Source organism: Oryx dammah, unplaced genomic scaffold, assembly GCF_014754425.2.
Source record: "Oryx dammah isolate SB20612 unplaced genomic scaffold, SCBI_Odam_1.1 HiC_scaffold_29, whole genome shotgun sequence".
In the NCBI taxonomy this organism is placed as follows: Eukaryota; Metazoa; Chordata; class Mammalia; order Artiodactyla; family Bovidae; genus Oryx; species Oryx dammah.
This window is the reverse complement of record NW_024070213.1, coordinates 6,274,407-6,346,105: the sequence shown is the minus strand read 5'-3', so window position 1 is coordinate 6,346,105 and position 71,699 is coordinate 6,274,407. Positions and strand designations below refer to the sequence as shown.

Sequence of the window (71,699 nt, the reverse complement as noted above, 5' to 3'; positions counted from 1 at the left end):
GGTCCCGGGGATCCCTATCCATCCAGTACTCAAACCTGGAGGAACTTGGGAGGCTCTGTGAGCCGCAGGGTAGAGGGTTCCCAGACAAAGAGAACCAGGCCTGGCTTCCCGGGCAGAAGAGAAACCATTTTAGGCTTGAGCTGTTTTGTGATCTAAGCTTGGCTGCAGTGCTTGCCCTTGATCAGGTCCCAGTAATGATAGTCTTAAAGTGAAAGTTGGCTCCGTAAGGGAACAAACAAAGGAAGGCAGGAACAAATGACCTTCATCAGACAGAAGTAACAATAGGAAGAAAGAAAAAAGGAAAGCAGTGTTCGTCGTTCAGTCATGTCCCACTCTTCGAGATCCCATGGACTGTAACCCGCCAGACTCCTCTGTCCATGGAGTTCTCCAGGCAAGAAGACTGGAGGGAACTGGAGTGGGTAGCCATTCCCTTCTTCAGGGGATCTTCCCAACCCAGTGATCCAACCCAGATCTCCTGCACTGGAGGCAGATTCTTTACCATGATCTCCTGCACTGGAGGCAGATTCTTTACCGTCTGAGCCCGCCAGGGAAGCCCACAGAGGCAACAGTAGCAAAGGGAATAGGTCAGTTGTATGAAGGTAATAAGTTCTGTTTCAATATAAAGATTAGCCTGAAACACTTTCTTAAGCTGTGGATCCAATCACCCTCAAATAATCAACTACCAGATCAACTGGAACCTAAGGAATGATGATGTTGACTTCGTCTGACTCTGTTAAAGCTTGGACTCTGTTGACCTTTGTCCCAATTCTAGGCTGAACTCTTTGCTCAAGCCCTTCCATGAATATGCATATACCCACCAAACCCACTTCATGAATATGTCCCTGCAACTTAGCTTAAAACTTCCCCAGTTTTGTTGTTTGAGGAGACACTGCTTTGGGAGAGATCCTGGGTTCTCCTCACTTGTTGCAAATATGAATAATACATCCTTCCTTCACCAGCTCTTTGGCTTGGTTGTGTCTTTGTTGGAATCCAGTTTGGGGGTGTTGGCTCCAGGGAGAGTGCAGTGTTCCTTCCAGCACCCGTGGCCCTCCCCGCTCTGACAGCTAGAGCTGTGTTGATGCGAGGTCTTCTAGGGAAGACCCATGGGGGAAGGGCCCGTCCATCAGGCTGGTAGCCAGAGAACAGAAGCCAGACCTCTGTTGGGGAGCCAAGTGCAGCTGGACTCAGTCTGGGCCACATCTTGGAAGCTAGGGTTCTTTCTTGTCCTTGAGTTTGTTTCTCGCCTGCCAGAGCCTGGGAAGGTGAGAGGAGAAGGGGACGACAGAGGATGAGATGGTTGGATGGCATCATCAACTCGATGGACATGAATTTGAGTAAACGCCGGGAGTTGGTGATGGTCAGAGAAGCCTGGCGTGCTGCAGTCCTTGGGGTCACAAAGAGTTGGACACGACTGAGCAACTGAACTGAACTGAAGAGCCTGGGAAGTCTCTGCAGGTGGTGCCCTGGCTCCTGCTCTGGGCAGCTCAAGACAGAAAGAAAAACCCCTGCATCCAATTAATTCCAGCGCAGGTGTGTCTTTTCAAGGGCTGTCAGGCATGGGGCCCCAGGGACAGGACTTCGTGACTTTGAGTCCCCAGAGACCCTAGTTCTTCCCAGAAGTTGTTGACTGGAAACACACACACACACAATGTGAGCATTGAGAGTTAAATGTTTGTTTGTTTTACATTTATACCCTATATTCTTTAAAAAATTTTTTTTTATTTATTTGGCTATTCCAGGTCTCAGTTGCAGCACATGGGATCTAGTTCCCTGAGAAGGGCTCAAACCTGGGCCCTCTGCACTGGGAGTGCAGAGTCTTAGCCACTGGACCACCAGGGAAGCCCCAAGAGTTACCGTTTATTTGGGACAAAATGAGGACTCTAGCCTAGGGGGACAGCATTTTGGATAGCTCTGAGAAACTGTTCCAAAGAGGTAGTGGGGAAGGTCAGTATATAAGTGACTTTGGTGAAAGGGGAATACATGCAATCAAGCACTTATTATACATTTTTAATTTTTAATTAATGATTTTGTTGCAACAGAGCCTAACTAGGTCTTAGTTGCAGCACGTGGGATCTTCAATCTTCCTTGTGGCGTGTGGGTCTTTAATTGAGGCATGCAAACTCTTAGTTCTGACATGTGGGATCTAGTTCCCTGAACAAGGATCAAACGGGGGCCTCTGCATTGGGAGTGCAGAGTCTTAGCCACTGGACCACCAGGGAAGTCCTCAAGCACATTATTTTTTTACACAAAGAGAACAAAAATTAATTAACCATAATTACACCAATTGTACATTATGTAAATATATAGAGCCTGTATATTTCATCTATCTGATAGTATCATACAATAGGTTCCAAAATAACAAGTCATTAAATCCATTAAATGCTTGAAATATTCCATTATATAAATAAATCATAGCCCATAGCTTACTTCTTTCTTTATTAATGTACAATTAAATGACTATTTGAAATCATGCTTTTAGAAAAACATCTTAGCCCAAGCACATTTATTTTTCTGCAGAAAGTTTCTGCTCGTCTTGTGAAGGTTACTCTTTTTACATCTTCCTATATCTAGGATTACACTATTACAATCTTTGATCTCATGTAAAGTATATACTTTTGTCAGAGACTCAGTCACACATTTGGTAATGCAAGAAACAACAATCTTGTCAAACAGACAAAATACAAATAATATAGCTAGCAGTATTATTAATGTCATAAGTAAGAATTAAGCCGAGAACTTCCTTTAGGTGCAGCCCAGTATATCCTCATGTCGTCGGACTACATCTGTTCTGTACAAATCCTTATCTTTCGGGAAAATTATACATTGGCACTGTCTGTAAGGCTCCCAATCCACTTTTCTAGAGTTACTAGGCATGATTTAATTGTTCCCAAGATGAAGGGAAAGCCTTAAAACTTAAATGACTGGGGCTTCCCTGGGGGTCCAGTGGTTAAGAATCCTTCTTACTATGCTGAGAACTTGGGTTCCATCCCTGGTCGGGGAACTAAGATCCCACATGCTGTGGGGCAACGGAGGCCACGTGCCACAACTAGAGTGAAGCCTGGGCACCACGACAAAGATCCTGTGTGCCTATACTAAGACCTGGTGCAGCCAAATAAATAAATATTAAAACAAAACAAAACAACTTAAATGACCATAGCCTAGTGTTAACCACCTAAAACCATCTTCTAATTGTAGGACGTTTTATTCCTTGGCTGAAATTTGGCTTGTTGCTCTGATTAAGCTTGAGTAACTTTAGAGGAAAATTCATATTTATGGCCAGGGTCAGAGCAGGCATTATTAGTTAGCAATTTGAGGGGATCCCATCTAAGATACCAATAGTAGCCTAAACAGGACTATAATTTCTTTCTTTTAGAATAAATTTTCTAAGGACCACCCAGTTATACCATTGGAGTGGAAAAACCCACCGAAGTAATCCAGAAGTACTAGACACAGGTAATTGGCCACAAACACAGCAATTGGATTGATTTTTAAAACTTATATAGGATCATGCTCGTGATAGAAAAACATTGATTCATATGCAAAGGTCCAAGAAGTCAGGAGAGCATTATACACGGCCGTGTGAGATCTTAGGTTAGCTGTCTACTCTGATGTCTGCTCTCCCTACTGTGAATGTAGTTTCTCCTGTCTGAGCACTGGTTTTTAATGATTTTATTTATTTACTGGTTGCGCTGGGTCTTTGCTGCAGCGCTTGAGCTTTTCTCTAGTGACAGGCTTCTAGCGGCTTCTCTAGTGACAGGGGCCCTAGGGCTCGTGGACTCAGCAGTTGTGGCTCCCGATTCTAGAGCACCGGCCAGCAGTTGTGGTTTGTGGGTTTAGCTGCTCCAAGGCATGTGGAATCTTTCGGGATCAGGAATCGAACCTGTGTCTCCTGCAGACAAATTCTTTACCACTGAGTCACCAGGGAAGCCCTTGGGTGTTGTTTTAAGGTGAATTTGAGGTTAGACATCCTCTCTATAGACCAGTCCAGCGTGGAGGCCCTTTGTAAGTGGGAATCAACCTAACAGTCAATTCCCTTCAGTTCCGCAGTGCATGAGTAGTTAAGAGTACCTGATAAGGATCCTTCCTTCTAGGTTGGAGACAGTCCTTTAAATTATGTCTTTTCCAGTATATATAATCCCCTGGTTGCTGGTCATGGGACATCTGATCTTCACCCAAAAATATATTACTGAGATAAGTTTTAGAAACTTTGAGTGTCCTTTTAATAATCCAGTTAAACTTTATATTAAGGTAATGTAACAGCAAGGAACTATCCAGGAAGTGAGACTTAGTATATACAGACCTCCATTAACAAAGGATAGGCTTTCCTGGTGGCTCAGCTGGAAAAAAAATCAGCTTGCAATCCCTGGGTTGGGAAGAGCCTTGGAGAAGGGAATAGCTACCCACTCCAGTATTCTGGCCTGGAGAATTAAAATATACAATCCATGGGGTCACAAAGAGTCAGACATGACTGAGTGACTTTTACTTCCACTTCCATTAACAAAAGTGGGCTTTAACAGTCATTGAAATATAATCTTTTTTCTCTAAAATTACCCTGCTGCTGCTGCTGCTGCTAAGTTGCTTCAGTCGTGTCCGACTCTGTGCGACCCCATAGACGGCAGCCAACCAGGCTTCCCCATCTCTGGGATTCTCCAGGCAAGAACACTGGAGTGGGCTGCCATTTCCTTCTCCAATACATGAAAGTGAAAAGCGAGAGTGAAGTCGCTCAGTCGTGTCCGACTCTTAGCAACCCCATGGACTGCAGCCTTTCCAGGCTCCTCCATCCATGGGATTTTCCAGGCAAGAGTACTGAAGTGGGTTGCCATTGCCTTCTCCGAAATATAACCGAATTAAGATTGATTTGAAAAATAACTTTGGTCAATAAATTTGACCCGATGACTTATATAATAGATCACATAAGTTTATTTTTTATTTATTTTTTGCTTTGTTGAAACTTTTGTAAGGAGTCTCAGACTGAACTTGGCTAGGAGAGTCATGCCAAGGGCTTGTCTAGGTGAATCCCTCCCTTTCCAAGGTCATCTAAACACCTTGAGATCTCTGTACTTGTTGCTTAGTCACTAAGTCGTGTCTGACTCTTTTGCAATACAGTGGACTATAGCCCGCCACGTTCCTCTGTCCATGGGATTTCCCAGGCAAGAATACTGGAGTGGGTTGCCATTTCCTTCTCCAGAGGATCTTCCTGGACCAGGGATCAAACCCGGGTCTCCTGAATTGGCAGGAGGACTCTTTACCACTGAGCCTATTGGGGAAGCCCTGTTTGGAGGTAGTTTTCCTGATAAATATTTTATCTGATAGAGCTGCTGGGAACCTATGAGTTTCCAATGTTTGGAGGGAGCAGATCAAAAGAAAAGATAGATATTTTAATTCTGCTTACAAAAGTATAATTTACCAAATTATTGTAAGTCACGGTTAGTTTGAGGGAAAGATTTCTTTATACCTGGGAAACACAGATGTAGACCAGTAGGTTTCCAGGTTAGAAACCATAAAAATTATAACCATGTTTACCAGTTCACTCGGTCCTATGTAACTAATCCTTTTTGTGAACAATTTTATGAAGCCATCAGGTTTCCCAGTAGAATTCTTTAATTTCTCACCCATTTAGCATTATGGCCTGAAAGTCAAAATACTATCCAAAAGTCCTTTCTATAAATCTTTTTGAAGAGGAAGCATTTTCACAAAGGAAGGCATCAGAATAAAACCATAACTGTCTATGATGACAAAAGATTTAAGAAGGCATATTTAAAACCTGATTATAGGGCTTCCCTAGTGGCTCAGGGGTAAAGAATCTGCCTGCCAATGCAGGAGACATGGGTTCGAACTCCTGACCTAAGAAGAGCCCATATGATGGGGAGCAACTAAGCCCACGTGCCATAGTTATTGAGCCTGGGCTCTAGAGCCCGTGCTCTGCAATGAGAGAAGCCACTGCAATGGGGGGACCCCACACCGAGACTAGGGAGGAGCCCCTCGCTGAGACTAGAGGAAAGGCCTCGCCGCGACAAAGACCTAGCGCGGCCAAAAAAATAAATAAGTAAAAAATTAAAAAAAAAAAACTGATTAAAATGCAATTGACAAAGAAGCTTGGTTACTGCCGTGACATACTACACTTGCAGATAACAACTAGAATCATGACTGATAACGTTTTACCAGGCCATGGCCAATTTTTAGGAATTTACCTAATAGAATTTCTGGAGTAGCTGTATCCATAACATTTACCATACCATTTAACCTGAGACGTGGTACTTGTTTGACAGTGCTGTGCTGTCGCTCAGCTGTGTCCGAGTCTTTGCGACCCCGGGGACTGTAGCCCCCCAGGCTCCTCCCCAGGGCCTCTTCCGAAGGATTGGGGTAAAGTAAGGTCCTGCGTGCAAAGTGCTTCACACCTGGGGCAGAGGTGGGGGAGTGTGTGCCCAACACCTGCTCACACGTTCACATTCTTCATTTCACACGGATTTTCCTGAGTTCTTTCTTTGACAGTTTCTTTCCTTCCCTCCATTTTTCCTGAAACTCACTCACACAGAGGGTGAGAGCCCCTGAGTTTTTCCTCTCTTGTCCTTGACCTTCTATCTCCTACTTTCCCTCTCTGACTCTTGGCTTTCTGGGAGATTTGATCATCTTTTTCTACCCTTCTCTTGAACTTACTTTTTTTTTTTTAACACTGACTTTACAGATGCTTGTTTCATTTCACTGCGCTGGGTCTTAGTTGCAGCACTCAGCATCATTTTGCTTGTGGCAGGTGAACTCCGAGTGGCGCAGGTGGGATCTATTTCCTTGACTAGGGATCGGACGCAGGTTCCCCGCACTGGGATTGCGGAATCTTCATCACAGGACCACCAGGGAAGTTCCAAGATTGACTTTAATTTGTACTGTTATTTGCTGGTTTCCTTTTCTAGAATTCAGCGTTTAACAGGTGCAATATCTTTTTCTCTCTGAAGATTCTAGTCATAGTTAAACATTTTTTTCCTAAAAAATCTCCAGCACAATTGCTTCCCTCTTAATTATCCTGTTCATGATTGTGTTCTCGGTGTTCATTTTTCATATGACATGCTTTCCTCGAATGTCTGGTGAGCCTTAGCTGTCCGCTCATATTTAAAAGAGAGGCGTGCGTGTGTGCTAAGGCATGTCTGACTCTGTGCAACCCCACGGACTGTAGCCCGCCAGGCTCCTCTGTCCATGGGATTTCCCAGGCAAGAATACTGGAGTGGGTTGCCATGCCCTCCTCCAGGGGATCTTCCTGACCCAGGGATCAAACATGCGTCTCTTCTGTCTTTTGCATTGGCAGGCAGGCTCTTTACCACTAGCACCACCTGGGAAGCCTGTAATTAAGGTTACGAACCTTAAAGTAGGGAGGGAGATTTTCCTACATTATCCCCACAGGCCCAGTCTAGTCCTATGAGCCCTTAAGAGCAGAGGACTTTCTTTGACTGGAGGCAGGAGACATGAGGAAGTCAGAGAGTTCCCAGGAACGAGAAGGGTTGGACTCGCTGTAGCTGGAGTCAGCTCTGATGGAGGTGCCCTGTGCAATGACCCAAGGCCTCGGGTTGCAAAGAATAGCACCAGCTGACAGTCAGCAAGAAAGCAGGGATTCGGGCCTATAACCACAAGGAAGCCATTGCACCAACAGCCTGAATGGACCTGGAACCAGGTTCAGCCCCAGACCCTGCAGAGAGGGAGCGTGCAGCCCTGTTCAGCGGGCCTTAGGCCATCTCCAGCCTCCCTCTGCCTTGAGCACGGGACCAGAGCACGCCACTTTGGCATAAGGATGACTCTGAGCTGGAGGCAAATGAGAACCAACAGATGCAGATGGATGCCTTCCCAGAACCTCCTTCATCTGGGTAAAAGCAGAAACATCTGAAAAGGGAGGGCTGCCAGGAATCCCCTCTCCCGGAGAGAGTTTTATGGCTGAAAAGAAGATGGGAGCTCTCTGGGCCACGATGGAGCTCTGCAACTAGCCTTACTGACTTCATTAGTTTCTCTGTGTATTTACCTTCCCAGTTTGCTGCCCTTGAAAGCCCAACTCCCCTTCCTTTTTTTTTTTTAATGTTATTTATGATTTTGGCAACCCAATCCAGTACTCTTGCCTGGAAAATCCCATGGACAGAGGAGCCTGGTGGGCTGCAGTCCATGGGGTCGCTGAGGGTCGGACACGACTGAGTGACTTCACTTTGACTTTTCACTTTCATGCACTGGAGAAGGAAATGGCAACCCACTCCAGTGTTCTTGCCTGAAGAATCCCAGGGTCGGGGGATCCTGGGGGGCTGCCGTCTATGGGGTCGCAGAGAGTCGGACACGACTGAAGTGACTTAGCAGCAGTATATTCGACTGCACTGGGGTCTTTGCTGCTGTGCATGGGCTTTAGTTGGGTTGAGCGGCAGCTACTCTCTAGTTGTGATGTTCGTTCAGGCTTTTCTTTCCGGTGACTTCTCATTTCAGAGCATGGGCATGAAAGGGCATGCAGGCTTCAGGAGCTGTGGCGTGTGGACTCAGGAGTCGTCGTTCCCAGGCTCTAGCGCATAAGCTCCATAGTTATGGCAAAAGGGCTTAGTTGCCCCAAGGCATGAGGCATCTTCCACGCCCAGGGATCGAACTCGTGTCCCTCCCACTGGTGGGTGAATCTGAAACCACTGGACCACCAGGGAAGTCCTCCCCTTCCTTTGTCTTGTCACTTCTCTGAGGATTTAGTGCTCTTTTGTTAAGATGCTACAGAAGCCCTGGTTCTAACCACGCCGGCTCCCACGTGTATGCACAATGTACATGTCAACACTCTTGTGTTTGTCTTTCTCATGTTAACCTGCCTTTAGTCAGTCTAATTTTACAGGGCCCAGGCCAGCGAACCTAGGAGGGTAGAAGGAAAAATAATTTTTCTTCCCCTACACTGACTACACTGAAGCCAGGATGGGCTTCTCACGGCCTCCCCTCTGAAGCCTGAGATGAGCAGGACAGAGGCTGGGGTGGGGACAGGACAGCCGCCGGGAGCCTGCTGGAGGATGGTTGTACAGGGGCGTGTTGAGAGTATAGGCAGGTGCTTCAGCGAGACTGCTACAGCGAGGCCGCCCCAAACGTGGGGCCCCAGGCTGGCACCCCTCCGTTTACCTGTGTGAGCTGACACTGCCTGCCTCTGTGCTCTCTCTGTGAAAGCCTGCCTGCAGGGGGCCTCACCCTGCCTCACCCGAAGGCCCAAGCCCCAGGCCTCCGGTGTGCTGGGGGCCCCGCTAGGCACCTCCTGCCCTCCCCATGGTTCCCTTCATCCCCTGTGAGATGATGGACCCTGCTCTTTTACTTAAAAAAAAAAACAAAAAAAAACAAAAAACATTATTTGTCTGCCCTGGATCTTTAGTTGCAGCGTGTGGGATTTAAGTTCCTGGGGCAGGGATTAAAGCCAGGCCTCCTACGCTGGGAGCGCGCAGTCTTAGCCACTGGGCCACCAGGGAAGCCCCCTCCTCTCCCCACTTGCACACGACGCCGTGAGACTGTCATCGCCCCTCGTAGCCCTGAACTAGCTCTCAACCACCACCCGTGAGGGCTCCTTCCTGGCAGAAGTGACCGCTGGGGAAAGGCCTGGAGGAGAGACGAGCCTGGAAGCCCTGGGGCCCGCAAGGGGCTGACAGGGAGGAGACCTGTGGGGTCTGTGGGCCACTCTGCGTCCAGGACTCAGAGGAGCAGAAAGCAGCTGCGGAGGCTGGGGGCTGCGTGGACAGGAGCCCCTTTGCGTGTGGGGGCTGCACAGGAGGGATCCCAGGCTGCAGCATCCCCCTGAAACTGGAGACAGCGGGGCCTCAGGGTGGGAGGCCATGTTGGGGGGAACACCCGGGAAGAAGCCTCTGCAGGCCCACCAGCTCTTCACATGCAGAAGGTGGGGGCCACGGGGTGGCCTGAGTCACTGGGCAGGGGCCTGGCAGGTGCCGCTCTCCCCAAGGCCCCGCTGGTTCTTGGAGGACCAGGACGGGGTGAGGTGGGGAGGCCAGGGGGGAGGCTGCCTGCACGTGTGGGGTCTTAGGGGGATCTGTTTGAGGGAAGGGGGTCCTGGATATTCCACAGGAACCTCCAGAGCTGGACTCGAATGCCCGGCAGTGATGACCGGGTGCCTGAGCCCCACGCACGGCCGTTGTCTCCAGCCGGGGGCACTCTGAAGCCTGGGGACCCCTCCTCCAGCTGCCCCCTCACGCAGAGGGGCTCCTGTCCTCCCAGTCCACACCTTCCACAGCTCCTTTCTGCTCCTCTGAGTCCTGGACTCAGGGCCCCTTGCAGGCCCTAGCTCTGTCTCTCTTCCAGGCCTTTCCAGGCCACCTGCACCTGCCTGGGGTACAGCTCCTAGGGAGGCCAGCGCCCACGCCCAAGGTGTGTGGTGAGACACGGGCGCAGCTCACCAGCAGGTAGGACGATCAGAGGCTGTGAGAGAGGCGCTGGGGGCTCAGGGGACCAAGGTCAAGTCTGGGGCATGCGGCAGGGTGGGATGGGGTAGGAGGGGGTGACGAGGTGCAGGGAGCGGGCACCAGAGCCTCAGGGTGAAGCTGGGACACTCAGCAGGCAGAAGGGCTCCAGGACCCCACACCTCGGTTCCTGGAGAGGGCCCAGGACCTGACGCCCCAGTTCCTAGAGAGGGACCTGCACAGAGGGACCCTGGTGTCTCCTTCTGTCTGTCCATCCATCTGTCTGTGCCAGGCCCACCGCTGGTGTTCCCGCCACTGTGCTCTTGTTTTCGTGAGACAAAGGACCTGGCAAGCAGATGATAAGAACTACAAATGGAGGAAAACGGGCCTGGGATGGAGGGGACGGGAGAAAGCACAGGTGCCTTTGTAAATGGATCACGTGACTCAGTGCAAACAAGGGTGTCTGAGCCGCACCACCAGGAGAGCAGGGCGGTTTTCGGGTCTGGGAGGGAGGTCAGTGACCCCACATCCTGAGCACAGGGATGACAGGAGGAGCCACTGAAGCAGGAGCTGGGTGGGGCCTCGGGCAGGACCCTGGGGAAAAGCAAAAGGAGAGCAGGACTGGGGCACAGAAGCGCCTGGCGGTGGGCTGCAAGTTTTATTTTTATTTTTAAAAAACATTTATTTGGCTGCACCCAATCTTGGCTGCGGCACACAGGATCTTCAGTCTGCGGTGGCACATGGGATCTAGTTCCCCGACCAGGGATCCAACCCGGGTCCCCTGCATTGGGAGTGCAGTCTTAGCCATCGGACCACCAGGGAAGTCCCTGCAATTTTTAGAAGGGAGGTCAGGGTCATTGAGAAGGGAAGTGACCTGAGGTGGGTGCGCAGGAGGTGGGAGTGAGGGGCTCCCTGGCCAGCACCCAGGAGGCCCACCCGGGTCAGAGAAGTATCCTGTAGAGTGGAGGTCCAGGCAGAGGCACTGATAGATGGAAGGGGCCAGCAAGGAGACCCCAGGATCCCGAGGTGCTGCCCCAGGATTTCTGGGGAGGGTCACATTTGCACTAGGTGTTCAGGCTGAGCATCCAGAGGTGAGAAGGACACAGGCGTCCTAGACCCTCAAACTGCTTGCGTGCAAGTTGCGGGGGGCAGGTTTCAGCCCAAGTCCTGGCATCTATCTAAGGCCTTCAGGTCGGTTCTGCTTGGCCCCCAGCATCACCCAGCACCCCCCCCCCAGCCCCGTGGTCTCACTGTCTACATCCATTTACCTATATTCCCAATAGCTCTCGAGGTGATCAAAAAGTACTGCATTTTCAAAGAGAACTTGTTCTGGTAAAACACTCCCCACTTCCCCTCCCCACACTCCCTCCTTTGCTTTCCCAGTTTCACAGAAATACCTGGTCCTCACCGGCTTTGCTCTCAGGAGCAAAAGCATAATAAACACTTTTTCCAAAGCCCCACTGCTTAACCCTTCAGACTGGTCTTGGCCAGTTTCCTCCAGATCCCTGGGTCGTCAGAGCACCATTTTTTTTAAAATCAATAGATCCCAAATGTGATTTGTTAAAACAATGATTAACTCACATCTTTACTGTTTGAAGCACTCACGCAAACCGATTCCAAAACAAAACACCCAAGTCCCAAGGGTGAGTGGACCAGGAACACAAAGTCTGTCTCTCGCGCACACACACACACACAGACACACACACACACGCTGGGGTGAGGTGGGGTGGGATGGGGTGAGCCCACCAGATGGGGCTCCTCCAGCCTGGCCCTGCAGTCCCAGGCCCTTCCACGGGCAGAGATTCAGTGACAGGGAGAAGCACGGCCAGAGTCGAGGGAGGCCCTTCTGCTAAGTCTCATTCGCCTCCTCTGTAAAATGGGACCATAGCCTGTTTGGAGGGTCTCCTGGAGGTGGTCTGAGCCCTGGCCCTGGCCTGGAGAGGGTTCACCTAGTGTGGGAGCATCTCATGAACTGTTGCAGACTGAACTGTGTCTCCCTAGAGTTTAACACGACTGCATTTGGAGGTGGGGCCTTTAAGGAGGCAATTAAGCTTAAAGGGGCCCAGATCCCATTGAGACAGCAGAGTGGGGGTGGGGGCAGCCGTCTGCAAGCCCACCCACGATGCCACCTTGATCCTGCACGTCTCGCTTTCAGAAGTGTGAGAGTACACTCTGTTGTTTCAGCCGCCCTGGCTGTGGCACTGTGTTAGGGCGGCGCCTTGTTAGGGCGGCACCTTGTTAAGGCAGCGCCTTGGGCTTGAAAGCACCACTCTGCACACCCTTGCTTTCAACAAGGGCTCCTGCCTTGTTCCTGCACTCTGGGCAACACCCCAGTGCAGGGAAGGCACACCTTGGGCTCCAGTCAAGTCAAGAAAAAGTCAAGAAAGTGAAAGCCGCTCAGTTGTGTCTGACTCTTTGCGACCCCATGGACTGTAGCCCACCAGGCTCCTCTGTCCATGGAAATCTCCAGGCCAGACTATTGGAGGGGGTAGTCATTCCCTTCTCCAGGGGATCTTCCCAACCCAGGGATCAAACCCAGGTCTCCCACATTGCAGGCAGATTCTATACCATCTGAGCCACCAGGGAAGCCCCTGACCCACACAGAAAAACAGATCCATCTGGAATTACATCCTAATCAAATGCACACTAATGTTATACCACGAGCCCTGACTCTAGACTCATCGCAAAACTTTTGTAAAAAAAAAAAAGTAGGGAACGCAATCTGCTGCAACTGTTTATTATATTCAGAAGTCTACAAATTTGAGCTTTTAAGAAAAATTCACAAAATACTCAGTTGAAACCACGTATCTGGTTCATCAAATTTCAAATATATTTTACTGTGCTGAACAATATATTCTAACGCTGTCTAAAACACAGCCAAATTATTTTTCATTCATTTGTACACATTCTGTCATTTTTTTAAAACCAAGATTAAGATAAAAAATATTAAGAAAACTATCCAATTACAACTACTGTTTCCCCATAAACTGAAATATTTTCTGTGGGTGTATCTTCTCACCTTATTCATTTTTTACTTCTGTACACCATATCGATTTATAAATGCACTTAGGGAGTTCTCATCTTCTATTTCTCATAAATTCAAACAGTGACACCTTGTCAAAAGATTAATTTGCTTGGCAATGCAGAAGCTTGGGCTGTTAAAAGCACTCACTGAAAATTATTTTTAAATTTATAGATCATATAAAACAAACAATTTCCAAGGGACAGATGTCTTTAGACATTATTTTGAAATTACCTTAAGATGTGGAAGTATCGATGAATTAATCTATCAAGTTAGACACCAGCTATTTTTGGTCTTTTATTTTTATTCTTTGTTCCCTTTTTAATGAAGTATGTGTTGTAAGTTTTGTTTGTTCAGGCCCTTCTCATATCAGCTGAATCGGGCAGCCTTTAGCCATGAGTCTCACCGCACTGAGACACCCTCCCCTCCCCCAGTGAAGAGAGGCCGAGGAGCCCTTGACTCCAGACCTCCTGTTAGAACCAAAGAGTCCAAGGAAATAAAGCAGGGATGTGCATGGATATGCCAGACGGAAGTAACACAAAACCGAAATTACAATGAAGCTTCTACTACATCAAAAATGAGAATTTCTAAAAAGAAATATTAAAGATCAGACATGAATACATATATACCACGAGAAAAAGTAGCAAAACAATCTGCCCAAAGCCAGCTGGTCTTCACTGCAGCCCGTGATGTGGTCACTGGTTCACGAAAAGAGGAATTTCTCCAGGAAACACTCACCGAAAACATCAGTGTTAAGAACCGTAGCGATCCTGCAGAGAGAACCAACACGGGAGTTCACCAGGGTCAGCATCCGTTCCGCATTCTCAGCATCAGCGAAACAGATGCCTCAGTGACGGGAGCCCGCAGCCGAGGAAGCGGGAACCAGAGCCCCTGGGTGGCGGGAGGGGCCGTGAGGGGTGCGGTGAGCCCTTCGGGAGGCAGGTATGACGGGCGACAGAGGAACACACGTGGAGTCTGAACCCCGAAATTCTGGGTCAGCTGAGTGGTCTCACCAGGTGACCTTTGGGAGGTCACCTCTGTGGAAGGACTGATGTGGGCTCGGCTGACCTAAGGGACATGAAAGAGCTCTGGGAATTCTAACCAAAGCTTGGGCCGACAGCAGCCGCTGGCCCAGGGCGGAGGAAGCCTCCACAGCAGGGGTGCCTCCCCAACCTGGAAGACCTCCGCTTAGAGGCATCAGAGTTCACGTCGATCAGGTCCTGCCCTCTGTGGCTGCGTTTCCCATTCATAAGCATCCTAAAATAACTTGATGTAAGCAGGAAGGTTCACGGAATAGCCTTCGGATAATCAGAGCCAGCCTTAAAGTATTATACACAAGTGTGTTCCACCCTCCCCTCACACAATCTAAATACTCAACTTGGGGAATAGGTAAATAAATTACACACATTTTTGCTCAACAGAATGTACTGAATAGCTTCCAAAGAATTTTGAATTTCATGGAAATGCTCATAACAAAACATCAGGAAGAAAAAGAGGATATAAAATCACACATACAATATAATCCTTTAACATTTTTAAACAGGTATGCACAGAAATCTAGAATTAGAATAAACCAAAATATTAACGAGCATTTTCCTTGGGAGGTGGGGTTATGGGCAATTTTTAACTTCGTTCTTAATATTTTTGGTTTTTAACATAAGAGAAAAGTAGTAATGATCATGACAATTCCTGTAACAATTCCTCTGGAGTCATAAACTAGAAAATATAGACAAATATGAAATTATAAGTTCTGGTTTTCATGATGTCCTGGGTTACACTGTAGCAAACACATAAATCGAGAATATAAAATCTAATTCTCTAGCAATTAAAGAGTGGTCCAAATCTCATTTTCAAAACTATGAACCCACCATCAAACTCAGTTATTGTCGTCTCCATCTCACTGACCTGAATGGAAGTCATGACTCCGTTAGCAAAGACGGAGAGCTTTCCGGCAACCGACCTCACTCCCTGCTTGAACTGGGCCATGTCGGGAGCTGTGGGCAGCACGCTGGTGAGGTTGTAGCTTCCTGCACAAACAGCAGATGCTGGCTTGCCACTCGTCACTCCACCGTAGCAACGGCGCAGCCAGCGTCCAGGGACTGGAGGGCTTGGGCGATGCACCCCCCCTCCAATGCCCATGGGCAGCAGCTGTGGTTAAGGGACAGGACCCGGGGGTGGGTTTCAGTGCCAGCCCCACCATGAACCAGCTGCAAGACCCCACAGTGAGACAGGAAGTGGCATTAGGTCTTAGGACCATCGGGGCTCAAATACTGGCACGGACACTTCCAAGCTGTGTGTCTTTGGAGAGATTCCTTACCCTCTCTGGGCCCCCGTTTCCTCCAGGCAGTTAACACAAGACCTGACAGGTAAGAACTCAGTACGTGGCAGATGGGCGGACGTCAGTAGGTTTTTCGGGCTCAGCATCAGTTCCCCCTTCTGGTGAAAGCCCTCCTCCCTTCTTTGGGAGGTCTCTCCCCTGACCCCCGCCTCCTCCCCCCAGAACCATGTGTGGACACGTGATCCAGACCTGGCCAATCAGAGGGATTCCCATCTACTCAAGGGAGGGGACCATCTGCTTGCTCTGGGGTTACTGGTGGGACAGAGGGCTGCTCTGTCTGTGGCCAGGGCTGCCCCCCTCCCACCCCACCCGGGGAGGCGGCCAGACTGGCAAGGCTCCTGATGGCCAGCTCCCAGGTAGAGGCTGACCCTAACCTTCACTGAGGCCCGGGTCAGCTGGGTCTCTCTGCTGCCTAGGTTTTGGTTCGTCCCAGCACAAACATGTACACATGGCGCGCGTCCGAGTCATCAGCCATCAGGGGTCTCCGAGCCAACAAGTAGGCTTTGGTGGCATGTTCTTGCCACTCAGTTGTGATCGGGCGCTGGAGGGGCTCAGAGATTGAGTGACCCCAAACCTGGGGTCCCCCAGGGAGCCAGCCCAGCTGCCCTTGGCTCCACATGAGACCCATCTACACCCGCCTGCCCCTTAAGCAGTAGAAGCCAGGTCTCTTGCCAGGAACAAAACGGAAGACACATGTTTACCCTCCAGCACAGGGGCCACCAGGAGAGACCCTGTGTTTCCCACAGCACTGTCCCCACACTGAGCACTGGGGGAGGGGCCCAGGGGCAGCCGCCTCCCCCTCTCTGCCTCCAGGTGATTTTTAAAAATTTGGTAGCGCTTTGCTGATGTCTTCCCATGTGGCTCAGCTGGTAAAGAATCTGCCTGCAGTGCGGGAGACCTGGGTACGATCCCTGGGTTGGGAAGATCCCCTGGAGAAGGGAAAGGCTACCCACTCCAGTATTCTGGCCTGGAGAATTCCATGGACTGTATAGTCTGTGGGGTCGCAAAGAGCCAGACACAACTGAGCAACTTGCACTCACTTCACTTGCTGATGACAGGGCGGCAGCCTAGCCCAGGGGCGGGCCTTGGGTTCCGCCCAGCGCGGTAGGGCTGCCAGCCTGTGGGATGAGTCTTAGGAGAAACAAAGAGCTCGTGCGAGACCTGGAGTGCAAAGGGCCCAAGTCACAGCTGCTCCGTGACGCCCAGAGGTCAGCGGAGGTGACCTCGGCACCAGCGCCTCCACTTACAAGTTTTCAACTCAGCAGCGTTTAAAGGGGAGGGCGAGGCTGAGGTGGGAGGTTTAAGCTGGAACCAGAGCCCCTTGGGGGCACAGACTTCCCTTCGCTCAGGCTGGCGCGACTCCAGTTTGTGCAGCTGAACTGGCCGGTGACCCCACTGCACAGCTGTGACGTGTGACACACACGTCCAGCAAGTCACCAAGCAAAACCGCCTGACGGCTGACTGAGGTCCGTGCTTTGGAGGCTGGCAAACCCCGCGAAGCCAGGTTCCTGGGCTCGGTGAGCGAGAGCCAGGACAGGGGAGGGTGGCTGAGGGGCCTCATAGGAGCCTCAAGATCCGGGGAAACAGCAAACACGCTGGGGGTCCCCCCGTGACGCCGGGCAAGTGCGCACGGAGCCCGGACACAGGCGTCCGCAGTGCCCTGGCAGTCCCACGGGGCCCTGTTCAGACTCAGATGATTGCAATCATTTCTGGAAAGAAATGCCCTAGAGGGGCAAGCTGGGTTTGCAGTTTCTTTTGTTCCAGCGCTGCTCTCACAAAGCTACCTTTGCTCTGTCATTGGTGCGCTGAGTGGCGACCTCCGAGGCAGTGCCCGGGGATGGCAGGCCCCGGTTGACCCTGCTCTAGAGTGATCACAGTGGCTGGTTATGTGTGTTTCCCATCCAGTCCCTCCAAGATCCTGGAAGGGACTGGCGCCCCTGCAAATGCCAGGGTTAAGCCACACCCCCAGGAAGTATTTTTGCTTCACCAGGAGGCATTTCCAATCTGGAACTGTCTTCCCCTGAACTCCGAAGAGATTATAAAGGTGACTGTGATCCACCCCTTGTCCCGATACTTCACAGATGGAGAAACAGTCTAAGATAAGGAACACAGAACAGGCTCTTAAAACCAGCTTTTGCTTTGTTGAAATGCACTCTAAATAAAGGGGTAAATATTTAATGAGAGTTGTTCAATGCACTCCCATTTAGAGCAGTTATTAAAGGCATCTGATGAGAGATGCAGAGATGAGAGGGAAGTCGTGGTCTGAACCGTCTAGGGGATCTGGAATGGAGAAGGGAATAGGCCCTTGGCCGTTGGGGAGGGGCTGGGGTCCCCGGGCAGCCTTGCATAACCAGGGCACCCCCATGGTGACTGCGAGTCCTCAGGACGAGAGTTGTCTTGGACCCACAAGGGCCAAGAAAATTAATGGACCTTTGTTCTCTGAAAGGGGACAGGAAGGTAAACATAGGCTGGCCGCAGCCCGCCTTCAACAACTGGAAAAGGCTGCTCATTTGATCTCTGAAGGTTTTTTTTAACAAACAATGTTTCAGAGCGAAACTTCCAGTAACTCCAATTACAAAAACACATACAGCTGGGGGTGCTTTTCAAACCTGATAGGTTCTCTGGCTGCCCTGCCTCCATGTCAGGGCGCCCGCAAGGAGGCAGGCCTGGCCGACAGGCCAGCTGTGCCGGGGGGTGGCAGGTGGGGCAGTCACAAAAGGAAGTTGCCCGGAAGAGAGGCCGGGACACCAAAAGTTCACAGATGAGAACACAGCTTCTCCTGCTGGAGGCCAGAGGGCGGTTCTGCTTTGCCTGTCTCCGGGTCGGTGCTTGGGGGGTAGACTTGGGGGACAGCTAGAACCCTCTCTCTCCCCTGTAGCCACAGCACAGCAGCCTGGCAGTGCCCGCTGCACCCCGAGGGCCACGATGGCTCTTGAGACGCCCCCCCAAACCCCATCACAGAAGGACCTGAGGCACCGGGGTCTCCTCCCATGGCCTTCTCTGCTGAGGCTGTTTTTCTCTGGGCTTCTCTGTGGCTGCAGGGCTGCCCGTGTGGGTCCCTCCCTGACCTCTCCCAGCTCCTCCAGGGCTGGAAACGAGGGTGCAGGCAGTGCTGGGCCCCGAAGGCCTCAGAGAGCCCCCACCCCGGGCGTTCCTGCTGACAAATGGACTGACTCCTGAAAGGACCTCAGAGGACCCTGCTCCTGGAAGGTTGGCTGGGACTCAAGGGGGAACCTGGCCCTTTCCCTGCCCCCAAGGCCTGACTGAGCAGGACTGGAGCAGGCCTCAGAGTCAGAGGGCCAAGCAGAGGCGCGTGGTTCTCAATGTCTGCATCGGGCCTGTGTGCTGAGGCTCACTACCTGGGGCGCCCAGACATCTCCTCATCCGGGTCTGGACCCTCCTCTCCACCTCCCTGGTTCCAAAGCCCCATCTGTCTCCAGGGAAGGCAGAGGCTGGTGGAGTCACCTGTTCCATCTGCCCTGTCTACTCCTGGGGCCTGGGAGGGGCCCCTGGGGGCCTGCCATGTCCAGATCCCTGGGGGATCCCACTGAGATCTGTCCCAGTGCCCAGGGGGCACTTGATAGAAAGTGCCCCATTTATGCCCCAGTACATGCTTGTGAGGCGGGTATTACCCACCCACTTTACAGAGGAGGAGACTGAGGCCGAAGGCAACCTGATACTCCAGGATTCACAGTTAGGGAGTGGGTCACGTCACACAAGAGCCCAGGGCTGTCCCCTCCAAGGCTGTAACACCATACAAACTAGATCTCATGTTCACACTATGCTAGGAAACCTACCATCCCCCCACACCCCCTGCTTCGATGACACCACTTCAGGAAGACAACTTCCTGAAACTGCAGGTAACTTTGGGGAGGTGGCTTAAATGTCATGACCTGATTTCTTCACATGCAAAGCCTGGAACAACAACTTCCGCTCTGCCTGACTTACAGGGGCCGTGTGCGTGTGTGTGCTCCATCCCTCAGTCGCATCTGACTCCCTGTGACTCCCGCAGCCTGCCAGGCTCCTCTGTCCATGACATTTCCCGGGCAAGAATACTGGAGTGGATTGGATCCACTCCAGGGGATTTTCCTGACCCAGGGATCGAACCCATGACATCTCTTGCATCTCCTACATCGGCAGGCAAGTTTACAACTGCGCCACCTGGGAAGCCCTGGGAGCGTCGAATACCGGCTGCCAACAGTCTTGGAAAGGTGAGAAGTCCTGCGCAGAGAAGATGGAGGCGTGATGGGGACTAGCCTTGTCGCCCACCCGCCTGCCCTGCCTGTTACCTGCCGTCTGCTTCCTCTGCTCATCGAACAGGTCAGCTGAGCTGATGGAAGAACTTGCCGAAAGCCTCTCCAGCCGAGCCCTGGCTTCGTACTAGAGGAGAGCAGCAAGAAAAGGAAAATCAGGCTCCAAAATCATGAGCAATTCTGCAGAAAGGATCACTGAGGAGCTATCACGGCGCTCGGGTTCCGCAGTCACAAGCAGACAGATCAACGCCCAAAGGTCGGTCAGTGGGGGAGCCCAGAGGGAGGGTGGCAGTGACGGCTCTATCGCGGTGCTGCTGCCACCCAGCTGCCAGGAAAGGTCGCTCCACGAGCCTCTCTCCCGATGGCCTTCTGTTATTTGCTAACTGAACTGGAGTGCTGTCCACTTTAAGACAAGGCCGTGTCTAGGGGGTGGAGAACAACCAGGTGGCAGGTCTAAATACTCTCAGAACGCTGGTGGATTTCTACTGCTACAACATAAACTGAGTACACCTCAGGAAATAATTCTCTGCGTTGTGCAAGAAGCCTAGTGATAACCCGCATCGCTAAGAATTTCGTGTAAGCACACGACTACTTCACAAGGAGAAGGGACCTTTCAGGTTCCCCATTTCCATTTGAGTCTTACTGTTTAGCCAGACTCCACTGAGATAAGCTCATTAACATCTCTGAGAAAAGAGGCAACAATCTCTCTTCTGAAAATAAACATACCTACCTTCAAGAAACAGCTATATACTTCATTTAGCTATGGTTAAGAAAATTACTAAGGAAATTACAGGTGTATCAAAAATTCCTGAAATTTATTCAAAAGATATTGCATGGATGGCTATTCAGAACACTGGGAAAGGAATAAGAGGAAGATGTAACACAGGCCCTACCTTTCTATCACTCTCCTAGCTGGGGCAGCCAAGTGCGACCACGGGGCAGAAAGACGTGGGCTCGAGTCCTGCCCCGGGGACAGGGGAACTGTGCAGCCTGAGTCCATCTCACTTAGTACTCAGCACCTCCTCCCACTCCTTCCATGTCCCTGGCTTGCTTTCTGCTCTGTGGGGACCACACAGAACCGCTCTGGACACTTACATCAGCTTTGGCTTGCCTTCCAAAGTACATATCTGAGGAAATGGCTTTGACGTTGCCAAACTTCTTCTGGGCCTCATCTGTATTTTCAGCTGGCTCATAGTCTGGCTTGCGGCGAGTAGCAGGTCTACAGTTAGAAACAGCCAAGGCAGGAATGACATCAGCAAGGTGGTGGAGCAGGAGTTTTTCACATTATCCCCCAGAGAACACCGGTGTGTGTGTGTGTATGTGTGTAATTTGGTTGATTTTTGTTTTTATTTATTTGGCTGCACCAGGTCTTAGCTGCAGCATGCGAGATCTAGTTCCCCAAGCAGGGATTGAACCCACACCCTCAGCAATGAAAGCGCAGAATCCTAACCACTGGATCACCAGGGAATTCCTGAGAATACTGGTTCTGACAATCACCCACAGATGAGCATGCCTTTGTGGGAGTCCAGGAGTCCAGCAGACAGGTTCCAACACACTGTTGGAGCAAAAAGAATCCAAGACTGGTTGCACTGAAGAGGGTAAGAGCAAGAGTTTCACTCTGCTCACGCTATTCCTCTTCCCAGGCAGCACTGCTCGGGGCCAAGTGAGGTCCACTCGGCCTGCCATCTCTCCCAGAGGGAAATGCATGAGGCGGGTGGCAGGGTGCCTGGTTTCCAAGGATGCCTAGGGCTTCCTCATCCACCCGGAACACTGAGGGGATCTACCCGGCTGAGGCACTGGGAGGGGCTGCCAGGGCTGAGAACTCATCAAAGGCATGCAGATTCTACTAACCACTTCCTGGGCTCCATGGGCAGGCCTGCACACAAACCACTGTGTGTACTTTGCCTGTGGAGCCCTCAGTGGGCCACAGGGCCGCCAGGGCTGATCCATGAACCCTCCCTCCTGTACATGCCCTGGTAAGTGCGAGCCTGTGCAGACAGCCGGTGAGCACGTGCAGAGGGCCAGCCTGACTCTGGGCTGGCAGAAAAGTGCACGGACTTCAGCTTCCCAGCGCACCATCCTAGGGGAAGCAAGCAGGAGGCTCTCATCCCTGTGTGTGGGACGGAGAGAAGACAGGCCATCTTAAGACTTCAACCCCCAAAAGGGGTAAGCAGGGAGGAGAGAGTGCATCCATAGAAAAGGCCTGAGAACACCCTAGCGTCTCCAGCAGGGCTGACAGTTGATGGCATTTCTCATCCAAAGCTGAGCAGGAAAGACTAGAGGAGGTGATTCCTCCTTCAAATGCAAAGACAGCAACACGACTCCAAGGAACACGAAACGTGATACCACAAGAGGAAACAGTAATTTTCTAGTAACTGACCCCAAATAACTGCCTGACAAAGAATTCAAAATAATTTCTTTAAGGAAGCTGATCAACCTTCTAGCTTCAAGCACAAGCTGGAATCAAGACTGCTGGGGGGAAAAATAAAAAACCTCAGATATGCAGATGACACCACCCTTATGGCAGAAAGTGAAGAGGAACTAAAGAGCCTCTTGACGAAAGTGAAAGAGGAGAGTGAAAAACCTGGCTTAAAACTCAACATTCAAAAAATGAAGGTCATGGCATCCGGTCCCATTACTTCATGGCAAATAGATGGGAAACAATGGAAACAGTGACAGACTTTATTTTCTTGGGCTATAAAATCACTGCGGATGGTGACTACAGTCATGAAATTAAAAGACGCTTGCTTCTTGGAAGAAAAGCTAAGATCAACCTAGACAGCATATTAAAAAGCAGAGACCTTACTTTACTAACAAAGGTCCATATAGTCAAAGGCTATGGTTTTTCCAGCAGTCACATGTGGATGTGAGAATTAAAGCTGTGTGCCGAAGAATTGATGCTTTTGAACTGTTGAGTTGGAGTGTCCCTTGGACTGAAAGGAGATCAAACCAGTCAATCCTAAAAGAAATCATCCTTTGAATGTTCACTGGAAGGACTGATGCTGAAGCTGAAGCTCCAATATTTTGGCCACCTGATGCAAAGAACTGACTCATTGGAAAAGACCCTGATGCTTGGAAAGATTGAACGCAGGAGGAGAAGGGAATGACAGAGGATGAGATGATTGGATGGCATCACCAACTCAATGGACATGAGTTTGAGCAAGCTCTGGGAGTTGGTGATGGACAGGGAGGCCTGATGTGCTGCAGACCCCCATGGGGTCTCAAAGAGTCAGACACAACTGAGTGACTCAACAACAACAACTATATATATATCTATATATCTGAATCACTTTGGTGTACACCAGAAACTAATACCACATCATAAATCAACTGTGCTTCAATTAAAAATAAAAGAAGGAAAGAATATCTTGAAACAAATGAAAATGGAAATGCTTATGGCATACAGCAAAAGCAATACTAAGAGGGAAGTTTAATGCCAACAGGGATATGAAAAGGTGGTCAACATCTCTAATCATCAGGGAAAGGCAAATCAAAACCTCACACCTGTTAGAATGGCCATTGTCAAGAAGATACGAGATAAGCGTTGGTCAAGACTGGAGAACAGGGAGACTTGGTACACCAATGGTGGGAAAGGAAACTAGTACAGCCACATGGACAACAGCACCAAAGCTCATCAGAAAGCTACAAACAGAACTGCCATCTGCTCCCACTTCTGGGTATAAATCTGAAGGAAACAAAGTCGGTAGCATGAAGAGATCTCTGCAGCCCATGTTCATGGCCAAGGTTCCACAGCAGTCAAGCTGTGGAAACAATCTGCAAATCTGTCAGTGGGTGAATGGATAGGGAAAATATTATCCCACATACACAATGGGATAACATTCTGCTATAAAACAGAAAGAAATCCTGCTGCTTATGACAATAGGGATGAACCTGGGGGACATGACATGAAGTCAGACAGAGAAAGACAGACACTGCATGCCCTCACTTGTGGGTAGAGTCTAAAATTTTTTTAAAAAGGTTGAACTCAAAGAAACAGAAACTAGAACAGTGGTTTCCAAGGAGGTGGGGGAAATGGGTAGACGTCAGTCAGAGGGTACAAACTCTTCATCATTTGTAATAAGAAGAGTAAGTTCTGGGGGCCCAACATCCAGTACAGCGACTAGTTAATAACCTGAAGTGTGCTCAGCACAAAGAACAAAAACAGCCAAAGCAGGTTAAATTAACTGGAGGTAAGGCAAATGTATCTCTCATTTATCATGTAAGCACATGCCATTTTACTTTTTACAAACGCCAACAGCAGTAATTCTGTAAAGGGATTTTAGGCCACTTTAAAAAGCTTGTAAATTCTACTTAGAAAAAAAAATGAATAAATATCCAAACCACACAACATTTGAAGGAATTCTGCTACTTAATATAGGCCTGTAATTTGACTTCAGTTCCACGGATCAATGAGTAAATACTGAATATGTTGTGATGCACGTAAAGCACTATTCCACGCTACACAGGATACAAGTGAGCAGGGCGGCGGTATATCCCAGTCACCGAGGACAATTCCAGGTCACACTTACTGTTGCAACGTGCTGGGACTGTCCCCCTACACTCCCAGCAGTTCCCTGGTTTGGACAACACGTTATTCAGCCCTTCATTCATGATCACCAGAAGCTGGAGACAGTTCTTTGACAGGTAAATGGATAAACAGACTCAACGATAAAGAGGGATGAACACAGCAAAACAGAAGTCTCAACCACACTGCTGCTGCTGCTGCTGCTAAGTCGCTTCAGTCGTGTCCGAGCTACGGAACGTTCAAGAAGTCTGTCTAACAAAGCCAGTTACTGCTCGACTCCAGGATACGAGCTTCTGGGAAAGGCAAAGCTGTAAGTTCAGGAGACAGACCAGGATACAAAGAATATTCTTGAAATAGTACAACACATTCATTTACTAGGGTTAGAGAATGTCCCTGGAGACGTGCGTGGAGTCACAGTTTACAGTCCCACCCCTCTGGGGTCCGTACCTGTCTGTATAGCCTGTGTTTTTCGGAATTGGGTCAGTGTCTTTGATGGTCTCTTTCTTCCAATAGGAATCTGAACCGTCATCCCAGCTAGAGAAAGAACTGCTCCTTAACTCCATGGGCTCGTCAAAGAACCTGTATGGGAGAGAGCAGAAGAGAGACTTTGGAGGACCTTACTGATGTCCACTCACATCAGGTACATGGGCACTGCACTTCCCAGACCCCCTTGAAGCTGGGGGTGGCCGTGTGCAACAGGAGCGGACACGAGGCGAATCACTCCCAAGGTCTTTCGGGTGCTCAGTCCTCTCTTCCCTCCCGAGTGGAAGGGGCTGTGTTTTCCAGGGGCTGTAGCTTCAGGCAGGTGACACCACCATCCACCTGGACAATCAAGGTGCCACCAGAAGGATAGATAATCTATATCTTTAGCTGCCTTTAGTGAACAAAGAAATAAACCATCACTGCGCTAAGCCCTTAAGATCTGGGGGGAGTATTTATCACTGCGGCATAACCTAGCCTATCCTAACAGCGCAGGACATCCTTGAGGGTTACCCAACTATAGGCTGGTCATGAATGACGCTTCAGGAGGGCTTCCCTGATGGTTCAGGCAGTAAAGAATCTGCCTGCAATGTAGGAGGCCCAGGTTCAATCCCTGGGTGGAGAAGATCCCCTGGAGAAGGAAACAGTGACCCACTCCAGTATTCTTGCCTGGAAAACCCCATGGAAAGAGGAGCCTGGCGGGCTATAGTCCATGGGGTTGCAAAGAGTTGGACATGACTTAGCAACTAAACCACCATCAATGCTTCAGGACCTGGAGAACTGACACCATTCTAGGAGTCCCTTGTTGGTAACCCTGCCATGTTAGCCCTGGATAAGACATCACTCCTAACAGAAACCACCACTTAGTGAAAGTGATGCTAACTGGCCTCATTCTGGAGTCAGATGCAGAGCTATGATTGTTGATCACTGGACCATCCCACAGATACTCTTTCAGACTGGAGCTGGAAGTGGACTTGGTAAGCATCTCAGGGGGGGACGCTGGCCTGCTGGGTCAGTTTACACTTTCGTTAGCTGATCATCATTGAGCAGGGAGTGGCTCAGAGAGCAAAACTCAACGGCAGATTCAGGTCCTATGTCGGGGAGAAAGACCTGTGACGGAGAGCAGCAGGCTTTGCCTGGGACAGACAGAGATAGACTGGTGAGGTGGATGTGCCAGAGATACTCAGAAGTGACTGGGCCATCTCCGAATTCGTGACAGCTTAGGATGGAAAAAAAACCCAGCCAGACCCGCACTCCTCTTAAAGGTGGTTCTAGAAGTTCAGAAGCGAGACTCAGATTCTAATGCTTAGGTCTCAGGAAGGAAGGAGGATGGAGGAGGATGCAGAGACTTTAGAGATGTTGCCAAGATGTTTCCGGAGGGTAAGAACAGAAGCATGCAGGAGACAGGTGAGGGCCAACTCCGAGGGCGTAAGGAGTCATCCAGAGATGAGCTAAGATGGGGGGGTGGCAGTGGAATAAAATGGAATGGACTCTTTTTTCCTTGCAGGAAACAAACAAACAAACAACAACAAAAGGAGGGTGGATAAATCTGCTGTTTGAAGCAGATGGTATGGCCTTATATGAGTGACTGAAAAAAAAGCAGAATTTCCAAACGTGGTTTCCGTGTTCTCTGGCAAGGAGGTTATTAACAACAAATCTTGTTACACCAGCCTTCTCCCTCCAGGAAGGAAAACCTGCCGTGTTCAAAGTGTATCTGGATTTCAGCTAGAAGCTGAGCAGGCTCTGCTCGGAGGAACAGGAACAACCAACCCCTCCTCACCTGGAAAAGTGAAGTCGCTCAGTCTTGTCTGACTCTTTGCGACCCCCTGGACTGTAGCCTACCAGGCTCCTCCCTCCATGGGATTCTCCAGGCAAGAGTACTGGAGTGGGGTGCCATTTCCTTCTCCAGGGGATCTTCCCGACCCAGGGATCGAACCTGAGCCTCCCGCATGCCAGGCAGACGCTTTAACCTCTGAGCCACCAGGGAAGCCCTCCAAACGTTCTAGGACATATTTGTGAGGGTCCCAGTGAAAGAATGAAGACTGAGCCAATCAGGAATTTAAAACTACTTAATAAGCATCTTTAGGGACGGTGGCTCAGAGGGTAAAGCATCTGCCTGCAATGCCGGAGACCTGGGTTCGATCCCCGGGTGGGGAAGATCCCCTGGAGAAGGAAGTGGCAACCCACTCCAGTATTCTTGCCTGGAAAACCCCATGGATGGAGAAGCTTGGTAGGCTATATAGTCCATGGGGTTGCAAAGAGCAGAACACGACTGAGCGACTTCACTTTCTATAAGCATCTATGAGGGGCCAGGCCCTGGCTGAGGGAGGAGACACGCTCAGCCCCCACCCGGATGGGACTGGTCGGTCTGGGCTCAGAAACCCAGGGAGACAAAGTGGATGCCCAAGGCAGTGTTTCTCGGGGAATGGCCCTCGGACTGAAGGACGAGTAATGCCGAGGGGCTGCATGGTCCCCCAGAGGCTCTGGGCTTGGGGTTAGGGGTGAGGACTGAATGGCGGTGGGTAGAACTTCCAGGCACTTCACAAGTCTTAGGTACTGGGACTCGGGGTTAGTGTCACTCTAAGGAAATATTCTTCAACCATGTAAGCCAAAGTGCTTATCCTGGAATATACGGGCATCAGATTTTTTTTTTTTTTAATGCCTGGATAATTCAAGAATCAGAAGGAGAGAGAAAGCCATTCTGCTAGCTCCCTGCTGATCAGCCACTAGACCACGTTCTACTGTGGTCTCCAAGCTAGGGAGGGGATGGGGGGCAGGGAGGGTGGTGGGGACTCTTCCCATGGTTCCCCAGTGAGGCTCCCTGAGCTCTGACCCAGTACACAGTGCGGGAAGCAGGTAGCAACTTGCTGGGGGAGGACGGGGTGACAGAACCCACTGATGGCTATGAAGCACCTGCCCTTCCTCAGAAACACAAGTCCCCCCGGAGCCCCAAGGCCTTAGTGACTTTTTTTTTTTGGCCACATGACTTACGGGATCTCAGTTCCCCAGCCAAGGACTGAACCCAGGGCCATGGCAGGGAAAGCGCTGAGTCCTAACCACTGGATTGTCAGGGAATTACTTTTATTGAATTTTTTTAATGTTTTGACTTCTAGATCCCAATTCTTAATGCTTTTCACTTATGTTTTCTCCCTCTCACTCTGGTTTCACTCAATCTGAAAACATTTCTTACGTAGGATTCCCCGGGGGCACTAGCGGTAAAGAACTGCCGATGCAGGAGACATTGGTTGTATCCTTACTCAATTTAGGATTTACAGCTGTAGACAGCTGCCTCTTCCACTGAAGGCCATGCTGGCTTTGTAAGGCTGAACAAATTGTTCTAGTTTCATTATTTTGTACTCAGTATATAATTACATTGTTTATATCCTGGAAATAATGGAACTAAAAAAAAAAAATGCCCAAAGATACGGCTGGTCTCATTTTTAATAGAAACAGCACTCTTTCATAATTCAATAGTATTCAAGTTCTAATGGGCTAATGAATAATTTGGAAGCAGTGAGAGCTCCTCATGGAAACGCCCGCTTTCCCAGAGGCCATGTTTACCCGACTCCATCTGCCAAAGTAAGGATTGTTCTACCCGCAGTGATTACAACCAAGGAGGACCAGCATTGACGTTCCCATCAGACAAGCTGCAGGTGAAGACAAATAGCACGCCGAGGTCTCTGGTGGGAATCCAGCCAGTGTGGTCAATATAAAAACACAATCTGCTCCCCGGTTTCAAACCATAAATAATTGTTCCGTAGAAACGGAGGCTGTTCGGGCTGACTCTTAGGACTAAGCTTCCGCAGAGAGAGGCCGACGGGATTCCTGAAGCTCCTGACGGGCAGACGGAACCCCCCAGGCAGGAGCTGGGTAGTGGCCTGGGGTGGGCGAGGCTCCCCAACAGCTTCCCGGGGCGCGTCCTCAGTCGCAGCCGCCTCTCCTTCCAACTCCGCACCACTGGTGGAGCTGGAAACCCTACGCTCTCTGCAGGAGCTGTAATGAGCAGTGAAAGAATCAAACAGGCTTTTGTGGAGAAGCCAGGTGGGTGAGCGTAGACCCTGCACCACCGGGAGTTTCCCCAACACACGTACTCTCTCATCTAAAGTGACCTGACACGTAGGCCGCCTTCAAATCAAGCTAGAGGTTTAATTCTATCTTGTAGAAAATGTATTTAAGTATTTTAAAAGGCATGATTTGGGGGGCTTCCCTGGAGGTCCAGTGGCTAAGATTTGCAATCCCAATGCAGGGGGCCTGGGTTCGATCCCTGCTCCGGGAACTAGATCCCACATGCCACACCTATTAATAAAAGATCCTGCAGGCTGCAACTAAGACCTGGCACTGCCAAAGTAATTAATTAATTATTTTAAAAAGGCATGATTTGGGAGTTACCGCCAATTAACCTGAAACACAGCTTGCTCACGGGAAAAGTGAAAGTGAAAGTCACTCAGTCGTGTCTGACTCTTTGTGACCCCATGGCCTATGCAGCCCATGGAACTCTCTAGGCCAGGATGCTGGAGTGCATAGCCTTTCCCTTCTCCAGGGGATCTTTCCAACCCAGGGATCAAACCCAGGTCTCCCACATTGCAGGCGGATTCTTTACCAGCTGAGCCACAGGGGAAGCCCAAGAATATTGGAGTGGGTAGCCTATCCCTTTTCCAGCTGGTCTTCCAGACCCAGGAATCGAACCGGGGTCTCCTGCACTGCAGGCGGTTCTTTACCAACTGAACTATCAGGGAAGCCTGAGAGGCAAACATAAAGCCACCCTGTCTCTGAAAGCACTGACGGAGAACACCTCTAAACTACTTTTTTTCTGGTAAAAATCTGGACTTGAAGCAATCTGAAGTGATGCTAGGTGAATGATTTAAAGACCGTTCTCTGTATTACTATTCCTTACCTGTGAACATTGATAGGAAAATACAGAGTTTCAGAATCAGAGCCTGATTAGTTCACATACATTTCTATCTGTTATGCATATGAAACTGCTTCTGGTGGTGGTGGTTTACTCACTAAGTCGTGGCCAACTCTTGTGACCCCATGGACTGCAGCCCGCCAGGCTCCTCTGTCCATGGGGTTCTCCAAGCAAGAATACTGGAGTGGGTTGCCACTTCCTTCTCCAGGGGATCTTCCGGACCCAGGGACTGAGCCCAGGTCTCCTGCATTGCAGACAGATGCTTTACCGACTGAGCTATGAAGGAAGCCCCTGTGTAACTGCCAGGCGACAGTGATGCCCTCTGAGATGTGAGTGAGGGTGCCTCCTCTAAGGACTGCCCACACTGACGGGCACACAGTCGACCTTCCCAAACCCCACACCTGAAGGTGGCCCTCCACATGGTTAACTTAAGTATACAACAATAGTAATTAAGCACTCAGACTGAGTCACGTGTCTTTTAAACTGAGTTTCTATATAAAAACAACAGCTAAACATGACATAAATAAGTTAGGCCACAATGCCCCGTGTGCATTCATTCATTAAACCCTCACGCTGCCCTGAGAGGCTGACACTGCTGGTGTCCCGACCTTACAGATAAGAGGCGGTGGTGCAGGGAGGTTGGACAGGGCAGCCAAGATCACACAGTCATTAAGTGGCAGGCCCAGGACTCAAGTCCAGGCCGCCTGGCATCCCAGCTGGTGCCCACTTCCTGACACCCCAGGTTCACTTGGTGGCTGCTCAGCAGGTCTCCCCCTCCCTGGTGCTGATCAGGTTCTTGGAAGAACCGCACAGAGTGAGTCAATTCAAGTTAAACTTGTTCTCGGTCTCTGCGGGTGGCTTGAACCTGAACCACGACCTCTCCACGGTCGGCTTCACACTGGAGTTGGGTAACCTGTCCTTGTTGGAGGGTGAGGGCTGAAGGATGGGGCCTAGGCTTTATCCTGGGAACCCCTCAGACGGCAACAGTGCTTTTCATTCATACATAAACACACACAAATAACATTCATTTAAAATTTTATATCCTGCCAATGGGCGACTCCAGAAGCCGGTGGTATGAAAACAAAAGAATCTGCTAAAGGCGCAGCTGGGAAATATTCCAACTGTTGGAATAAGACTAAACGACAACATATATCTTTGGGGTTTTGCGTATTTTGTGTATTTCTCCAATTTCACATTTTAGATAAATACAACTTTCCCACCTCTGATTTTAATTCCTGGCTGCTGATTTTATTTTCAAACATTTCAATATTAGCAAATATCATCCACTAAAGAAGGGGACCCCAATTTTTTCCCAAAGGACATCCTTGATTCCAGCCGAAGCTTTTAAAAACAACAAAGTAAACTTATTTGTATTTGTTCCTAAAGTAAAAAAAAAAAAAAAAAAACTAGTAAGTCTGTATCAAGCTTTTCAAAACAATACTTTCAGGATGATTTTTAACAGGTTACCTGGAGCTGGATGTAAAGTATGAGTCATCACTGTCATCACCATACTTTTTTCTCGGTTTTGCTGTGACTGGTGTTTCCTGTTCAATGGTCTGCATGTCTGAAGTCACTGAATGTGAAATACCACTTGAGAAAAGAGAGAATAAGATGGAAAAAGAATAATATTAGTTCATGAAGATATGTGTGTTCACCAAAGAATGCCTTTAATTTATACTCTCAACAAAAATGTACTTTATTTGGGGGGTTACAAACATGAACAATAGAAAAATATTTTTGTGGTACAAGCACTAGGAAATACTAGACCTTAGACTGTAACTAATTATAGAAAATACAGTCACATATGAAAGTTATGTTTATGGCATCCATTTAATGACAATCAGACCTATTTCATTTTATCTAATAATCAAATTTGGAATTTTTTGCACTGTAGTAAACACGCTTGTCTCTTGGTATCTGAGGGGGACTGGTTCCATTACCCCAGCCAACAAAAACAATCCTCAGGGACACATAATTTTTCAAGGCAGAGGCCCGATGTGTCCTCCTTTGCTTGGCAAAGTAAGGAAGCTATCCTTCTCTACTTCACCCCCCAAAAAATCCTTACTATTCCTTTGTATTTTAAATCATTTCTAGTTACTAATAACACCAAATTCAATGTAAGTGCTACATCTGTTGTTTAGTTGCTAAGTCGTGTCTCTTTGCTGATCCCATGGAAATGCTATATAAATAATTGTAAATACAATGTAAAAACGATTGTTGTCCTTAAGTATGGTATGTGCAGAAAAAATTTGTTTTGCTTCCTGGAACTTTCTGGAATTCTCCCTATCCTGATATATTCAAATCACAGATTGTTTGAGTCTGCAAAGGCAGAACCCCTAGATAGAGAGCGCTGAGGGCTGATTGTATTAGAGCACAGCAAATGAAGGAAGCGAACAAGGAGAAGGCGTTTCTGAAGTGGAAATTAACAAGGAGAGTCCACGTGTGATCAGCAAACTAGCTTAAACTAGGAAATCCAAGAAAGCAGAGTCTTACCTTCTGCTATTTCCGAATCCCATGCCAAGTCTCTCTGATTCTGCCTTTTTCTTGCCACTCATATTCATCTTTTCATCTTTCTTCATCTGAATTTCAAGATCTTTATAGGCTAATCGTAGTGATGACACACTGCCAGAAAAACCGAATGCTCCTTAACTAAGCACTGATTCTGTGCTCTTAAGTTAAAATACCAAGGACGCTAAACATGTCACACACTTTTAGCTTGCTGCAGCTTTCCATGATTAGTGATTATAAAGGCAAGCTGGCGTTTTTTGGGAAAAGATCTCTTTTGAGTAGATGCTCAAGAAAAGGTGCGTGCTGTTGCTGCTGCTGCTAAGTCGCTTCAGTCGTGTCCGATTCTGTGCAAACCCACGGACAGCAGCCCACCAGGCTCCTCTGTCCCTGGGATTCTCCAGGCAAGAATACTGGAGTGGGTTGCCAATTCCTTCTCCAATGCATGCAGGCATGCTAAGTCACTTCAGTCGTGTCTGACTGTGTAACCCCATGGACAGCAGCCCACCAGGCTCCTCTGTCCACGCGATTCTTTAGGCAAGAATACTGGAGTGGGTTGCCATTGCCTTCTCTGAGGTCCATGAGTTTACAGCTAATTTATGGTTGCTGCTGAATCTAATTACTGTTCTAGCTTTACATTACTTACTGTATCATAATATGTCACAACATAATATATACTTAAATTACTTCTATAAAGGAGAGTAAAATGCAGATTTTTTTTTTTTTTAACTATACATCCCTGGTGGCTCAGAGGTTAAAGTGTCTGCCTGTAGTGCAAGAGACATGGGTTCGATTCCTGGGTCGGGAAGATCCCCTGGAGAAGGAAATAGCAACCCACTCCAGTATTCTTGCCTGGAGAACCCCATGGACGGAGGAGCCTGGTGGGCTACAGTCCACGGGGTCGCAAAGAATCGGACACGACCGAGCGACTTCACTTTCACTTTCACTTTATACGTCTACATTATGTAACAAAAGTATGAGATTAGTCTCACTGGTTTGTTCTGGTTTAAGATTTTATATATATATATGTGTGTGTGTGTGTGTGTGTGTTGTGTTGGGCTTAGTCGCTCAGTCAAGAGTGAGTCATGGACTCACTCTTTCTGAGTCCATGAACTGTAGCCCATCAGACTCCTCTGTCCATGGGATTCTCCAGGCAAGAATGCTGGAGTGGGTTGCCATGCCCTCCTCCAGGGGATCTTCCCAACCCAGGGATCAAACCCAGGTCTCCAGCATTGCAGGCAGATTCTTTACTATCTGAACCACCAGGGAAGCTCAAGAATACTGGAGTGGGGAGCCCATCTGTTCTCCAGGGGATCTTTCCGACCCAGGGATCAAACCCGAGTCTCCCAAATTGCAGGTGGATTCTCTACTAGCTGAGCTACCAGAGAAGTCCAAATATATAGGGATTGACTCCAATATTCTTGCCTGGAGAATTCCATGGACAGAGGAGCCTGGCAGGCTACAGTCCATGCGGTCACAAAGAGTTGGACACGACTGAGTGACTAACACTTTCATTTTTCATATATATATATAAATATATTTGACTTAACAGATAAATTAAGAAGGGATTACTACATTGCAAAAGGATTCTTCAGTTTATGAGGAAATTTCCCATAGGGTTTCTCTCTCTCTTCTAAAAAAATATTTATTTGGCTGCAATGGGTCTTAGCTGTGGCACACAGGATCTCCAATTGTGGCACGTGGGATCTAGTTCCCTGACCAGGAATCGAACCGAGGCTGCCTAGCATTAAGAACACGGAGTCTCAGCCACTGGACCATTAAGGAAGTTCCCCATAAGGTCTCTTTAGGGAACCAGGCTCTGAGAGAATTCACAATGGAGCTGCCATTCCTCAGCCAACAGTTTCCTCTGCACCACCAGTCAGATGCTCAGCACCTATCTGCAAATACTTGTGACAAAAAAAGCACCCAGTGGGGGGCAGGGAGGGGAGATGAACGAAACACTGTCCCTTACTCGTAGGTTTCCAAAAATGCTATAGACACTTAATTTCTTATGAAGAAAACCAGGCCTATATTCACAAGAGTATATTATCATATTAGTAAACAGCAACAAAATTTCAGGGACTTGAAAAATGATATACCTACATTATCAAGATTTCTAAGATACTGTCCATTTCAGAAAATTTTATAAAATGTCACAAATTCCTCATGAGAAAGGTACTATATAAACTCCCTAATAATATAAATACACTTCTCTGTAGTGAAAGGAAGTAATAACAGAATTTCTTACTAGGAGAAAATAATCTTGCTTTTGCTATTTCCCTTCTTAATGAGTCAAGCAGGATTTCTGGTTTTTTGTTGTTGCTTATATATATGCTTCTCCCACTAGACATTTCTTTACAGCAAGAACATTGTTTTGTATACCTGGAGTTTAACACAGCCTGGCATTAAAGAAATGGATGCCTTCATTCTTTTTATATTTAATTTGGCGGTGCCAGGTCTTAGCAGCGGCACACAGGTCTTCAGTTGCGACATGTGGATTCTTAGTTGCGGCATGTGAGATCTAGTTCTCTGACCAGGGGTCGAACTCAGGCCCCTTTCATTGGCAACTTGGAGTCTTAACTACTGGACCACAAGGGAAGTCCCTCTATTTTGTTTTAATGTGGCCATTGGTTTTCTTTACTGTTATTCCTTCAGATCAGGTAATGGTAATACATCTACTGTCCCCATCCCCACCCTACCCCCACCCCCCCGACCCCCGCCAAACTGTACTTAGAGGAGGAAAATAAGCAATCTTCTTTCAAGTATAATTTTGGGGAGAAAACAAGTAGATCTGCTTAAAATCACAAAAAGCTATAACCGTGGTAACAGAGTCTTCTGGAGATGAATGGATTGGGATGAAGAATTTCAGGAGAGTATGAGATGGGGAAGTTTTCCCTTTTGGGGTACCTGCCAGGGAGTTGGTGCTATTGCTCATTAAAAGCATGAACTTTAACATGCAGGCTCGGGAAGCACTAATACAACAAGAAGCTGGGACTCCGCGCGTCTCAGACCTATAGGGGCCCTCCCAGGGCCGGCAGGGAGGAGGGCTGGCCACGACCTCGGGACTCGGGGAGAGCCTAGGAGCAGCTCCTGGCTCCTCTTACTCTCCTACCAGCTGTGCGCACAGACCTCTCTGAGGACAAAATGCCCGGTAAGGATGAGGCTGCTGCACGGATAGTTTAGTTCACACTCAGAACACACAGGAACCGATACTGCTCCTGACAGCTGACTGAACTAACTTTATGTACGGCCATTTTAAGAAATGAAGCTGCAGAAGACTAGCATAAAGCATGGACACTCTTGGGGACGTCCCCGGTGGTCCAGGGGCTAGGACTGTGCACTCCTAATGCAGGGGGCCTGGGCTTGCTCTCTGGTTGAGGAACTAAGATCCCACCTGCTGCAGCTAAGACCCAGTGCAGACAAACAAACACACCGTTGTTTAGCCGCTAAGTTGTGTCCACCTGTTTTGTGACCCCATGGACTGTAGCCCGCCAGGCTCCTCTGTCCATGGGATTCTCCAGGCAAAATACTGGAGTGGGTTGCCATTTCCTTCTCCGGGGGATCTTTCAGACCCAGGGATCGAACCTGCATCTCCTGCATTGCAGGCAGATTCTTTACCTCTGAGCCACCAGGGAAGCCACAAATAAATAAGTAAATATTAAAAAGTTATTTTATAAATAAACAAAGCCTGGATACTTTCTCACAGCTGGCACAGCACTGGTTTGGTGAAACTGAGCTGTGATGCGTCTGAGCAGCAGGGTGGTGGTCAGGGCCTGGAGTGCAGCTCTTCTGAACAAAGGGATTCGCTGGTTTCCCAAGTCCAGTTCATAAACACCCCACAATCTGCATGTGTGCATTCAGCTGTATCGAGCAGTCCTGATTAAGGCTGGTGCTGTCTCTAATATTAACGCACTAGTCTCTGTCCCCCTGACCTGCAGGGAGGGGATTGCTGCTTTCTGATTCCCCGTCTCCTGTTCTGATCAGGCGAGGATTTTACTGGTTCTCTGGGAAAACCTCATACATGAGTGATCTGCACAGAGTCCACTCCTAAACACACTCAGATTGAACCTTCCCCCTTTCTCAGTGTCAAGAAAGCTAGCTAAGTCAGAGACATCAAAGTGAAGTCTGTGAGAGCTTACAGTGAGTCTTATACAGAGCATCTCAAATCACTCAGTATGCCAGCGAATTTGGAAAACTCAGCAGTGGCCACAGGACTGGAAAAGGTCAGTTTTCATTCCAGTCCCAAAGAAAGGCAATGCCAAAGAATGCTCAAACTACCACACAATTGCACTCATCTCACATGCTAGCAAAGTAATGCTCAAAATTCTCCAAGCCAGGCTTCAACAGTACGTGAACTGAGAACTTCCAGATGTTTAAGCTGGATTTAGAAAAGGCAGAGGAACCAGAGATCAAATTGCTAACATCCACTGGATCATAGAAAAAGCAAGAGAATTCCAGAAAAACATCTACTTCTGCTTCATTGACTACGCTAAAGCTTTTGGCTGTGTGGATCACAACCAACCGTCGTGTCCGACTCTTTGCAACCCCATGGACTGTAGCCCGTGAGGCTCCTCTGACCATGGAATTTTCCAGACAAGAATACTGAGTGGGTTGCCATTTCCTCCTCCAGGGGATCTTTCTGACCCAGGGATCAAACCCGAGTTTCCATGCCTCCTACTGTGGCAGGCAAGTTCTTTACCTCTGAGCCACCTTTGTGTGCTGTGAGCTTAGTCGCTCCGTTGTGTCCGACTCTTTGTGACCCCGTGGACTGTAGCCCGCTAGGGGCATTCTCCAGGCAAGAATGGGTTGTCATGCCCTTCTCCAGTGGATCTTCCCAACCCAGAGACTGAACCCAGGTCTCACGCATTGCAGGCGGATTCCTTACCATCTGAGCCACCAGGAAAGCCCCTCTGACAGCGAAGACATTTAACCTAAATAACAGTTCAGTGCTGCCCCCTAGGTGCTGTGAGTTAAATGACAGTGAGGAGTAACCACCCATTTCAGATGCTCCAGGCTTATCACAGGAAGCCCGCTGAGCAAACTGTGAGCGTGAATAGCAAGAAGCTACACTGACTGAGCACCTACTATGCACCAGGTACTGTCTGATGCACTCTAATGAGCATTAACTAAATGAATCCCCTAACAATCTTGTGAAGTAAGTACCAGTGTTTTCTTCATTATACAGCCTGTAGTAATGCAGCCATGCTAAAAGAGATAGGGGCTTCCCTGGTGGCTCAGATCGTAACGAATCTGCCTGCAGTGCGGGAGACCCCGGTTCAGTCCCTGGGTTAGGAAGATTCCCTGGAGGAGGGCATGGCAACCCACTCCAGTGTTCTTGCCTGGAGAGTCCCCAAGGACAGAGGAGCCCACCTGGTGGGCTAAAGACTCAGACATGACCGAGTGACTAACACACACACACATGAGATCCACATGACAACAAGAGAAAACACCATATAAATAAAACACACACGTGTACAAAACAGGAATCCAAGATGCCTTTTGTCTCTTCTCTCCTTATGGCCCTGGACCCTTACGCCCAGTCACCAGTCCTTTCCAGACAGCCGCGTGTCCCTTCTGTTTTCAACACAGTGACATCCTCTCAAGAACCCTAAGGAGCTACTTAAAACAAGTCTCTGGTCTGGCCTCCTGGCTTCCAGTTTTCCCCCCATTCTTTCTGCCCTGGATATCACAACCAAACACACTTTCCAAAACACACCCCTGCTTCATGGCACTCTCCTCAGATGTGATGCAAAACCCCCGGCTGGTCTGACTTCAGGGTGACCCACGCCATCACTCCAATGTCTCCAGTCCAAGCAGGACCCCAGAGCCACCGCCTGGATTCCCTCTTCCTCATCCTCCTAGGCTCTTCCTTTCTCCCTCTCTCTGCCACCACCCTCAAGTCTGACTCTGAGACCTCTTCAAGATCCAGGCTCAGTACCTCCGGAGATACCACCATACCCAAAACCTTCCATCGTACAATTGGAATTTAGTCGCCAGGTCCAATGGGGCTTCACATTATAAACACCATTTTCATTACTGAGATAAAATTCACATATCATAAAATTCACCTTTTTAAAATGCACAATTCAGTTTAGCATATTCACAAGGCTGTCACCATCACCTCTAATTCCAGAACATTTTCATCACCCCAGAAGAAATCCCACCCACCCACAGTCCACCCTACTCTCCCCTCTGCCCTTGGCCCTGGAAACCACCAGTCTGCTTCTGTCTCTTGATTTGCCTGATTTGGACAGTCCACATCTAAGCAATCATAAAATATGTGGTCTTTTGTGGCCAGTGTCTTTCTCAGCACAAATTTTTCAAGATTTGTGCACGCTGCACCGTGTATCAGTACCTTATCCCTTTTCGTGGCTAAATAATATTCTGCTGTATGGACGCATACATTTTGTTCATCTGTTCACTAGTTCGTGGAGATCTGGGTTGCTTCTACTTTTCAGCTATAGGGATGAATACTGCTATGAACATGTGTACAAGTTTTTGTGTGACTTTGTGGGCTTATACATTACTTTCTCTAAGAATATACTGTGGAGTGGAACTGCTGGCTTATATGGTAACTTTGCCACCAGCAAAGCATGAGGGCTCCAGTTTCTTAATTCTCACCAACACTTGTTTGCCGTCTTCTTGTTCACAGCTCCCTGAGAGTGAGGAGGTGTCTCCCTGTGGCTTTGACTTGCATTTCCCTGACTAATAACGCTGAGCATCTTTCCTACGGCAGTACCTCCTGACACATCTCTGTCTTTCCCTTCTTGTTGATCCCACCCAAATCCTGTCCACACAATTTCAACTGGAAACGGTGGCTGCCCTCCATAAATACCGTCTCTCTCCTTCTCATCTACACATCCATGTGGTATTAACTCTCATAAAACCAAATTTTGCATTTCCCTCCTCACACACAAATGTAAAAATAAATGGCATTTGGAAAGCAAATCTCAGAGTCACTTAGTTAATAGCTTTGCGTGTTACATGTATGCTAAGTCGCCTCAGTCCTGTCTGACTCTTTGCGACCCCATGGACTGCGGCCCGCCAGGCTCCTCTGTCCACGGGATTCTCCAGGCAAGAGTACTGGAGTGGGCTGCCATGCCCTCCTCCAGGGGATCTTCCTGACCCAGCGATCGAACCCCGGTCTCTTGCGTCTCCTGCGTTGGCAGGCGGGTTCTTTACCCCTAGTGCCACCTTGGGAAGCCCAGTGAATAACTGTAGTCACTAGAATCGTATTATGATTCGATCACACTTACATGGATTCCTCCTTAGGTGCTGCCCGGGACAGAAGGTCTTCCTGTGCATTCATTTTATCGACGGCTTGGGCTTGCTTTTCAATCTCATTAAAACACGTATTTGATAGTTTCTGGGCTCCCAAACTTCCCTTTTTGGTCCCAAGCTGGAGGATACAGCAGAAGATTACGTTTTACCCAAACTGAAAACATTTGCAATGACAGCTGACAGTTATTGAGGGTTATTACTTAGTCCTCACGCCTCTGTGAGGCCGGCACGGTCATCATCTCCAGGTGACGGAGGACCTGAGCTCCCGTCAGGAAAGAGACTTGACCAAGATCACACAGCTGGCAAGTGACGAGGTCAGGATTCAGACCTCGGCCCTGCGTCCAGCGCGGAGGCTCTGAATGGAACCTCAGAAGCTGAACGTCCAGCTGCTGACAACCCTCCCAGCCGCGCTGCCTGACAGAGACCCCAGGGAGTCTTGGCTGATTTGTTTTCAGAGCTTTATCGCCGACAGAGAAATGTGATACGCTCACTGCAGAAAACAGTCACCGCGTATAACGTCACTCCATTGAACAAAACGAACTTTTTATCAGAGCCACATTTATCAGACTGTGGCTCAAAAACAACAGAAATAAAAATGTCAAAGGTGGCTTCCTCAAGCCCATAAGCCCTTTTAGAGCTAAATCAGCAGACAGTTTACACATAATACTCACGCCTCTTTTAGCTTGATTTGGTTTCTTTTTTATGATAGAAGAAACCTCTGTCAAAAGACAAAAAGCAGAAAGTCAGACCACTGGAAATACATAATTTTCCTATTTTTAGTGTATTTTAAAAAAATTCTAAGATACTGCATTTTATTATTTAAGAGACTATAACATTTTCCACATTACTTTGTCATCCAGAGATTCAAGTACCTCAATGTATTTCAGATGAACAGAGATTCATCAAAATAGAGTTCTCAGTATTTTCAGATTGCATCCAAACTCAGAGAGTATATATATTTTGGGGGTGGAGGGGAACACCATATTGCAGAGAAATAAACAGCCTGAGTTTGCCTCATTCACCACTTTCTTCAGGAGCATTTTGTACATTAGAACAAACTCGCCTAGTAATCTCTACTCTTCAAAAACTTTCAAAATTGTTTTAAAATATAAAGTTAGCCAGGCATTATGTATACAACTAAAGCAGCCAGTGAAGTGCTTTTCCACCCTGATTTATGTACAGATTTTATCATACTAACCAGTCAGAAATAGAAAACATTCTATTATTTTGGTAGCATTACTTACTCAATTGCACAAAAATATATGATGCTTTTAGATAAAGTTTCTTAGAAATTGTTTTCTGGGTAAATTTTAATCATAGATTACATACTCTGTTTTTAGAATTATGTGTAAGAGACCCAGTAAGAATAAAATCTTATTTTTTTTTTTTTGTCTTACAAAGATGAGAATGTGACTTAACAGGAAAAGATAGCATAAAACTACAAAGATTAAAAATTTTTAGTCCTTAATGGGAGAATAACATCATAACATTTGGGGTATAAAAAAGACATTCACGGAAATCCTCCTTTTCTTCACTTTCTTTTAAATATGCACTGGAGTAGTCATATAACCTGCTTTCAGCTTCCCACACGTCTATTAATGTATGATGGAAATACCTGGAACATTTCTAATAGTTTGGTTATTTTTCACCAAAGCTGTTGCTTTCCAATTAATGCAGTGTGATATGCACTAATTTCAGATTACATTTCCCTGATAATGAAAAATTAGAGATTAAGTTCACCTACAATAAAATCAGAAGGAAGAAAATGCTAAGAGTTCTTGAGTAACTAGGAATGACGTGGCTGCTCTGCCCTCTGCCTATGCTGGGACATAAAGCAGCAAATCAAAAAGCATCAAGAGCAACCTTCACCAGGTACAGAGGCTAATGCGTTTCACAGTCACCAAGCTGGCCAAAACAGAACAGCATTTTTTGTTTAAATAAATCTCATTACATTGTAAGTTCTAGGCAGAATGTATAGACAGGATTCATTTTTTTCTTAATTAACCTCTAAATCAGACTACAGGGTAACACATACCTCCTACAGCAGCCTTTGTTGGTACACTAAGACCTTCCACACTCGGTCCTTGCTCTGGTACACCTGAAAGTTAAAAATATTGATATCAGTGCAGAAAACAGATTCATCAAATGTGCTTTTGAATATTTACACATCCAACCTGTTCAGTACTACAAACCTTATCCAGGTAGAGCAATGACTGTCTTTTCTTTTTAGCTCCATATTTTATCACTTTAAGAATTTTAATTTAAAAGTCCATTAAAATAGAAGTGTATTTTGTATCCAGTTGCTTTGTTAGTGGTCTCCCTCATCATTATAATCTGGAATCCTACTTTATGGTCTGGTGTTTTAAAGTAAACTGTTCTGAGATACCTAGTACATATGTGTACTATACCCCAACAGATGTTAACATTTGGCAAGTCTAATGTGAATCACATCAATGATAGAAAACCTGAATATTCAGTTGCCAAGAAATCTGCTGAGTTTTCTAGTTGATCTAAAAAACTGATCCTGGTTGGGAATTCCATTAAGGCTTCTGAGGACCCTCACCTGATCTTGAGGTTGCTGACTCTTTGGTCCTTCCTGTTACACTAAGTTCCTTAAAGCAGTTCCAGGCTTGACTCTCACAGGCCCGCATGACTAAGGGGCCCACCCGCCAGCAGTTCACTGATTAGGTGGAAAATGCTACCTTGTTGTTGTTAATTTACACTGATTTTCTGGCTAACAAAAAATGCTCAATTTTAAAACAGAAAATGTCGATGTTTTCATCCACGGGTCGTTTTTTTAAACTTAAGCAAGTGATGTAAGTAGATTTACAATAAATATATCCTAAAATAAAATCACCAGATGTGAATTATTAGACATCAACTATTGCCAGAACGTGTGCGCGTGTGCTCAGTTGTGTCAGTCGTGCCCAGCTCTTTGCAACTCCATAGACTAGTCCACCAGGCTCCTCTGTCTACCGGATTCTCCAGTCAAGAATACTGAAATGGGCTGCCATTTTCTCCTCCAGGGATCTTCTTGATCCTGGGATCGAACCCCTGTCTCCCACGTCTCCTGCATTGCAGGTGGATTCTTTACTGCTGAGCCACCGGGGAAGCCCATAGTTTTCTAAATTGGAATCTTGTGTTTTGATTATAAGATAGCTCAGTTAGTAAAGAATCTGCCTGCAGTGCAGGAGACTCCAGTTCAATTCCTGGTCGGGAAGATCCGCTGGAGAAGGGTTAGGCTACCCACTCCAGCATTCTTGGGCTTCCCTTGAGGCTCAGCTGGTAAAGAATCCGCCTGCAATGCAGGAGACCTGGGTTCGATCCCAGGGCTGGGAAGATCCCCTGGAGACAGGAAAGGCTCCCCACTCCAGTGCTCTGGTCTGGAGGATTCCATGGACTGTATAGTCCATGGGGTTGTAAAGAGTGGGACGTGACTGAGCAACTCTCACTCTCACTTTTCTGATTATAAAAGTAACATTTACTCATGATAAAAGTTCAGTCACTTCAAAATTGTATCAAGTTGAAAGTAAAAATCCTCAGCAATTTCATTTTCCAGTGTTAACTGCATGTGTGATTTGGCTACTTTTCACAAAAGTGAGGTCATACATACTCCATGTTCAGTAATCCTCTCTCCCCGTTTTATAATGGACCATGGACATCTTTCTTGGTAGATGCAGGGGTCTCATTTTCTAAGAGTTCCGCAGAGGTCCAGGGCACACGGGCCAGCACTACAACACGAGTCTCAGTCTTACCTTCACTGCTTGCTGGAGGTGTGTCCACGTTCCTCGGAGTTAAAGAAGGTTCTGGCTGTGCTGACGCCCACCCTGTGCTGCTCACCTGAAGCCAGGGGAGAAAAGTCGTTACCAGCAAAGCAAGGAAAGTCATAAAAAACAAACTTCAAAAAAAGTGAGTCACTAACTCCGGTCCACATGCCAGGGGAGCGGGTTAAGCCCCACGTCCTGAAGGGTGGAAAGTATATGCATGATTTGGAATTTTCTGTAAGGAAGACTGTCCCTTCCCGCCATTCCTTTATGCAATCATCCATTTACATCAGTAACAGACTCGTGGATATTGGCCAATTCTTTGTATTACAGCCCAGTACTATCATTATTCCTTTTGTTGTTCAAACGGATCCAGCTCTGACCACCTTCAGCCATGTCGTTGTCCAACCCCCGGCCCTGGCCTCCTAGCGCCTCCTTACTTCCAGCACCTCTGGGTACCTCTGGTTGCCTGTGCAAGTCCAGTCCTAGGATCAGCCACCTCTCCAAAGGTAGCCCTGGTTCCTTTTATTGGAGAATAGCATTTAGAAATGAGGGTGTGGGTGCTGGGTGTGCCTGTCGCCCTGGGGCGTCTCTGTCTCTAGGCCTCATAGTGGACAGAGCTAGGCTGTATACCCTGTGTGTGTACACCAACCCACACGTACACACAGACCTACAGTTAGTTCTCCATCACATGTCCATTCTCGCAATAGCCTTGAGAGATGTTCTATGTACACAGCTAACAGGGGCAATGAGATTCAAATCCCTTTTCAAATCTGGGTTTAAACAAATGTCTTCATTCTTTCTTTCGGTTACACTGTGCAGCTTGTGGGATCTTAGTTCCTTGAACAGGGATCAAACTTGCACTCCCCCTGTGGGAAGTGCAGAGTTATAACCACTGGACAGCCAGGGAAGTTCTTCAAACTGTCTTTGTTCTTTGTCAATTGCAAAGCTCTGAAGTGCACTGGGCAGGCCCCTGGTAAGACCTCCTCTGCCTCCCAGGAAGCTGGGTACAGGGCGTGGGACTGAATTCTAGACAGCAGGATGTGAGCAGAAGCAACGCTACCTCTAGACTGTAAAAGGCCGGGGCACCGCTCCCCTGGATGTGGACGTCTGTCCTCCTCCCACTGGCCGGGAAAGGTCATGGACTGGAGTGGCCACTCTGGACCCTGAGATGGGAGCCACACAATGAGATGAGCAGCCCTGGATGACCCTGCACTACAGCTGGCAAAGTTACTTCTCCCGTAAGTGACTGTCTCAGGGCTGTTGGTTACAGCAGCTTAGACTGTCCTAACTGAAACACTTTAAATACACGCCCTTTAAGATTTATGTCAGAGGAGCACACTTTAAAACTATGTAAAGCATAACACATACCTCAGGAGAAGCATGAGAGGCAAAAAAATCTTCCTCCTTCGGTGGCGGGGACGAAGGCGGGACCACACAGCTATCAAGCCAGAGCTGGAACAGAACACACGCACTGCTCAGCGCTTCACCTGCTTTCGAGGGTTTATTTAATACAGTTCCCTGCCTTTCCAGAGGCCTCTCGCTAAAGATCTGTACTTTCCACTATTATAAAGTCAGGGCTTCCGAGCACATTTTAGCAACGCACTGATCTAGTAACTTGTGCTGCCAAGCCCTATGGAAGGCAAAAGGCAGTTCCCCGAGCCACTTCTGAAAGGGGAAGACCAAGGACTTCACGTCCACGTGCACGTTCCGTGCTTTGTGGATTCCACGTTTGTGAATTCGCCTACTCTGCAACTAACTTGTGACCCTAGGTCTGCCGCCCTGCCTGAACACGGCAGAAATGCAGAGAATGTGTCATCCACGGTGCGATGTTTCAGCTCCTGGTGCTTTTTACGGTCTGTCGACTGACACGTTTTTGTGCTTTGCATTAGCATATGTCATTTACGACGGCCCCGATCTCAGTGCTAAGTGCCACCTCGTGTAACTAAGCACAGAGACGCAGTTAGATGAGCTTCACTCAGCTCAAGCCACAGTGCCCTTGGCCACGGGCTCAGAGTCAATGTGTCAACAATATCCACTGAAGAAGGTATCTTCATTTTTTTAAGAAAAAAATTTTTTTAATGTGGACCATTTTGAAAGTACTTAATCTGATACACTATTGCTTCTGTTTCATGTTTTGGTCAAGGTATGTGGGATCTTAACTCCCCAGCCAGGGATTGAACCCACGCCCTCCCCTGCAATGGAAGGTGAAGTCTCAACTAATGGAAGTGAAGTGAAAGTCGCTCAGTCGTATCCAACTCTTTGCGACCCCATGGCCTATGCAGTCCATGGAATTCTCCAGGCCAGAATACTGGAGGGGGTGGCCTTTCCCTTCTCTAGAGGATCTTCCCAACCCAGGGATCGAACCCAGGTCTCCCGCATGGTGGGCAGATTCTTTACCAGCTGAGCCACAAGGGAAGCTCGACAAGGTGGTAATAATTAAGAGTGATGCCCACATTTCTGACTTAGGCAACCTGGCAGATGATGATGATGCCAATTATTAGAGCTAGGAAATACTGGAAAGGGGGCATGATGGAAGGGAAGATAATGAACACGTGTATTTAGTCATAATATAAAAATGTTAGGTCACATGATACAGCCAGCTTTTTATAAATATTTGTTATAGCTTGAACATTTAATTCTTATAATGTTAAAAAAAACTTTCAACTTTTCACTTTATGGATTATTTTCTTCCTAAGTCTATTGGCACATTTTTATTATTAGAAATAGATATAAAGAACAATGGAAAGCCAGGGATTTCCCTAAAAGAGGTGTCTTTAAACAAAGAGCATGTAAAACGAGGTCAGTGTTGATCAGCTGACAAATAAAAGTGATGCTGCAGGACTGTGGAGTAGTGTTCACGGCAACGTTTTTGAGCGGGACGGTGACTAATGACAACCCGCTCCATGCTGTTTCCTTGTAAGAGAATCTGGCCAGGAAGTTTTACGCTTGGGGATATAAAGGACTTTTTCTGTTGAAAGGAACGTTCGTAGGATGGAGCCCCGCCCCCATGCTTACGTCAGTGCCGTGCTTCCGGGTGGCCTGGGAGGCCAGCCCCTTGAGCCTCTCCCTGTAGAGCTGGGCGGCGCGGCTGTTGTACTTGGCGTTGGTGTCATTGGTGTCGCACCCGTGCTGATGGAAAAAGGAAGACTGCGGAGAAAAGGACTCGGGTTAACGGCAGAGCTGCGCTAAATCCAACAGGGTGACCAAAACCATTATTGCACGCCATGAAGGGCCTTTTTGAAAATACTAGTGAAAACCAAAATAATTTAAACTGTGAAAGATTTTTATAAAATATTTCCTTGTAGAAGGAGTAATACCTTCCACAGACGTAACATTAATATTCTGGTAAAAGTAGACACGAGACGTGCCTCACAGAATGAAATAACTGGGCCCTCGATGCTCCACTGGGGCACCTCCATCGCGCGGAACGTTACCTGAGCGCACACCTTCAACTCAGGACCGCGTCTAACTTGTGCAATCGACCTTCAGCGTAGAGTCCTACTAAATTGGAACTTTCTTTTCTTTTCTTTGCATCTATATGACATGATTTATTTATGTGTTTAGGCTCTGCCGTGTGGCTTGCAGGATCTCAGTTCCCGAACCAGGGACCGGACCTGGGCCGTAGCAGGAAGCACTCGGAATCTTAACCATGGGGGCTGCCTAAGTTGGAATGTCTGATAAACCAGTTAAGTAAGAGCCAAGCTAACCCTCTCCTTGTTGAGCACTATTTCCTCATCGGTGGAGACCACAACACAGACAAGGTGCTGAAGCAGGTACTTAGACAGTTAGAGCACTCTGCTTGCAGCACCTCTGAAGGATCTCTGTACAGACATGAAGTACAGCATTCGCAGCTTAATTAAAAGCCTGTGTGAGTGATCCTTTTGTGAATTCAACGGGACAAATAACGGCACTGGGTGCCCACAGGTACCAGGTCCTGTCCAAGTTCTTGGTGGATACCATCACATCAAACCCTCATGGCCACACTCTCAGACACATGCTGTTTACAGACGAGCCAGAAGCAGAGAGATCCAACAAGCTGCCCAGCGTCACACAGGCTAGCAAGGCGCAGAGCTGGCATTCAAACCCAAGCTTCTGCTCGAGCTTAGTGACCACCAACTGACCTGCCCCCTCCACTCCCCTGCATCAGCTGGCTGAGACAGGAGACTGCTCTCTGGAGCTGGGTGGGGACCCTACAACCTTACGAAGGTTTGGAAACAGGACAGAGACTATCGAACCCACAGTATTAACATGAAGAACAAGTTTGTGGACATAATGAACACGGGCATGGTTTTCTAATCACATGCTTGAAATACTGAAGGCTTACATTCTCAACAGGGGAATGTTTCTTGGAAAGTGAAAAACAAAAACGACTTAGTTATTACCATACTTTGTAGCCTTCCAAAGATCACCCCTACCTGTCAAAAATCATAGTCCTTGGTATTTAATTTCTCTCACTAGGGAAAACTAAATCCAATTTAAATTTAAAACAAGCTAACTGATGAATTTAAATCTCATTTTTCTGCTTAGGGAACAGTAATGAAGAAAAAGGCCGAGACACTGATCCAAAGGAAACTGGTATTTTGAAAATTATTCTTTTAGATTGACTATTTTAATTTTGAATGTTTAATTGAAGCTCGATATAAATTGTACTTGAAATGGACACCAATTTGATTTCTAATAGTTTGAGTGTTTATTTTTATTTATTTACTTGGCTACACCAGGTCTTAGTTGCCGAACATGGGAGCTTCACTGGGGCGTGTGGGATCTAGTTCCCAGACCCGTGATCAAACCTGGGACCCCAGCAAGGAGGGGCAAGGAGTCTTAGCCGCTGGACCACCAGGGAAGTCCCTTTCTAAAAAAAAAAATGCATATACATTTATTTTTATTTACTGATTTCTAATACTTTGAACATTTAATGGTATGTCTCAGGGAATTCTACTTACTCAAGCTATATCATTTTGGCATACTGCTATAAACATATAATGGTATTTTATATAAAGGGAGATTTTGCTGGCTAGATTTGTAAGGCTGCCAGTTTACTGTTTTAGAAATCAGATATATTGAATTTGTAAATGAAATTTAAAATGGTTGAGGATCCTTAGCTAGGTTTGTAAATGGGGTTAAGGAAATTTGCTCTTTTATTATAAGTTAATCGAACACTTCAAGAGCTACTTTTACAGAGAAATTACTAAGTTTATAAATTGACACATGATATTTACATACTATATTTGAAGATTTGGAAAATGGCTTTTTTATAATTTGTAGATTTAATAAATAAAATTGAGATAAAAGAACCTCGAAGCATTCCATCCGAGTCCAAAAGACACCCGCAGATATTAAAAAACTGTATTATCACAAAGAAGCCTCCCAGTTCCTCTGCATCATCACTCCTGTTTTCTTTTTCTTCCAAGCACTACCACCTGTTGCCTTCTTGGTTATTTACTTCTTTACTTGCTCTCTGTCTCTGCCGGTAAGGGAGGAGTCCCAGTCATCTTGTCCATCACTGTATCCTAGCCGAGGGCTTCTTGCTTATCAGGCTTCTAATAGATCTCTGGATAAACAAGCCATCTGGGTCATCCAGCTCATAAGCCCATCATGTCTTCCCACCATCCAGCAGAGCCTCCTGCACTCTTACATGCAAATGCTGAACTTCTTTACGAGTGCGACACACATGTGTACAAGAAGAAAACGAGAAATCTAAGGTGAACTTACTGCATTCGCATTTCCTCCAACTTGCATGCATCGCAATTGAAACCAAGACCAGTTGGAATCCAACTCTGTAGATCTAAATGGAAAAAAATATTTTGAAATGTTATTACTGTTCGTCCCCAGGATCAAGCCATTCGACTCCTGAGAATAAGATTTCCTCAACCTGCACGATCCTGAAGAAGCCTAAGTTTCCGTTAACAGTGACACATGCTTCTGGGATGCTGGGGCTCCCGGGTGAATGACAGTCGGTACAAGCTGCTCCCGGACCCTCTCACCCTTCCTAGAAGCCAAGGCTCTGAAAAGTGATGTACTGTTTGGAGTTTTTCCAGGTCAGCTATTGATTTGTCCAGTTTGACCCTTAACAGCAGCCTGGAGGATGCTCACAGTCTTATCAAGTAGAAGGGACCCACTCAACATCACCACCATCAGGGAAGGGAGAAAACCCAGGATTTAATGTTGCTGAAGTGAAAACTGTGTGCTTCCTATCGCCACCATGCCTTGTACCTGACTTGTTTATAATCTAAGAGCAAGGCAAAAGCAGTAACTATAGCCCCTAACTATAAAAATTTACCAAGCGATCTCTGTAGACAATATTAGAAATCTTTCTATTGAATCCATAGACAAAACAAGGCTGTTTAGAGCATAAACAAGGAGCAAAATGCTCTATGAGCATTTACATGCTCTATGAGCATTTTTAGAGCATAAACATAGAGCAAAAAACAAGGCTGTCCCTACATTCAATACTAGCTTTTCCCACACTAACTGGTAAGGAACGTGGGCATTTTGAAATGGGTATAGGTTGAACCTCCATCCTTTACTAATGGGCAAGGTAAAAAGAAAAGAAGCTCCATATTCATCAAAAAATATCCTCTTATGCTGCCTTTCCTGTTTCTCTTATTTCTCTGCCTATTGGTATTGTTTAACTTTTGTAAATATTAAGACGTTATTTTGAGGCCAATAGCTACCTTAAGATTAATACTAATACATATTATTATTAAATATACATAGGACAAACTGACTTCATGGTAATATATGAAAAGTAAAATACCAAGCAAGGTGATTAAATTATGTATATTGTTCTGAAATTCTTTCTCTGAAAGACCTTGCTTAGTCACTACATTTTCAAATTCCCCCAGGTTGAGTTAGGTGCCATCCCCACCTCTTGGGACGCAAGGTGGCAGTCAACAGCACTATCTCTGGAGGGAGCTTTAAAGTGCAAATCTCTACTCTGTAACTACAAGCTGCATGGCCTTGGGGAAATCACTTAACCTCTCTGCATCTTACTTTCCTCATCTGTAAAGTAGGGATAATTATAGTAGTATCTATTTCACTCTTACAGAAATTAAATAAGCTAATATTGGAAAGGTGCTGGCTCATGGTCAATACCATATGGCTAAAATTCTCATCATCACCATCATTAGAGTCAGAGCATCACTGTCACCACCATCACCACCATCACCACCACCATCACCACCATCACCACCACCATCACCACCACCATCACCACCAGCACCACCATCACCACCAGCACCACCACCAGCACCACCAGCACCACCATCATCACCACCATCACCACCACCACCACCATCACCACCACCACCAGCATCACCAACACCACCACCACCACCATCACCACCACCACCAGCATCACCAACACCATCACCACCACCATCACCATCACCAGCACCACCAGCATCACTGTGGTGACTCTGTCATACTGTTATAAGCAGCAAGCTCCAGAAGACAGGAACACCCCATATTTTTCTCTCAACTCCTAGCACAGGCACATACTAGGTACCTCACTTTAAATATTTTTAAAAGTCCTAAAATTGAGGCTATAAGTACTCAGATTTGCTAACCTACCTCACAACTTTTAATCGTAAACTATCTTAAAAAAAAACACCAAGTATTTCATTTTTTTTATACAAAGGTATTTGTATTTTATTTATCTATTTTTGGCCACACCTCATAGCATGTAGGATCTTAGTTCTTGGACCAGGAATCAAACCTGCACCCCTTGCACTCGAAACTCAGAGTTTTAACCACTGAACCACCAGGGAAGTCCCCAAGCCAAATATTTCTATATCTATATTTCTTAGAAATAAAAGGAAGAACTGATTGTGTTTAAACTGACCTGACAGGGATTTTCTCTGCCAACATTGGAATTTCAAAATAAAACGTTGATGGTACTGGACTCTGAATATAGTCAACCTTAAGAGGCCACTCGAACTGCTTGTCAGTTCCCATTCCTATAGGAGGAGGTGACTCCCTGTAGGTTGTATCTCACCTTTGATTTAGATTAAGAGAAGTGGAAAAGGCAAGGGTCTATGACAGTGCTAATAAAAAGTAAAGCAAGGAAAGCAAGAGAAGTTGGAGAATTAGTGTCACTTTAACAAAATAGCTTCTGTTAACAAATTAGGTCAATGGAAAAACAGGTTTCCCACAACTTCTGTAATCCTTATATGTCAACACATAACTGCCTTAAAAACTGCATGAATTAGCTTCACTGATGGCTGCTGTAACCAGTATTTTTTTTTTGTAAGTAGAGCATTTAAATGGATTTCAGAAACTTATGAAATCAGAATGAATCTCACAAATAAACATGACAAAGTTATCATGTAATCGACAATTTTAAGTGGAGTAAATTACACCTTAACTGGTAATCTAGACTCTCACAGACAAGCCCAGCAACGGCTTTCAGGCAGCCGTTTGTTTATAACTGGCTTGATGGGCTAATTCAAGGTCACAGGAGATGTTGCCTTTCTAAGCTAACATAAAAAGGTTCTCCTCTTGCGTTCACTAAGCTGGCACCCAGATAATTCAGATCTGATCATTGTCAACAAGCTGGCGGCTTGCCACGTGCCAGGATCCATGCGAGTTCATTTGCTCACTCCTGCCAAAGCCCTAGGAAGAGTATAAGCCTTCTCATCTCCACTTTCAAGGGAAGAAGACGGAGACACAGAGAGGTAAGGAGCACACCCGGAGCTAGTAAGGGATGGCAGCAAGATTCAGACCCCCGGTAGCCAAGCTCCAGCGTCCTCACTCTCAGGGCCCACCCAGCACTTCCTCTTGAACCTCAGGGCGCCCACTGTGCCCAGGCCCACGTCAGTCTTCCCCCCCCGAGTGCACCCCTCATGGGCCTCAGGAGTATAACGTTCCAGCTCCCAGCCTGGCAGTCAGTCAAGACCCTGCCAAGGTCACGGAGACCTTCCCCTCTGAATCTAACGTCTCCTCATTTTCCTATGCATTAAAAAATAGCTACCAGACATTTCACTTTTTTCCATCTCTACACCTTTTCTTTTGCTTATTTATTTGGCTGCTACGGGTCTTAGTTGCAGTGGCGGCAGTGGTGATTTAGTCGCTAACTCAGGTCTGACTCTTGCGACCCCATGAACTGCAGCCGGTCAGGCTCTCCTGTCCATGGGACTTCCCAGGCAAGAATACAGTGGTGGGTTGCCATTTCCCTTCTCCAGAGGATCTTCCTGACCCTGGGATCGAGCCCATGTCTCCTGCATTGCAGGCTGATTCTTTACCACCGAGCCTCCGGGGAAGCCTCTTAGCTGCGACCTGTGGGATCCAGTTCCCCGACCAGGGGTTGAACCTGGGCCCCCTGCACTCGGAGCACAGAGTCTTAGCCGCTGGACCACCTGAGAGTTCCCTCTAGACTTTTTCTTACTGCTCGAGTGCTGCCCTCCTTGTCTCTCCGTTATCAAAGTCGCACCAGGCCTCTGAAGTTCGCTGTGGCTACCTTCTGTTTAAACTTTGCCTAATTTTCCACGCGGAAGGAGACGCTGTTTCTGTCAGTGCTCTGTATAGACCACCTTACTATTTATGTTGTATTTATGGCCCCAGCCCAACCACGGTGACGTAAGGCTGAGGCCCCCTGCACCTCCCGTGGCTTGTGAAACACTTAATGGTGAACTAGAGAAGAAACAGAGCCAGAGGGGAGCTCTGGGAGGCCTGGTGTCACAGGCCTTGGGGGCAGAGCTCTGGGCCTGGGGTGGGGGGGTGGGGCCACACCAGGTCCACGCTGCTGGCGGCTCCCAGCAGTTGGCCATTTCCGCAGATGCCTAACCTCCCTTTCCCTTTTTGCTTGGCAAAAGCCAGAGTTCACGATTTTTTTCCTTTGCAAACTTATTGACTTGAAATTCTACTTTAAAAAAACCCAAAACATAGCTCTTATAAATAAACATTCCACCCACACCAAACTGTTAATATGTTCATGCCCAGGAAATGAGACTTTGTGTGTGTGTGTGTGTGTGTGTGTGCGCACACACGCACGTGATGTGTGGCCGGTTCGCATCGGGAGAGAAAAAGAGGGAAGGGAGTTCTAGAGGAGGAACTTTCACTTCCTACTCTAGGACTGTTTGGATTATTTTTTCCCAATGAACTAATGTTTGTAATTTTTTTTTTTAAATCAACGAAAAATGTTTAAAGAGCAGCCCTCCACCTCTGAAAAAAAAATCCTTAAATACCCTTATCATCCTTGACTTTCTCCTGCCCCAATCCTCGACTGCTGCCCTCAGTTATACATACAGAGATTTTTTTCCCCTTAATGGCTGTTTTTGAATCATGTACAAGCATCGTGATTCACCCGGTTATATTTATCTAACTTTTCCAAGGGTGGTGATTAAATCTGCAACAGCCCAAAGAGACCCTGCTGTCCAGTCTTGTCAGGCTCTCAGTCAGCCCTTCCCTCAGCGGGGGACACGTCAGAAAGCCACCTCGTTTCCTGGGATGGTTTAAACTGGCAGTGTGCTGTGTGGTGGGGAAAAGGGAGGGCCCGCTCTGGTGGGTGGGGCCGAACAGAGAGGAGGAGAGCCAACTGCACACAGAGTTTGGGCATCTGGAGCTCTGGGCAGAGTGGGTCACCATGTGTTACCTGGTGACAATCGACCTGGGGGGGGAAAGTACACGCAGATACACTTGCCGTGGCAACCACATCCCTCCACATTTGAGAAAGATATGAGGACCGGAGAGTGTGTTAAAAAATATCCCGCATCTAAGGAAAAAGAAAGTATAAGAAGAACACACAAGAGAATTCCCTTCCCTAAATCATTGCCTATGGAGTTAAAACAGCTATAATATTTAATGCATTCTGCTCCCATGGACGGAGGAGCCTGGTAGGTTACAGTCCATGGGGTCGTGAAGAGGCAGACACGACTGAGCGACTTCACTTTCACTTTTCACTCTCATGCATTGGAGAAGGCAATGGCAACCCACTCCAGTGTTCTTGCCTGGAGAATCCCAGGGACAGAGGAGCCTGGTGGGCTGCTGTCTATGGGGTCACACAGGGTCGGACACGACTGAAGCGATTTAGCAGCAGCAGCAGCAGCTCTTATAAACTGATTTCTGAGAAAAAGAATTCATGAGAGCATATAAAGAAAGCTTTTTAGGTTAATATAGTAAAAAATTATAATATTAATAGGTTAGTCTACGGGAACAAATACTCTTTGTGGTAATCATGTTGTAGGATCAATGTAGTCCTTAAGTCCTAACAGGCAGGGAAACAGGTGAACTGACCAGGGGAGGCCAGCCCTGGGGAGATCTGAGCCACAGGGGTGCCCTGCAGAGGCCAGGACTGCTTGAGTGCACGTCCTGTTTGGCTTGCAAGCCCGGAGCCTGCCTGGGGATCCTTATCTCAATGTATTTAACTTCACACAAGGGCACATCCCAGCTTCCCACTGGAACGTGGGGTATCTTTAGTACCCACAAAGCCCCCAGAGAGGGTCAGAGTAGAGACAGGTAATCCCTAGAGGAGCCCAGACAACACATATGTGCAGATTAAGAAAAAAGGCTTCACACTGCACACATCTTTCATACAACAATCATTCCCTCCAGCTCTATTAATGTCCTTGGGAGCCTGAGCTGTTGGATTATGCTAGAGGCGTAACCCAGCTCCGAGGGTCCCCCTGACTTAAGTAACTATAGCTGAAGGAGTGATGGACAGACAGAAACCCCCTCCACCCAGGAGGGGTCAGAGCAAGACTCCCACGTGCTGCTAATTATCAGAAGGTAAAAAAGGAAAAGGGGGCGACAGAGGATGAGACGGTTGGATGGCATCACCGACTCGATGGAGATGAGCTTGAGCAAACCCCAGGAGATGGTGAAGGACAGGGAGGCCTGGTGTGCTGCAGTCCGTGGGGTCGCAGAATCAGACACAACTGAACGACTGAACACGACAACAAAGGAAAAGGACCCTAGACCCTGGGACCCTGCCTCAGACCCTAGATTCCGACTGTGTCTTCAACACCACTGCCTTGGCTCTTGGGCCGGGCTCTACAGAACAGCAACTGAATAGAAAATTACTCATTTTCCCAGTTTACTCAGTTAAGTATAGACTCAAATCTCCATGACTCAACCTACCTCTCTTGTTACTTGACGGCAAAGCAAACGTAAAGAAAAAGGGGAGAGAGACCCATGGAACATTGTACTCACCCCCGCCCCCAGGAGAGAGGCCCCCTTACCGGATGAAACTCAGGTGGACGCCCAGGGACCGGTGGCCCCCTGAGCAGTCAATGCACAGGAATACCCCGTAGGTGATGCTGGCCCAGCTGGGGTTCTTGGCACCACAGTCAAAACACACCTGAAAGAAAAGTTCAAAACTCAGTCACCAATCGATTCTTATTTGCCAGATCAGCCATCCTACAGGACAATAACAGGATCTGGCTTGAAAACTGCTTAAGCCTCACAATTTAAACTGATTATTACAGGGAATTCCTTGGTGGTACAGTGATAAGGACTCAACGCTTTCACTGCTGGGCCCTGGGTTCAAGCCATGTTCAGGGAACTAAGACCCCACAAGTCATGCGATACAGCCAAAAATAAATAAATAAACAAACTGGCTATTAGAAAAAAATCTCACCTCGATTTTTTTTAAAAGGTTCAAATTTCTGCTTCATTTATGATGATATTATTATATTACACATATTATATAAATAGAAATATTAATACAATGCATTAATTACATAATAAATTACATGTTACTGTATATCTATTATAACACGTCCCTGGTGGCTCAGTGGTAAAGCATCCATCTGTAGTGCAGGAGACACGAATTCCACCTCTGGGTCAGGAAGATCCCCTGGAGGAGGAAATGGCAATTCCGGTATTTCTTGCTGGGAAAATCCCATGGACAGAGGAGCCTGGTGGACTATGGTCCATTGGGTCACAAAGAGTTGAAGAACACATACAGGTTATTATAACACTCGGCGGTATGTGTAGTGAACTCAGGTGTGTTTATCATCTCAAATACGACGCATGCATGAAGCATCAACGGGGCTCCTCCCCCGTCACGTGAACAAACACTAGACAGGAATATCCTGCTGGAAACGCCCAACGCCTTACAGCCTCCTGGGCAGTGACTCTCCACTAGATGGCAGGTGTTCACGCATGTTTCTTTCCTCCTCAACCAGAGGAGGCAGAGAGCGTGGTAGCCAGACTCCAAGATGCCCCTGGGATCCTGCGCTCCTGGTCCTAAGTGAAGCAAAGTCGCTCAGTTGTGTCCGACTCTTTGCGTCCCTATGGACTGTAGCCCACCAGCCTCCTCCATCCATGGAATTTTCTAGGCAAGAGTACTGGAGTGGGTTGCCATTTCCTTCTCCAGGGTGGGGCTTCCCCTGTGGCTCAGCTGGTAAAGAATCCATTTGCCATGCAGGAGACCTGGGTTCGATCCCTGAGTTGGGAAGATCCCCTGGAGAGGGGAAAGACTACCCACTCCAGGGTTCTGGATTAGAGAATTCCATGGACCGTATAGTCCATGGGATTGCAAAGAGTTAGTCGGACACAACTGAGCGACTTTCACTTCACTTCACTTCTCCAGATCTTTCCAACCCAGGGATCGAACCCAGGTCTCTCGCATTGCAGGCAGATGCTTTACCGTGCGGGCAGATGCTTTACCGTCTCAGAGAAGGCAATGGCACCCCGCTCCAGTACTCTTGCCTGGAAAATCCCATGGACGGAGGAGCCTGGTGGGCTGCAGTCCATGGGGTTGCTAGGAGTCAGACACGATTGAGCAACTTCGCTTTCACTTTTCACTTTCATGTACTGGAGAAGGAAATGGCAACCCACTCCAGTGTTCTTGCCTGGAGAATCCCAGGGACGGGGGAGCCTGGTGGGCTGCCGTCTATGGGGTCGCACAGAGTCGGACACGACTGAAGCGACTCAGCAGCAGCAGCAGCAGCTTTACCGTCTGAGCCACCAGGGAATCCCAAATCCTGGTCCTAAACCCTCATGTAATCTCCAGCCTCACTCTGCCCAGGAGACTTGTGTGACCAATGATACGGCAGACGTGCTGGTGCGTCATTTCCGGGTTCGGTCCTAAAAGGCCCTGCGGCTTCCTTTCTCTCTCCGGCTCCCTCTCCCCTGGATCCCTGGCTCTGCGGGACAGCAGCTGCCATGTCCGGAGGTCACTGGGCAGCCTAGTGGAGAGACCCACGTGGGGAGGAACCGAGGCCTTCAGTCCGACAGCCAGTGGGAAGCGGAGGCCGGCTGACCGCCGCGTGGGTGAGCTTGGAGTAGAAGCCCCAGCCTTCAGTGGCTGCAACCTCATGAGAGGCCCTGAACCTCCAGCCTCAACGATGACGCAAGTTGTCAATCTTCATCTGATAACAGGCGCACAGACACCATGCTTGTCATGGAAATTAATCCTACTGATTAATTAGAGTCGGAACAACAGGACTGTTAAGAATTCCACTAATAATAGATTTTCCAGGAAAGAAAAAAAGAAACCCGAATTTTCACCAGCTGAGCCCCCTCTCCCCGAAGATTCTTGGCCTTCAAAAGCTGTGTGAGACGAGTTGTGCTTGTTGTTTTAAGATGCTGAGTTCTGCAGAGGATACTGATATGGAGAGCTATCGCTGCGTGGAACGCTGTGTCCTTCACGACCTCTGCCCCCTCCACTCTCTGCAGGCCACTTTTATAACAGACACACAGCTCACGCCCACTGAGTATGCCCCCTCCTGCCCAGAGGGTGCCTGGCACTCCTACGGGGTCCTGGGGACCCCTCCTCCCTCATCAGCACAGAGCCCAGACGTGGTGAGAGCTCAATCAATGTTTTCTGTGTATTTTTTTATCTCCCACAGAGCCTGAAAAAATAGTGATGTACCCACACTAAGCATTCAGTAAATATATTAATCAAATGAACAATTTGTAAAAAATAGCACCAGTTCAAAAATTATCGCCAGCCCCCTCAACACTGACTGGAGTCAAACATTCTTCATCTAATAATGAAACATAAAAGTATTCTAAAATACACAGTGCTTGTCAGGCAATTAATATTTGTAATGAATTAAAACCAGAACAACAGAATAGTAAAATTTCCATGAAAAGGAGGTTTTTTTAAAAGCTCCCAAATTTCAGATATGCTTTTCAGGCATAGCCCCCTCTGTGAAGGTTGTTCCAAGTTTAACCATGAAGAGAGATCTGGCTTCTGGCCTCTTGAGGGCAATACAAGCGTGAAAACACGCGAGGATTTTCCAAAGCCCTTCACGGTGACAGGTTCACATGAAGCCTATGGGAATAGTGGCGGAGGGGTGACAGTTGACATGAGAGACACCGGTCATTCACTTCGGTGTTTGTTGATTGCCTGCTGTATGCCAGACGCCGTGGCAGAGCCTGACGTATTAAGAAATGGATGGTGGCACTGATTCCACAAACGCTGAGTCCCACCCCCTTCCCCCCAACAGGCCGCCAATGTAGGAGAAATGCGTGCATGTTAAGCCGCTTCAGTCATGTCCGACTCTTTGCGATCCCATGGACTGGAGCCCGCCAGACTCTTCTGTCCACGGAGATTCTCCAGGCAGGAATACTAGAGTGGGTTGCCAGGCCCTCCTCCAGGGGATCTTCCCGACCCAGGGATCAAACTCAAGTCTCTTGTGTCTCCAGCATTGGCAGGTGGATTTCTTACCACTAGGACCACCCGGGACATGAAAATGAAGACGCCCTGGGATACCAGCCATTAGAGTAAGGAATCCCTTCTAGTGGGCTGCCACACAGTGGGACCGACTCTGCCAAAGGTGCCATCCCCCTGCGAGAGGCCACTGTAATTCCTCATTCACTCAGCCAACAGCTGCCACTATCGGGAAGCCCCTGGCACACACGGAGTGACATGCAAAGGTGGCCTGCAGAGCTCACAGCAGTCTAGGAGTCCTGGCAGGAAAGACGACACTAGTTATAATGCTGAACCTCAGAAAGCAAGGATAGGATGCAAAGTTTTCTAGACAGGGTACAAGTGGCATTTGGGACATCAAGAATAGAGTCTAAAAGGGCAGTAAGTGGCAAAGGCCTGTGCAGGAAAATGGCCCTGTGCAGGGAGATGCAGAGGCTGGGAGCACACAGCCCAGAGCAGGCAAGTCCGAGAATCACTCCTGAGGTGGCTGCAAGGCTGGCTGTGAAAAGATGGCATCAGGGTTTTTAACAAGCGGCCTCAGCATCTTCCTGAGCTACCAACTAAGAATGTAGCTCCATGAGGGCTGGGGCCTTACTTGCTTGAGCTGAGCTCTGAGCGTTGAGCCTGATACAAAGCACGGACTCAATGCAAACACAGGTGGTTGAGGAGCTCCTGAGCCAAGGCCGTGACCTGTGGAGGCTAAGGTCAGAGGGCAGCTAGAAATCTCAGCCTGGCTCTCACAAGTACTGCCTTGGTTCTCCTGCTGGAACAGGGACTCCACTGTGCTTTGATATGCAACCGTAAACCAAAATGCCAAAGAATCGATGCTTTTGAATTGTGGTCTTGGAGAAAACTCTTGAGAGTCCTTTGGATAGCAAGGAGATCAGACCGGTCAATCCTAAAGGAAATCAACCCTGAATATTCATTGGAAGGACTCGATGCTAAAGCTGAAGCTCCAATACTTTGGCCACCTGATGCAAAGAGCCAACTCATTGGAAAAGACCCTGATTCTGGGAAAGATTGAAGGCAGGAGGAGAAGGGGACGACAGGATGAGACAGTTGAATGGCACTACTGACTTAATGGACATGAATTTGAGCAAACTCTGGGAGATGGTGGAGGACAGGGAAGCCTGGAGTGCTGCAATCCATGGGGTCACAAAGAGTTGGACACGACTTAGCAACTGAACAACAATGACACACCAAAGTGGAGATATGGTTTTCTAAGCAAAATATCAGCTCTTATGGTAATAAAAATAATTTTGGACTAGCAGTTTGTTTCCTCTTGTGTGAAAATAATAATTACTATAGAAATCACAGCTAATATGTTCCATGCCAGGCATTGTTGCTAGTCAACAGAATCTTTCTAACAACCATATAAGAAGGCACTTTTCTTATCCCCATCAGGGCCAGCTTCTAGGCGTGTGTGATCCATGCATTAACTCACACGGGGCCCTCATGGCACGCAGAAGGGCCCATGAGTGGTTAGTGCTCTGCTGTGCCATCTTGAAATTCTTAATACTTTTCCAACAAGAGCCCTCCATGTTCACTTTGCATGTTTCAAGTTACCTGCGAAGTTTATAAAGCCATTCTTCATCCCCATGTTAGAGAAAACTAAGGAAATATGAAGTGAAGGGTCATAGCCAAGAAGTAGTATCAGAGGGATGAGAGCCCAGACAGGCCGTCTGCCCTCGAGCACGCTCTTCACCCCCTCACTGCACTGCCTCTCTCCAGACCAGGCAGCCCTTGATCTGTCCTCGAGACACAGGACCACTAGCTCCAAAAAGGCGGCAACCTGTCCCTTTCCCATCGGCGCATCCTCAGTGCTTTGCAGTGCCCGGCGCACTGCAGGTGCTTAACTGGTATTTGTTGAATGAATAACTCAAACAATCAATGTAACATCAAGGAACAGCTGAGATGGGAGGGATTTAACAAACTAGAAAACTGACCCTTTGAGGTAAACCTTTGACCCAGAGTAAATATTCACCATACACAGAGAGGGAGCAGCGGGATGCCGCATTCTAAAAATAAACCAAAGTGTTTTTAAGTATCTTTCCTGTGTCATGTGTCTTAGAGCTCTTTTTAACCTTCTCGTTTTAAAAATGCTGATTAATTCTTCCACATCAGTATAACTAGTTTTCATCTTTGCCTAGGTACAGGTTTATTGTGCGTGTGTGCACGCTAAGTTGCTCCAGTTGTGTTCAACTCTGGGCAACCTGATGGGCCGTAGCCCGCCCGACTCCTCCGTCCATGGGCTTCTCCAGGCAAGAACACTCGAGTGGGTTGCCATGCTCTCCTCCAGGGGATCTTCCTGACCCAGGGATGGAAACTGCGTTTTTTATGTCTCCTGCCTCGGCAGGCAGCTCTTTACCACTAGCACCACCTGGGAAGCCCAATGATTTATTCTCTTTGCGACCCCATGGTCTATACAGTCCATGGCATTCTCCAGGCCAGAATGCTGGAGTGGGTCGCCTTTCCCTTCTCCAGGGGATCTTCCCAACCCAGGGATTGAACCCAGGTCTCCCGCATAGCAGGCGCATTCTTTACCAGCTGAGCCACAAGGGAAGCCCGATGGTTTATTACTAACAGTCAAATAAATAAAAAGTCCTAGTCAAGGAATGTAGTACCACACCGTGGAACACTACCACAAACTATTTTTGCTCAATGCTTTTATTAGCCCTACTACAGAATATATACGTTTTTTTTACAGGTGTGTTGTTCACAGTTAAAATAATAATAACAAAAATAGCTGATATGTATCGAAGGCCAGTATATACAGGTACTACTCCAAGTGTTTTTCTTGGATTTTCTCATTTAATCCTCACAATAACTCTTTAAATTAGATTCGGCTCATGCCCCATTTTTAGATGAGGGAAAAAAGGCACAAAGTGGTCAAGTAATCTGCTCAAAGTGACAGGAAGTCACAGGGTCTGGACAACAATTTATAGGCAAGCCCACACATGTCCTTCAAAAGCGTTCTTGGTATAAAGACACTGACTTTTTATTTAAAAGGGGCACCTTCCTGTTGATGAGTTCAGTCAATGAGAACATATGTTGTGTTTCTGAGATAAAGCAGACAAGAATACATGGTTCCTACTCTGCTAACTCTAGACCTTTATCTTGTCTAGTTTACAGCAACCACTCTTTATAAACAGATTCACAGAAATTTGAAAATCAAGAAAACAGCAAAGAAATCGGCACTGGAGAATTCCTGGAACCTTCCTCCTCTGGTCTTTCTTACATTCGTCAGATATCACCTCCAACAAATGGCTTCCTTTTGTATTTCTCTTAGGCTATAAAAATACTGGCTCCCCTCCACTTGGACTGAAAGACATCTACATGTTGTAAAACTCTGGGACTTTCTGTGCCATCCTGTCGAGGCTCATGACCATGCTGGTTAACAGCTGTTCACTTTGGAGGTGGCAGTGGGGGCCAGGCAGAACAGTCACGGAGAAGAGGGGAGAGTCCATGCTGACATGACCGCCCTTTGCACCGGCCAGGTTCCACACCAACCTGTGATCCTCACCGTGGGTATCATTTAGCCTGATGCGTCATCCCATCTCTAGCCAGTCGCAAAAAGTGCTAAGAGTCATAGGGGTGGGAAACGGCCCATGAGATGAAGAAAAAAAGGAAAACTCCAATCCCCAAGGAGACCCAAAGGGAAGGAAGGGAAAGAGTCTCTGAGGGGATTTCTTAGCGAGAGAGCTCCAAGTCACTTAGCAGCAACTACTGAGCAGCTTCATGAGACACGGAGATTGAGGCTCCCACCAAAGGACACAGGGCACCAACCAGCCTCCAACTGGTGCCTCTGGGGAGACTCAGAGGTGAGCTCGAAGGTGGGGAGGGGGCACGTTCAGCTTGCCCAGCGCTACCAGCTGGAGTTTCTGACCCGGTGCCTACTTCCTGGCTGGGTCACAGGTGACCTGCGGGGTCCGCCCCCAATCGCGGGAGCCCCGTGTATGGCCCCCTCCCCTCCAGCCCTCTCTCAGGTCGCCCCTAGTTCTCTCAGGAACACAAGTGTCCACTCTGCTGCCACCTCAAAGCCCCCTCTGCCTCCCCGTAAGCTCCCAGGCCCCGTACGCCCCTGGGACCCCCAGATGCTCCCCCCACCCCCCCCCCCGACCTCCCCGGTGTCCACCCAGCCTTGGACATTGGCGTGTGCGCCCCCTCCCCCGCCCCTCCCTTGCTGAAGCGGGGAGGGCAGCGCACCGACCGGACCCAGGCCAGGCCCAGCCTTTGCGGCCGCACAGTGCGACGTGTCACACAGGCCGGGCCGGCTCCTCCTCCCCGCGGCCGCGGCCACTGGCGCCTTAGGGGCCGTCCGCGGGATCCCGCAGGGATGCCAGGCGAGTCTGAACACTCCTGGCGGCCGTTACCTTGTTGGTGGGGACCGAGCGGAGGCGCTTGAAGATGGTCAGGATGTCTTGCTTGCTGGGGTCCCCCATGATCACCCAAGAACCGGGGCGCAGCTGGCCCCGCCAACCGGGAAGGGCAGAGCTGCAGCGGTTGCAGCCTCCCGGGGGTAGACGCCGATCGAGGGGCGGGGCTGCCGGGGAAGCTCAGACCCCGCCTCTCGACGGCCCCGCCCTGGCCCCACCCACCGCCGCCGCGCACGCGCTCCTCGTGTCGCTCGCTCAAGCCCCGCCCCAGCGCGGTATGCGCATGCGTAGGGAAGCTCGCACGCCTCCAGGCCCTTACCTGGCTTTGGCTGTAGGCGGTGCTTGTCGCAGGCGGACCTGGGTCAGGTTTATGCGGGCGCTCACGGCTGCCCGAGGCACCACCGCCTCAGATGACGCAGTCCTTCCTCGGCCACAGTCGGGCGGCAGAACCTGTCACTCCAAGTGGCAAAGGAGAAAACTTGCAGGGCGAGGGCCTCTCTTCCGTTTCCCAATGCCCGAGGGCAGGATTTTCTCTAGTCACCTTTTAATATATTTATTTTGCCCCAGGCCTCAGCATTATCTTGGGGCAAAATAAATAAATATATTAAAACTAGAGAAAATCCTTCCCTCGGGCATCGGGAAACGGAAGGGAGGCCCTCGCCCTCAAGTTTTCTCCTTTGCCACTTGCCTCGGACACGACTGAGAGACTTCACTTTGGGTATATCAATTATTGTTCAGTTGCTAAGTCGTGTCGGACTCTTTGCAACCCATGGACTACAGCACGGCCAGGCTTCCCTGTCCTTCACGCTTTCCTGGAATTTGCTCAGACTCATGTCCACTGAGTTGGTGATGCCATCCAACCATCTCATCCTCTGCTGCCCCCTTCTCCTCCTGCCTTTGATCTTTTCCAGCATCAGGGTCTTTTCTAATGAGTCAGCTCTAATCAGGTGGCCAAAGTATTGGAGCTTCAGTCCTTCCAATGAATTTTCAGGGTTGATTTCCTTTAGGATTGACTGGTTTGATCTCCTTCCTGTCCAAGGGACTCTCAAGAGTCTTCAACACCACAGTTCGAAAGCATCAATTCTTCAGCGTTCAGCCTTATTTATGGTCCAACTCTCACACCCATACATGGCTATTGGAAAAACCATAGCTTTGACTATATAGACCTTTGTTGGGAAAGTAATGTCTCTGCTTTTAAATACACTCTCTATGTTTGTCATAGCTTTTCTTCCAAGGAGCAAGCATCTTTTAATTTCATGGCTGCAGTCACCATCCTCAGTGATTTTGGAGCCCAAGAAAATAGCCTGTCACTGTTTCCATTTTTCCCAATCTATTTCCCATGAAGTGATGGGACCAGATGCCATGATCTTAGTTTTCTGAATGCTGAGTTTTAAGCCAACTTTTTCACTCTCCTCTTTCACTTTCATCAAGAGGCTCTTTTGTTCTTCTTCACTTTCTGCCCTAAGGGTGGTGTAATCTGCATATCTGAGGTTATTCATATTTCTCCTGGCAATCTTGATTCCAGTTTGTGCTTTATCCAGCCTGGCATTTCACATGATGTACTCTGTATGTATAGTCATGTATGGATGTGAGAGTTGGAATGTAAAGAAAGCTGAACACCGAAGAACTGATGCTTTTGAACTGTGGTGTTGGAGAAGACTTTTGAGAGTCCCTTGGACTGCAAGGAGATCAAACTAGTCCCTCTTAAAGGAAATCAATCCTGAGTATTCATTGGAAGGACTGATGCTGAAGCTGAAACTCCAATACTTTGGCCACCTGATGTGAAGAACTGACTCATTGGAAAGGACCCTAATGCTGGGAAAGATTGAAGGCAGGAGGAGAAGGGGAGGACAGAGGATGAGATGGTGGGATGGCATCACCAACTCGATGGACATGAGTTTGAGCAAGCTCCAGGAGTTGGTGATGGACAGGGAAGCCTGGTGTGCTGTAGTATATGGGGTCGCAAAGAATTGGACACGACTGAGCGACTGAACTGAACTCTGCATATAAGTTGATAAGCAGAGTGACAATATCCAGCCTTGCTGTACTCCCTTCCTGATTTTGAACCAGTTCATTATTCCGTGTCAGGGTAAATCAGTGAGAGATAACAATTCTGAGGCAAAAGATGCTTACTGGTCTTATATGATGAGAGCAGCCAAGAAGAGAAGCTGGCTTTTTCCTACCCTTTGGCTGACATTACTACCTGGAGGGTTTAAGTACTTGGAGAAGGGCACCTCTTTGGCTTAGTGGGTTGGAGCCACTAGGTAAGTGTCGCCCGCGGGTCAGGACAAGGATAACAGGTTTTGGAGTCCAGGCCCAGTTCAGCCAGCTCCCTCCCAGCTTTGCGATCTTGGTCAGATCACTTCTCTGAAGCTGGGCTGCTCCTCCCTACCATGAGGTGAGGGCTGGGGAATCAGTGCTGGGCGGTGCAGGAAAGCACCTTCCCAATGAACCCAGGGAAAGGCTTGGGCAGTTGTCTTTCTGCTTTTGAGGCGCCATGAGGTGTGTTCTCTCAGCCGGTCTGGTTAGATACCCTCATGGAAGTTGGAAGCTTGCAGGGCTGGAAGTATTCCAAGGAAGGGAAATATATCACCTTCCAGAACAGTAAGTTACTTTTGCAGTAAGTTTCAGCTCTGACTGAAAGTTCTTCCTTGTACTGAATCAAAGTATTATTTCCCTGGTGGCTCAGTGGTAAAGAATCTGCCTGTCAATGCAGGAGACAAGTTTGATCCCTGGGTCGGGAAGATCTCCTGGAGGAGAAAATGGCAACCCACTCCAGGATCCTTACCTGGAGAATCCCATGGACCGAGGAACCTGGTGGGCTACAGTCTATGGGGTCACAAAGGGTCAGACACAACTTAATGATTAAACAACAACAAGATTGCTATAGGCCCTGTACTTCGTGTCCTTAGGTACTGGTTTGACCCGACACAGAATACCCTTTCTGATGAGAATAACTTCTTATCAAGTTATGTATCAGATTCAGGGTATTGTCTACTCAGAATAAAAAAATGTACAATGAAATATAGACAGTATCTACACTAACTGAGGCATAAAAGGACTAAAGGAAAAAAAAATACCATCAGTGTTTTTTTCTCATCTGCTTAACTGTTCTTCATAGAACTTATTACACCTAATGCCATAATATGTCATACTCCTCTCCACTGAATATAAGTTTTTCGAGATCAGATGTATTGTGTCTATCTTTCTATCTCCAGCACCTAAAACAAAGCCTGACACATAGAATATATTCAGTAAGGATGGGTGGAAAAGGCTTAGAATGTAGAAAGCTGAGAAGAATGTGATTCAGCATAATAATGAGAAATGGCTGGATAACGTTTATTTTTTTTTTTTCTTTTTTCCCCACTACCACAAATTATGCAGTCGAGTTTCCCACATTTGGGGAAATCGCAGGGGTCAGCACATCCGGAGTGCAATGGGTAAGACTCGCCCTGGGAAAACCACCTTCGTGATCATGGTATCTCCCCTGCCAGGTAAGTATTGGATAACATTTAAAATTATAACTTGAGCCCATCAGAGAACTGGGGTTGCAAAGCAACCAAGTAAACAGAATTCCAAAGAGAGACACACCTCCCCAAGACAGATGGAACACAGAACTCTGTCACCTTTGGCGAAGAACAGCGGAAAGAGGTGGCTGGCATGCAAGTGGGCAAAAGGAAATCAGGTAAAATTTTAATGAATTATTTGAGGCCAATGTCAGTTTAGAAACGCTGCTGCTGCTGCTGCTGCTGCTACGTCGCTTCAGTCATGTCCGACTCTGTGCGACCCCATAGACGGCAGCCTACCAGGCTCCCCCGTCCCTGGGATTCCCCAGGCAAGAACACTGGAGTGGGTTGCCATTTCCTTCTCCAGTGCATGAAAGTGAAAAGGGAAAGTGAAGTCGCTCAGTCGTGTCTGACTCTTTGCGACCCCATGGACTGCAGCCTTCCAGGCTCCTCCATCCATGGGATTTTCCAGGCAAGAGTACTGGAGTGGGGTGCCGTTGCCTTCTCCTTAGAATAGCTAGGGGCCTCAGAAACAAAGAGAGCCTACTGTCTTCATTCACGAGGTCTTTTCTATAAAACCTCCATCAGAAGTCCTTCTTCACAAGAAAGATGGAGACAAGAGACACGGAAAGAAACCCCTTGTTGGGCAAGCACCCAACTTCCGGTGCATGGACGTAGAAGCCCACCCACCTCCTTCTCTCCTAGAAAGCAAAAGCATCCAATTCAGTTTCCGTTGGGCTATAGGCAAAGAGCCATTGCTGCCAGGGTAGAAGCCGAATTCAGTAATCCCAAATCCTGAAGAAGATAGGAAGTCCTCCTGCTCTCAAAAGAGTCTAGGCAGAAATTCATTGCTTCAGATCTGAGAAAAATAGAAGGGCCCAGTCAATAGACAGGTCCACATTGCCTTCTAGGTACTGTCCTTGCTCTCTACCTTTTATGAAGAGAGCCTGGTATGCCATGGTATACTAGATGTTCACATCTCGTTTATTCACAGGTAACTGCAGCCATGAAATTAAAAGACACTTACTCCTTGGAAGAAAAGTTATGACCAACCTAGATAGCATATTGAAAAGCAGAGACATTACTTTGCCAACAAAGATCCGTCTAGTCAAGGTTATGGTTTTTCCAGTGGTCATGTATGGATGTGAGAGTTGGACTGTGAAGAAGGCTGAGCACCGAAGAATGGATGCTTTTGAACTGTGGTGTTGGAGAAGACTCTTGAGAGTCCCTTGGACTGCAAGGAGATCCAACCAGTCCATTCTGAAGGAGATCAGCCCTGGGATTTCTTTGGAGGGAATGATGCGGAAGCTGAAGCTCCAGTACTTTGGCCACCTCATGAGAAGAGTTGACTCATTGGAAAAGACTCTGATGCTGGGAGGGATTGGGGGCAGGAGGAGAAGGGGACGACAGAGGATGAGATGGCTAGATGGCATGACTGAATTGATGGATGTGAGTCTGAGTGAACTCTGGGAGTTGGTGATAGACAGGGAGGTGTGGTGTGCTGCGATTCATGGGGTCGCAAAGATTTGTACACGACTGAGGGACTGAACTGAACTGAATATAACAGCCACGTTACCTGTGCCAGGTAACATCTTACGGAAAAACCCCAATGATCTTTTTGGCCAGGGGCTTTCCAGGTGGTGTAGTTGGTAAAGAATCTGCCTGCTCAGTGCAGAAGACACAGGAGATACAGGTTTGATCCCTGGGTCAGGAAGATCCTCTGGAGAAGGGAATGGCTATGCACTCTAGTGTTCTTGCCTGGAGAATCCCGTGGACGGAGGAGACTGGCAGGCTACAGTCCATGGGCTCACAAACAGTTGGACATGGCTGAATGACTTACACTTCAACTTCAACTTCCCAAGTGGCACAGTTGGTAAAGAATCTGCCTGCTCAATGCAGGAGACACAAAAGATGTGGGTTCAATCCCTGGGGTTGCAGAGTCAGGCATGAAAGAGTGTGCATGCATGCTTTTTGGCCAACCCAAAATTTAGTTTATTCAGTTGAACAGGACCTTGCTGAAAGCCCAGTGCCACTCTAGGAAAAACTAGACATGCTTAGACAGTCATATGATGAATCACAAAGTGAGAATAAGCATAGACCTTATCATTGCCCCAGTGGACTTTAGTTTGTGCTGAGAACAAATTGCTGACTTACAAAGAAACAACATAAGAGCTGTGAGTGGTGTTTGTTCAGTGCCTTACTGAGGATGGTAGCCCAGGAGATGACCTCTCACATTACCTTGAGGTACTGTTTCAAAGAGGTAAGGGAGGAGCCTGGATATATATGATTTTTTTTTTTCCAGAAAAAGTGGTCATTGAACCTCCAAAGATCATGGCAAATCACAAATAACAGACATCTCAGATTAATGATTTTAGCACTTTTCTCTTCATGGGAAGACACAAGAATCTGCAGTCTCTGAAATCTTTCCCTAGTTGTGTATCTTAACTATCTAGGGGCCAGTGTCCAAAGCAAATGCTTTCTGCTTGTCTCCATTCTGAATTCCCCCCAGTGCACTGTCAGTGGGTGCCTGCAGTGGGTACTGGCTTGAACCTTGTAGAAGTGGAATGGCAGGCAGTGTATTTTTTCTTTACAAAGCGAACACTAGCTCTTAGACATGCCGTTTCTGTACAGGTCAGATACTTTTGAAAATGACTTCATGGAATCATGAGCAGCCTTATCTGATTTCCACCAACCTCTATATGCTCAGGCAGTGCACTTATTATTGAAGAGACTTTAGTCTGCTTGCCTGCCATGGCAAACTGACACTGGATTGTGGTGAAGGAAAGCACAGCCTTTATTGCAGGCACCAAGCAAGGAGAGTGGGCAGCTCATGCTCAAAGACCTAGACTCTTCAATGGCTTTCAGGGAATGTTTTTGTTTTTAAATTAATAAACTCATTTACTTTTAAATGGGGGGTCATTGCTTTACAATATTGTGTTCGTTTCTGCCATACATCAACATGAATCAGTCATAGGTATACAAATGTTTCCCTCCTTCTTGAACCTCCTTCCCACCTTCCACCCCATCCCACCCACCGCCCCATCCCACCCCTCTAGGTTGTCACAGAGCACTGGGTTTAGCTCCCTGTGTCGTAGAGCAACAAGGGAATAGGTTTTAAAGATAACATTCAGGTGAGGGTTTCAGCTCATGGGCTTCCTTCTGATTGGTGGTGGTAAGTTAACAGGGTGAGGGTTCAGGAACCTTCTCCCTCCAACCAGTCTGGGGTCAGCATGTCATCAACATCCTCCAGCTGGCGTGGGGAGAGGGGCGGGGTCTTAGTTTCTGCAGAACAACTCAAAGATATGCATCAGATTGTTATGATAATTGTTGGGAGGAGGAACTAGTCTCTGCTTTATTGATGAGTTAGTTTTTTGACTGTTTCTCCTGTGTTTCTGCATTCCCTCATCTCCTTAATGAGCAGATGCTTGAGTGTGGTCTTTGGAACTCAGGGACGGAGGGGCTTTTGTACCCAGGAGGATCCTGTAGGGTCCTTCTTGATTTCACACTTTTGGAAATTCACAGAAGTGTCCTTTGGGGTTTTTTTTGGCCATACTGCACAGCTTACAGGATCTTAGTTCCCACACCAGGGATGGAACCTGTGCTCTCTTCAGTAGAAGCACAGAGTCCTATCGAATAGATTGCCAGGGGATTCCCCTTGATTGATTATTTTTTTTTTAAATAGAAATTTAAGCTGATGCCATTACCTCCTTTAATGGGTTAAACGATTTGAAATCCTCAGTCAATTCAGTCACTCAGTCGTGTCTGACTCTTTGTGACCCCATGGACTGTAGCACGCCAGGCTTCCCTGTCGATCACCAACTCCTGAAGCTTACTCAAATTCATGTCCATTGAGTCAGTGATGCCATCCAACCATCTCATCCTCTGCCCTCCCCTTTTCCTCCTGCCTTCAATCTTTCCCAGCATCAGGGTCTTTTCCAATGAGTCAGTTCTTCACATCAGGTGGCCAAAGTATTGGAGTTTCAGCTTCAACATCAGTCCTTCCAATGAATATTCAGGACTGATTTCCTTTAGGATGGACTGGTTGAATCTCTTTACTATCCAAGGGACTCTCAAGAGTCTTTTCCAACACCACAGTTTAAAAGCATCAATTCTTCGGTGCTCAGCTCTCTTTATAGTCCAACTCTCACATCCATACATGACTACCGGAAAAACCATGGCTTTGACTAGATGGACCTTTGTTGGCAAAGTAATGTCTCTGCTTTTGAATATGCTGTCTAGGTTGGTCATAACTTTCCTTTCAAGGAGTAAGCATCTTTTAATTTCATGGCTGCAGTCACCATCTGCATTGATTTTGGAGCCCAAGAAAATAAAGTCTGTCACTGTTTCCATTGCTTCTCCATCTATTTGCCATGAAGTGATGGAACCGGATGCCGTGATCTTAGTTTTCTGAGTGTTGAGTTTTAAGCCATCTTTTTCCACTTTCCTCTTTCACTTTCATCAAGAGGCTCTTCAGTTGCTCTTCACTTTCTGCCATAAGGGTTGGTGTCATCTGCACATCTGAGATGTGCTTAATCCAGCCCAGCATTTCGCATGATGTATTCTGCATATAAGTTAAATAAGCATGGTGACAATACACAGCCTCATTACTATAATATTTATAACATTACAATATTATAAAAAATAATTGAAAAGTGAAATGAAAACTTATGTTAACACAAAAACCTATACTTGCAAACCTATACATGAAAGTTTCTAACACATTTATTTGTAATCATCAGAAACTAGAGAAACAG

At 47.7% G+C, this 71,699-nt stretch overlaps 1 protein-coding gene and 1 pseudogene across 1 annotated transcript; both read right to left on the bottom strand.

The window, feature by feature from the left end:
* Positions 1-13,106: 13,106 nt before the first annotated feature.
* Positions 13,107-63,604, bottom strand: ARFGAP3 (ADP ribosylation factor GTPase activating protein 3). The gene is made up of 16 exons (XM_040233158.1): positions 63,437-63,604; positions 55,642-55,760; positions 49,178-49,250; positions 46,481-46,612; positions 44,834-44,917; positions 43,454-43,538; positions 41,734-41,796; positions 40,370-40,416; positions 39,674-39,816; positions 32,406-32,534; positions 31,380-31,502; positions 24,971-25,102; positions 21,094-21,217; positions 20,035-20,125; positions 15,313-15,434; positions 13,107-14,177 (listed from the first exon to the last, which is right to left on the bottom strand). Exons 1-16 carry the CDS (start codon positions 63,503-63,505, stop codon positions 14,160-14,162), a joined length of 1,554 nt encoding a protein of 517 aa, XP_040089092.1. The 5' UTR covers positions 63,506-63,604; the 3' UTR covers positions 13,107-14,159.
* Positions 63,605-66,757: 3,153 nt separating this feature from the next.
* On the bottom strand, positions 66,758-66,941 carry LOC120858990 (annotated as a pseudogene).
* Positions 66,942-71,699: the final 4,758 nt, after the last annotated feature.

Coding starts and splice junctions, on each gene's coding strand:
- ARFGAP3 (XM_040233158.1), bottom strand. CDS start 63,505: ATGGGGGACCCCAGCAAGCAAGACATCCTGACCATCTTCAAGCGCCTC. Junction 55,761..63,436: donor GCTCGGTCCCCACCAACAAG/GTAACGGCCGCC, acceptor CTTTTCTTTCAG/GTGTGTTTTGACTGTGGTGC. Junction 25,103..31,379: donor TACTTTACATCCAGCTCCAG/GTAACCTGTTAA, acceptor TCTCCCATACAG/GTTCTTTGACGAGCCCATGG.